General features: G+C 41.6%; 8 protein-coding genes across 19 annotated transcripts in view; 6 read left to right on the top strand and 2 right to left on the bottom strand.

The window, feature by feature from the left end:
- The first annotated feature begins 14332 nt into the window (after positions 1 to 14332).
- On the top strand, positions 14333 to 17672 carry penkb (proenkephalin b). Its single transcript, XM_021562809.2, has 3 exons — positions 14333 to 14575; positions 14891 to 15031; positions 16529 to 17672. Exons 2-3 carry the CDS (start codon positions 14894 to 14896, stop codon positions 17162 to 17164), a joined length of 774 nt encoding a protein of 257 aa, XP_021418484.2. The 5' UTR covers positions 14333 to 14575; positions 14891 to 14893; the 3' UTR covers positions 17165 to 17672.
- A 4301-nt stretch (positions 17673 to 21973) lies between these two features.
- sdr16c5b (short chain dehydrogenase/reductase family 16C, member 5b) lies at positions 21974 to 32651 on the top strand. 2 transcript variants are annotated; one of them, XM_021562808.2, is made up of 7 exons: positions 21974 to 22171; positions 22864 to 23204; positions 26393 to 26524; positions 27571 to 27670; positions 27801 to 27945; positions 29017 to 29142; positions 31688 to 32651. In XM_021562808.2, the coding sequence occupies exons 2-7, from the start codon at positions 22884 to 22886 to the stop codon at positions 31779 to 31781; spliced, it is 918 nt and encodes a 305-aa protein (XP_021418483.1). In that variant the 5' UTR covers positions 21974 to 22171; positions 22864 to 22883; the 3' UTR covers positions 31782 to 32651. The 2 variants fall into 2 exon arrangements, with proteins under 2 accessions (XP_021418483.1, XP_021418482.1); XM_021562807.2 differs by lacking the exon at positions 21974 to 22171 and adding an exon at positions 22336 to 22492.
- Positions 32652 to 34663: 2012 nt separating this feature from the next.
- On the bottom strand, positions 34664 to 37775 carry chchd7 (coiled-coil-helix-coiled-coil-helix domain containing 7). Of its 3 annotated transcripts, none has more exons than XM_021562206.2 (4): positions 37464 to 37775; positions 36624 to 36691; positions 36402 to 36500; positions 34664 to 35220 (listed from the first exon to the last, which is right to left on the bottom strand). In XM_021562206.2, the coding sequence occupies exons 2-4, from the start codon at positions 36675 to 36677 to the stop codon at positions 35116 to 35118; spliced, it is 258 nt and encodes an 85-aa protein (XP_021417881.1). In that variant the 5' UTR covers positions 36678 to 36691; positions 37464 to 37775; the 3' UTR covers positions 34664 to 35115.
- A 304-nt stretch (positions 37776 to 38079) lies between these two features.
- plag1 (pleiomorphic adenoma gene 1) lies at positions 38080 to 45638 on the top strand. Its single transcript, XM_021562806.2, has 3 exons — positions 38080 to 38228; positions 42631 to 42993; positions 43219 to 45638. The coding sequence occupies exons 2-3, from the start codon at positions 42743 to 42745 to the stop codon at positions 44435 to 44437; spliced, it is 1470 nt and encodes a 489-aa protein (XP_021418481.2). The 5' UTR covers positions 38080 to 38228; positions 42631 to 42742; the 3' UTR covers positions 44438 to 45638.
- A 5864-nt stretch (positions 45639 to 51502) lies between these two features.
- On the top strand, positions 51503 to 53011 carry mos (v-mos Moloney murine sarcoma viral oncogene homolog). Its single transcript, NM_001124684.1, is given in 1 exon segment — positions 51503 to 53011. A coding segment is annotated over 1 exon segment (1008 nt). The 5' UTR covers positions 51503 to 51534; the 3' UTR covers positions 52543 to 53011.
- Positions 53012 to 53834: 823 nt separating this feature from the next.
- On the top strand, positions 53835 to 55728 carry rps20 (ribosomal protein S20). The gene is made up of 4 exons (NM_001124364.1): positions 53835 to 53900; positions 54781 to 54880; positions 55078 to 55151; positions 55507 to 55728. Exons 1-4 carry the CDS (start codon positions 53898 to 53900, stop codon positions 55687 to 55689), a joined length of 360 nt encoding a protein of 119 aa, NP_001117836.1. The 5' UTR covers positions 53835 to 53897; the 3' UTR covers positions 55690 to 55728.
- A 1175-nt stretch (positions 55729 to 56903) lies between these two features.
- zgc:56231 (KISc_KIF23_like and GBP_C domain-containing protein) lies at positions 56904 to 64452 on the top strand. Of its 4 annotated transcripts, none has more exons than XM_036944126.1 (19): positions 56904 to 57091; positions 57168 to 57301; positions 57709 to 57819; positions 58042 to 58161; positions 58302 to 58440; positions 59171 to 59355; positions 59475 to 59562; positions 59672 to 59848; positions 60007 to 60118; positions 60207 to 60269; positions 61034 to 61180; positions 61385 to 61550; positions 61884 to 62060; positions 62201 to 62340; positions 62615 to 62780; positions 63007 to 63208; positions 63326 to 63429; positions 63553 to 63672; positions 63753 to 64258. In XM_036944126.1, exons 1-19 carry the CDS (start codon positions 57076 to 57078, stop codon positions 63792 to 63794), a joined length of 2409 nt encoding a protein of 802 aa, XP_036800021.1. In that variant the 5' UTR covers positions 56904 to 57075; the 3' UTR covers positions 63795 to 64258. The 4 variants fall into 4 exon arrangements, with proteins under 4 accessions (XP_036800021.1, XP_036800020.1, XP_036800019.1 ...); XM_036944125.1 differs by having other exon boundaries at positions 56908 to 57091; positions 63329 to 63429; positions 63773 to 64452; XM_036944124.1 differs by having other exon boundaries at positions 56909 to 57091; positions 63773 to 64452.
- Positions 64453 to 66133: 1681 nt separating this feature from the next.
- LOC110489855 (rho GTPase-activating protein 21) overlaps positions 66134 to 69764 on the bottom strand; it is a 106025-nt gene continuing 102394 nt past the window's right edge. For all 6 annotated transcript variants that reach the window (XM_036944123.1, XM_036944122.1, XM_036944120.1 and 3 more), the window contains 2 exons: positions 69639 to 69670; positions 66134 to 68970 (listed from right to left, as the gene is read on the bottom strand). In XM_036944123.1, the coding sequence (XP_036800018.1) occupies positions 67291 to 68970; positions 69639 to 69670 (1712 nt within the window). In that variant the 3' untranslated portion in view covers positions 66134 to 67290. The remainder of the gene's footprint in view (positions 68971 to 69638; positions 69671 to 69764) is intronic.

Genomic DNA, 69764 nt, shown 5'->3' with positions numbered 1-69764 from the left:
AAAATCTATCATGGTCCAAACACACCAGGACAGTCATGAAGAGGGCACAACAAAACATTTTCCCCCTCAGGAGACTGAAAAGATTTGGCATGGGTCCCCAGATCCTCAAAAAGCTCTACAGGTGCACCATTGAGAGCATCCTGACCGGTTGCATCACCTCCTGGTATGGTAACTGCTCGGCATCTGACCGTAAGGCGCTAAAGAGGGTAGTGCGTACGGCCCAGTACATCACTGGGGCCAAGCTTCCTGACATCCAGGACCTACTGTATATAATAGGTGGTGTCAGAGGTAAGCCCATAAAATTGTCAGAGACTCCAGTCACCCAAGTCGTAGACTGTTTTCTCTGCTACCGCACGGTAAGCGGTACCGGAGCGCCAAGTCTAGGACCAGAAGGTTCCTTAACAGCTTCTACCCCCAAACCATAAGACTGCTGAACAATTACTCCTCAAATTAATTATCTAGAATTATCTATCCATAGTCACTTCACCCCTATCTACATGTACAATTATCTCTAACCTGTACAACTCGCACACTGTCTCGGTACCGGTACGTATATAGTCTCGTTGTTGTTATGTTATTGTGTTACTTTTTATTATTATTTTACTTTCGTTTATTTGGCAAATATTTTCTTCACTCTTTTTGAACTGGACTCTTGGTTAAGGGCTTTTCACGGTAAGGTCTACACTTGTTGTATTCGGCGAATGTGACAAATAAAGTTTGATTTGATTCGATGTTGTGTTTATGTTTTTATTCAGTATAATTACTCGGCCACCTCAATATGACACGGATTCAGATAACTAACTCATGGGTGTGGAGATGTCCTCTAATTTCCCATAGGGGATAAAATGTCTCTTGGAGCAGCTTTTCTTGCCAAGGTGTCCATGAACCTGCAGCCCGAGGGTAGTTCTGTAACTCAGAAGATTTGTGGGGTGGGCGGGACTGGTCCTCCAAAACTTGTCTGAGGTCCTGCTGACTGCTGTGAGTCTGTTGTGGTCCTGAGTTGGTTCTGTCTTGTCCTGTTATTTCATTAGGTTGGTTAACAGTCCTTCACAACCTCATCATGTTTTTAATGAGGTTGTTCAACCAGGAAACCATGTTATTAAAGTTGATGCTCTCAGTTGCTGTAATGATCTAGAATAGTGTGCAAATCTATGTTCTCAAGAGGCTTTGTTGAGCCTTTTAAAAATTAAAAAGTATTGTTTCATCCTCTGCCCCATGATCGTCTGATAGTGGGTGTGATGTGCTGTCTGTCTCCTCCCAGGCACATCTCTATGATCTTGGTGAAGTTCAGCTTAAAAGAAAACTGGTGTCCACAGTCAACAAATCTGTTTAAAGGAAATCTGTCAGAGGCATCCCACTAAAAGTCACATCATCTGCATATTTTATCAGAGCTAAAGCATCTCCATTTCACATTATTCCATTTGTTTATATGGAAAATACTTACAAGACGAGCCTATTGAAATCGCTACCAATCCTGCTGTGTGGCTGAAATGGTGACTTTGTCATCACATAAGTGCGATTTCCTACATTATGAACTCAGTGGGGGCATGCCCTGTATTGTCATCCTGAACTATGCAGCTCAGTTGTATTATTAAGTAGATCTATGAATTAGGATTTTTATTATCAGTCTTTATTCCCAGTTGTTCAATATTTTACAATAAGTTGGTGGGCTATAAAGTAGTTAATATCATGGTGTTGGTGTATCATATAAACATCCATTAATTTAATGTCTAAGTCAGAGATATTCTTAACATGTGCATAACTTCAGTATTCCAATTCTATCCTACACCGTTTTTTTCCCCCAGTCGGATGTGGATAAATCCTTCTACCAAGTGCAATGGCTCTAACCAAGTGGGTGCTTGAAACCCTCTCAAAGTAATGTTGACGTTATTACAGGATCAGGTTAGAGATGATCAAGTCGTTAAGAGTGGCTTGTGTATGGATACTACACTACTACTGATGTGACTGCTGCATTGTGAAAGGAACCAATAAAAACTTGAAAAAAAAAAAAAAAAAAAGTAATTTAGAAAAAGGTCCTGAAACCTGGAAATAAAAGTATACATTTATAACACACTTAAAGGGAATCTTCATATTCATCATCTCCAGCGCCACCCCAACATCAACATATGTGAAAATGGCTATGTTTCTATGTTTGTAGTGAAAAGATAGAGGAAGATAAATGTTTCCAGTGGCATCATCTGTGTACACTGTGATTTTGACCAATTATGCGTAATACTATTTTTTACTACAAAACATAGAAACGTGTTATTTTATCATATGTTGATTTTGGGGTGGTGCTGGAGATGATGAATATGAAGTATAATTTTTTCCTGCCCTTTCATTTGAGTTAGGCAACCTCATGTATGTAAGCAAACAAACAAACAGACAAACAAACAAACGTAATGTTTTGACTATAAATACTGTTCCCTGAAGGAGGGAAACGAGGTACAAGCGAACTATAGGGGGAGTCGTACTCTTGCGACTTCGATTGAAGAACCAAAATCACGCCTAACAAGGCCAATGGAATACGCACCTCGCTGGAAGCCCCGCCTTCCAAAGCTGATAACCCTGAGGCTCAGATTCATATATTGTCACGCCCTGGCCATAGAGAGGCTTTTATTCTCTATTTTGGTTAGGCCAGGGTGTGACTAGGGTGGGCATTCCATGTTCTTTTTTCTATGTTTTTGTATTTCTTTGTTTTTGGCCGGGTATGGTTCTCATATTTAGGTAGCTCTTGCCCACATGGGTTTTGTGGGTAGTTGTTTTCTGTATAGTTAGTTTCCTTACAGAACTGTTTGTTTTCCTATTTGTTATTTTTTGTTCTAGTGTTCTGGTTTTAATAAAATATCATGAACACATCTCACGCTGCGCTTTGGTCCAGTCATTCACAGGAAGAGGATCGTTACATTTATTCAATTCAGTACCGCTCTTCAACGAGCCCAGAACCAGTTGGCGCGGAGCCAAACAGATGATGTAGCTCGATTCCCTCCTTCAGGGAACAGTAGTTATAGTCATAACGTTCCCTCTCAGTTGGTACTCTCGGTACAATACAACTGTGGAATTCTGCCCCAAGTCGACCCCAATGGATACCAAATGAAATGACTCATTGCAGACCACCCAGATCTCCACCCGGCAAGATGTGGTAGTCTGGGTAATGTGCACATAGAGCGCTGCCTAATGACCCTCTCCTGTCCCAGCTGTAAGCTCAATGTGGGCTACACTGGGAACAGTGACATCTAAGTGATAAAACTTCACAAAAGGTGTGTGGTGACGCCATTCTCGCTGCAGAACCAAAATCCCCTAAAGTCAACCCTTTAAATAACGCCAAAGACGCTGCCAGACCCCTGGGTGAGTGGGCGAGTACACCGCTAGGTAACCCTTGCTGCTATATGTCAGGGAGTGGGAGAGACGATGCTTAGAGAAGTCCCTGCCGTCAGATGGATTAGTAAAACAGACAAAAAACTGGTCACATAACCGGATATCCCGGGTCCACTCAATGTACGTGCTTAAAGCTCGAACTGGACACAGGGCATGTAACCGCTGATGCTTCTCAGAAGGAAATGGAGTAGGCGGAAAGGGAAATAGCTCAAAGCTCGAGACCTGTAGGATGCAACATCACCTTAGAGTTGCAAGGGGCGAACTGAGTTTTAACCGAAGGGTGTACGGGGTGTACGGAAGGGTGTACGGATAACGCACAGAGATCCCCAACACGTTAAGCCAAGGCCAAAGCCATGAGCAAGGAGGTTTTGTAGGAGAGGATCTTCAGAGCCACAGACACCAGTGGTTGAAAAGGGGGCCTCACACAGAGCATCCAAAACCAAAGCTAAATTCCAAGTTGGCACAATAGGTTTAGAAACCAGTTTTAGGTGTGCACACCCTTTAGGAACCGCACCGCAAGGGCACAACCCAATAGGCATACAATCTCCAATGTGGAGCCACAAAAATCAACGACAAGCCCTCCAGGTGCACCCTCCCCAACGTGGGCTGAATCAGCTCTACAGGAGGAAATGGGGGGGGTGCATAAAGGAGGGTCTGGGGCCACAGGTTCACCAGTGTGTCCGTTGCCAACGGAGCACTCGGGTCCCTCAGATAAAAACAGACGGCAAACCCCCCCCCCCCCCCCCCCCCCCCCCCCCAAACAAAATCATCCTACCACTGATTTCAATGACTGGCACTTTTATAATAGGGCGAAATCGTGCCCGATTGCAGTTCCTAGTGCTTCCACTAGATGTAAACAGTCTTTAGAAATAGTTTCAGGCTTGTTTTTGGAAAAATTAGCCAGAAATTGTTGTTTTTCTTGGTGGCTCCCATTTTGGCTGTAGTGTTTCTAAGCGCGTGAATGAGAACGCGTTCTTTGGTATTTTTGTCCGGTAAAGACAATAACAATTCTCTGTCTTAAATTGTATCATTTATTTGCGCATTAGGGTACCTAAGGTTTTATTATAAATGTTGATTGACTTGTTTAGATAAGTTTATTGGTAACGTTTGGGATTCATTTTGTATGCATTTTGAAGGAGGGAAACGAGTGGATTATTGACTGAAGTTTTTATGGACATAAAAAAGGAGTTTATCGAACAAAAGGACCATTTGTAATGTAACTGGGACCTTTTGAAGTGCCAATAGAAGAAGATCTTCAAAGGTAAGGCATATATTATATCGCTATTTCTGACTTGAAAATGATTTGTTATGCATTTGGGTGCTGGGCGCTGTCCTCAGATAATTGCATGGTTTGCTTTTGCTGTAAAGCCTTTTTGAAATCTGACACGGCGGCTGGATTAACAACAAGTTAAGCTTTATTTTGATATATTGCACTTGTGATTTCATAAAAGTGTAATATTTATAGTAATTTAATTTTAATTTGGCGCTCTGCAATTTCACCGGATGTTGGCCAGGTGGGACGGTAGGGTCCCACTGATCCGCAAGGCTGTGAGATGTGTCCAGATGAGTGGTGAGCCCTCAGTGCTGGAAAGGCTTCATCAACAATATCCGCAGGGGAACAACTTCTATCACAGAAGCCATCATCCCCAGTAGGCGTAGGCATGGAGAAAATGCACTGTGTGACCCAGCCAAAGTTGGACACCCTCTGTGGCGATAGAAACGTGTGACACGCGATTGAGTCTAACTCGAGACCCAGAAGTGGAATGGCCTAAGATGGAGTCAGGCACTACATCACAGTGATTGAGGCCTTTCTACAGACCCGGGTTCGATCCCAGGCTGTGCCACAACCGGCCATGACAGGGAGTCCCATGGGACGGCACACAATTGGCCCACAATTGGCCCACCGTTGTCTGGGTTAGGGTAGGGCCAGGGAGGCTTGACTTGGCTCATCGTGCTCTAGTGACTCCTTGTGGTGGGCTGGGCACCTGCCGGCTGACTTTGGTCCTCAGTTGAATGGTGTTTCTTCCGACACATTGGTGCAGCTGGCTTCCGGGTTAATTGGGCGGGTGTAAAGGAGCGCGGTTTGGCGGGTCATGTTTCGGAGGACGCATGACTCGACCTTTGCCGAGCCCGAGCCCGCTTGGGAGTTGCAGCGATGAGACAATATTGCAATTGAAAAATGGGGTACATTTTTTTTAAAATGTATAACCCATGGAGGTTACCCCCCCAAGTGCATTGTAACCTAGCGGGAATGGGACATACAGCTCTGAACAACGGACCTCTTTGGTGGTAACAGACAGCTCATTATGGGGTTCATATAAACTCCAGACTGTGTGTGGGATAATAGCATGGTTGAGTCCAACTCTGCTCATTCCCTAATCTTCGACTACCAACAACCAATCGCATATAGAGCCCATAACCTGTATCACTAGACTCTTTATAGGGACTGGTGAACTACAGGCCGGAATCAGCAATGTATAGCCTGGCCCCCTTACAGGAACAAGGGGCTCTGGCAATGGCTGACGTAGTACCCTGTTTGGCCATAACCAAATGTGGGGACACTGTTGTCACAGTAATGTTTTTGCACATTACTTTGGCCACTTAGACCCGTGCTAAGGCCCCTCACTCCAGGGGTTACCTGAGCCAAGTGCTCGCTTCCTCAACTCCCTCCAACTGGAATTGGAAATAGGAATGGGGTTGCATTAACGCTGTGGGAAAGCTAGTCAGCTTAAGTTGCTGGAAGTTATGTAGGGGGGTGTCCCCAACGAACCTGGGTGAACCTGGTTGCACTCTCTCTTTGAGTAGGCTCCCGTAACCGGCGGTGGAGTACACAGGAGCCAGGTTGAGCACAGGCAGCTACTGCTTAAACCAAGCCCAGGCAGACAAGACATTTGCTCCGAACAAAGAACCAATCCTTTTCTGCATCCCGTAACTCAGACGAGGGACCGGCACTCGGGAGAGGAAGTCACTATCAGAAACACCAAGCCCCCTCAAGAATTATACACGATTGTTAAGAAAACCTGCGCCATGGAATTGGGGAACAGCGCCAGCCACGGGCAAGGCACTGTAACTGCCACCGTCCCCTAATCCCAAGCACAAACTGATTCAAGCGAGGGCAGCCAGAGCACTGAGCAGAGACATACTTAGGCTTGTTGTGTTGTATCTTTTCATTCATTTGGGCATGGTCGTAAACCCAAACCCAGCTTGTTAGCCTTCGTTGTTTTGGTCGCGTTAGCCATCTTGCTCATTGCTACAACCAGGACAAGCAATCCAAAGAATAACTAAGTGGTTTGTGGTTAGGCAACAAAGAGAACAATTAAGAAACTCCAGCACACAATGTCAAGGGGTGAGCACACTTTACCACAAATTTACAGTTTAGTCAGTGCAACGTCAGATGTTTGTTTTTGGCGTGAATCATTCCTGCTCACATTGAGGTGAAGAGCGGAAGAATTGAAGGAATGGATCCAAAGCTCACGGTTCCATTGTGGCGTGGATTTCATTGGCCTTGTCAGGCGTGATTTTAATTTTTCAAATAAGTTGCGAGAGTGCGACTCCCCTTTAGCTGTGTTTTACAGAGAGTATGGACTTAAAAGGAACCACAACCTCTCCAGGAATATCAAACTGATCTACAATTATGGTCATACAATTGGATTCGCTGTTGCTTTCAACTCTGGTGGTCACTGACTCGTGAATAGAGTAAGCAGAGCTCTACTTTAATATTTTTGTGATTTCTGAGGTTGTTTTATGCAGAAAATGAAAACACTGGCAATTGTATGACATGAGAGAGTTCGAGACACTGCGATTATTCAAAGATAAATACTTAGTTGTGGCATTTGATGTACAATGAGCTTGTTCTTTGCTCCTGTACTGAAATACATATTTATGTCTTACAGCCCTATTGTCCTTGCCTAGAAGGAATTGAAGCATGTAGATTAATCTATCTACTCTCTCATACCATAATTCAAAGTGTTAACATTAAGGTTATAGTTTGAGTCACTGGAGCCCACATACAATGGAGTTTACATCAATTGCAGTGCATTGTATTGCACACCTTTTAAAACGGCATCTTAAATCAATATGGCATCTGAGTGGTCTATTATTTTCTCAGTGGTTGCTCTGACTGCAGGCTTTACTTCAGATGAGATTGATTTGGCGACATAAATGACTGCTCTATTACTAGAGGCTGGGCCATGTGGCGATGGCACTATCCACTCCGCTTACCACTATCTACCGTCATTGGTCGTTTCAACTCCATCTACCCAAGCACCAAGAAATCAACAAACTTTTAGGGGACCTCTGTGGGCTGTGACGAGACCTCGAGGCTCAAGATGTGCAGCTCAGATTATCCACAGGGATGATTCTATCTATCTATCCTCAGTCTACGTCCTCGTCTCAGTATTCATAGTAAAAAAGTACAGTTTTCAGCATTAATCTACTGAATATACTTTCTTTATTGAGATAAATTGAAGACATGTTTAATTAAAAGGGGCCTGTGTTAGAATTGGAGATTGTGATTGGATGCTGAGATAATAGCTTTTCCCTACAGGTGTACAGTCACTGACATCTACTTCCTGTCTGAGAGGACAGGTCAATATCCCTTATAGCGAAATGGCATGGATTTACTAATATTCATGCTATTACCCATTTTAAATTAGTCTGTGCATCAGTGCTGTTTTGTCATATGTGTCACATTGGGAGATGCTATCTGGGCTGGGATAAAAAAAAATATTCTGATATGGTCAGGCAGTAATGTGAACATTTACAAATCAAATCAAATGTATTTATATAGTCCTTCGTACATCATCTGATATCTCAAAGTGCTTTACAGAAACCCATTCTAAAACCTCAAACAGCAAGCAATGCAGGTGTAGAAGCACGGTGGCTAGGAAAAACACCCTAGAAAAGCCAAAACCTAGGAAGAAACCTAGAGAAGAACCAGGCTATGAGGGGTGACCAGTCCTCTTCTGGCTGTGCCTGGTGGAGATTATAACAGAACATGGCCAAAATTTTCATAAATGACCAGCATGATCAAATGCTGAAGTAAAAATTGGTTGTATTTCAACAAATTGAAGGACAATGACGGGATTACAAATTAACCAATGATCAATAAACTGCATACAGACTGTTCACCAATTCATTTTAATAGAACATCAACTCTTAATAAATGCGAGTACATGAACGTGATGCACCTTCTTATGGAGTTTGACATTTTACACATACAGCGAAATGCTGCTCCCTCTTTGGATCGTCAAGTATTTCTGTCCCAAAGGGGCTCTTGTACTGCCTGTTGTGTCTCCTCAACAAACGCAATAGCAATCTCCTGCTGAGCCAAACAAACTCTGCATTGCGTGAGCAGAATGAATTTGGAAATAGTTATTTCAATCCACCCTACAGGAGTGTCTAGGTGGGATGTTGGAAATGTAGGCTGGACCAGGAGCACCTTACTTAGTTTGAAAGTGTGTGTGTGTGTGTGTGTGTGTGTGTGTGTGTGTGTGTGTGTGTGTGTGTGTGTGTGTGTGTGTGTGTGTGTGTGAAGCCTTACAAAGTATTTTTTTATGACTTTGTAAGGCATAACCTATAGAAGGTGTATAGAAAGTATTTGCAAACGCAGTGTAGTACATTTCCAACTTTGTTAGTCCTGCCATTTTTTTTAACGTGCTGCGCGATGCTCCTCGGTGCGGGAACAAAAAGTATAACCACGGTCCCAATGGGCACACACTAGTTGAATCAACGTAGTTTCCATGTAATTTCAATTAAGTTGAACCAACGCCACTGGCACTGTTTCCCCCTAATGCCGTTTTTTCCTATTTTGTTGCATTACAACTTGTAATTTCAATGCATTTTTATTTGGATTTCATGTAATAGACATACACAAAATAGTCCAAATTGGTTAAGTGAAAAAAAATAATAATAATTGTTTCAAAACATTTGTTAACTAAAAAACGGAAAAGTGCTGCGTGCATATGTACTCACCCCCTTTGCTATGAAGCCCCTAAATAAGATCTGGTGCAACCAAGTATCTTCAGAAGTCACATAATTAGTGAAATAAAGTCCACCTGTGTGCAATCTAAGTGTCACTTTATCTGTCACATGATCTCAGTATTTATACACCTGTTCTGAAAGGCCCCAGAGTCTGCAACACCACTAAGCAAGGGGCACCACCAAGCAAGCGGCACCATGAAGACAAAGGAGCTCTCCAAACAGGTCAGGGACAAAGTTGTGGAGAAGTACAGATCAGTGTTGGTTTATAAAAAAATATCAGAAACTTTGAACATCCCACGGAGCACCATGAAACCCATTATTAAAAAATGGAAAGAATATGGCACCACAACAAACCTGCCAAGAGATGGCCGCCCACCAAAACTCATAGACCAGGCAAAGAGGGCATTGTGTAGAGTGCCTTCAGAAAGTATTTACAGCCCTTGACCTTTTCCACATTTTGTTGTTAGCCTAAATGTAAAATGAATACAACAAAATTGGTCACTGGCCTACACTCAATACCCCATAATGTCAAAGTAGAATTATGTTTATTGACATTTTAAAACATTTAAAAAAGTATCAGGAGTAAAAACTTGCTTAATAAGTTGCATGGACTCACTCTGTGTGCAATAACAGTGTTTAACATTGTTTTTAAATGACTACCTCATCTATGTACCCCACACATACAATTATCTGTAAGGTCTCTCAGTTGAGCGGTGAAGTTCAAATAACAGATTCAACCACAAAGACCAGGAAGGTTTTTCAATGCCTCACAAAATAGGGCACCTGTTGGTAGATGGCAAATAAAAAATTAAAAAATCAGACACTGAATATCCCTTTGAGCATGGTGAAGTTATTAAATTATTACACAGCACCCTCTAGATTGGGTGTAATAAGCACTGAGACAATCAACCTGTGAGACAACCAACCCCGGTCTCCCTTTACTGTACATGTACAAATACTGTAGCCATAATACCTTGCTTTACAAGTCCTTGTAACATTTCTAAGCAAAATGCCAGGTCGACATGGTGATATCTGAACAATTTTTTACTTGGAAGGCAAAAGGACTGCATGGGCCCTTTTCATAACCATACAAACCAAGTACTGGTTTAAAATTGACTAAAGTGGGGGTGAGTGCAACTCGACATTTAAAAGCATCCCCCCTCTTCATGTGGTGCTTGTTCCATGGCTGTGATTTCTATAAATTCGAAACAGCAATATTGATTTCTTTGCTCCCCTACAGTACATGCCCTAAAGCATTTAGTAGATTTCATAAATAGCTTTTATATTATATCAGCAGGGAATTCAGCAAGGAAAGGAACCCCCCCCCCACCCCCACCCCAACGACTTACAATTATTATTTTTTTAAATCTAAAGCCTACTTTGGTAATGTATCAGTTTGAGCCTTGAGTTCTGTTTGTTCAGAGCATAATGGTGATAAGAATTACAATCTACAGTACAGTACATTTGTTTAGTAAGCAGACCGTTGGTGATGCTTTGCATAGAGTGGTTTTGGAAACACTACAGCAATCATGATCTTATGCTTCTAAAGCTGTTTTTAAATTGCTTACAGTAGCTTAACGTTTTATCTTTTTGGCATGGTTCAGCACTAACATGCTGAGGTTGCTATTTCGACATCTAATATTGAGTGACAATGCAGAATAGGGAGTTAATGATAATAATAATCATCATAATTATCATCCACATTGGTATACAGTCCCTTTAGAAACGATTCATACCCATTGACTAATTCCCACATTTTGTTGTGTTACAGCCTGAATTCAAAATGGATTACCCATCTACACACAATAACCCATAATGACAGTGTAAATATGTTTTTAGACATTTTTGTAAATTCATTGAAAATTAAATTAAAATGTTTACACATCCCTGAGACAATTCATGTTAGAATCACCATTGTCAGCGATTACACCTGTGAGTCTTTCTGGGTTAGTGTCTAAGAGCTTTGCATACCTGGATTGTACAATATTTTCACATTATTTTTTACAATTATTCTGTTAAGTTGGTTGTTGATCATACAAGTTGGTTGCTAGACAGCCATTTTCAAGTATTGTCATAGATTTTGAAGCCGATTTAAGTCAAACTGTGAATTGACCACTCAGGAGCATTCAATTGCCATCTTGGTAAGCAAATCCCGTGTATATTTAGCCTTGTGTTTAAGGTTATTGTCCTGCTGAAAAGTGAATTTGCAGACAGGACCATGTTTTCCTCCAGGATTTTGTCTGTGCTTAGCTCTATTAAAAAATAATTTTCCCAAAAAACTCCCTAGTCCTTGCTGATGACAAGCATACCCATAACAGGATGCAGCCACCACCATGCTTGAAAATATGAAGAGTGGTACTCAGTGATGTGTTGTGTTTGATATGGCCCAAACATTACGCTTTGTATTCAGGACATAAAAAACATTTCTTTGCCAGATTTTTTTCAGTTTTACTTTAGTGCCTTATTGCAAACAGGATGCATGTTTTGGAACGTTTTTATTCTGTACAGGCTTCCTTCTTTTCACTCTGTCATTTAGGTTAGTTTTGTAGAATAACTACAATGTTGTTGATCCATCCTAAGATTTTTTTCCTATCACAGACATTAAATTCTAACTGTTTTAAATGTACCATTGGCCTCATGGTGAATTTCCTGAGCGGTTTCCTTCCTCTCCAGCAACTGAGTTAGGAAGGATGCCTGTATCTTTGTAGTGACTGGGTGTATTGATGATACACCATCCAAAGGGTAATTAATAACTTCACCATGCTCAAAGGGATATTCAATGTCTGTTTTTTTAATATATATTTTTTAACCCATCTATACTCTTTAAAGAAAGGTGCTAAGTAGAACCATACAGGGTTCTTTGGTTTGTCCCCATAGGAGAACCCTTTTTGGTGCTGGGTAGAACCCTTTGCAGAGAACTCTTTTACTTAGGAGGGTTCTTCCTTGAACCCTTTATGACCAGTTCTACCAGCCTTTTTAGCCTTTAAAATCTAATTACTTATGCCAATAAATTAAATATATCATAAGGTCTTTATTTGAGGGCCTAATTATACCTTAAACAGTGGTGTTAGGAATCTCTTGGTTTACTGGCCACATCAGGCATGTAAGTATGCTGCCTTGCAAAGTGATGTGTAATTCCTATTGGAATCCAGACAGAATTAGGCTGTCCAACAAGTGGAATTGTTTATCACTTGCAACCTGTATTCAGAATGACTGACAGGGTAGGGTGGATTGAACACTGAGACTACCTCAATCAAATACACTGGAACAACCATCTCAGTAACAGGTGCAATAAATCCAATTACTAACAGATTGAATTAGAAAACTGTATGCTATTTATCTTGTGTAGCATAACAATCAACCAATCAATGTACATGCAAAAACACAGTCATTACAGTAAAACAAACAATTCTGAAAAGCTCCCTGTAATAGAGCATGCTGGGAAATATTATATATGGTTCTATGTAGAACCCTTATTGCCTTCCAAAGAATCCTTCTTCCCTTTCAAAGAATCATCAAAGAATCCTTTCTTCCAAAATGGTTCTTAGGTTGTTAAAGGTTCTAGGTAAAACCCTTTGCGTTACAAAGAACCCTAGGGGTTCTTCTGATCAAAACAGTTATTGGTAGAACCCTATCCCTCCCCAAAGAGCCCTTTTGGAACCCTTTTTTCTAAGAGTCTACCAATAGATGCCTTTTTTTTGCAAGGCTTTGGAAAACCTCCCTGGTCTTTGTGGTTGAATCTGTGTTTGAAATTCACTACTCGACTGAGGGACCTTGAAGATAATTGTGTGTGTGGGGTACAGAGATGAGGTAATCATTCAAAAAATCATGTTAAACACTATTGCACACAGAGTGAGTCCATGCAACACATTTTCACTCCTGAACTTATTTAGGCTTGCCATAACAAAGGGGTTGAATACTTACTGACTCAAGCCATTTCAGCTTTTCATTATTTATTAATCTGTAGAAATTTGAAAAAGCATAATTCCACTTTGATATTATGTGATATTGTGTGTATGCCAGTGACACAAAATCAAAATGTATTCCATTGTACTTGTTGGCTGTAACACAGCAAAATGTGGAAAAAGTCAAGGGGTGTGAATACTTTCTGAAGGCACTGTAAGTAGTATAGTTATGTGGAATTTGCATCGTTCCCTGCTGCTGATAGCTAATCCAGGTAACTCATAGGCCCTGACATTTCAGAAAGAGTTGCTTCTGCTGCTCTGTATTGTAAATCAAATCACTAGGCTATGGTGTGGAGAGGTGATTCAGTGAACTTCGTGTCGTGACTTAGTCACTGGTGGCCGATGGCGCAAAAGTAGGCCTAAACAAAGAAAGCTGAGATTCAGCACCACTGATGCAGACAGCGACTGAATCGGGATTCCAAAGTTCAGCACCACATGACAGTGAACACAGCGACCGTCTCAGGTCACTCCAGTGACTCCACACTGTGAGAATCGCTGGAAATAAATGATCCCGGGGATTAAGGCCTAAACCTACTCTATGGATATGATGGATGGTTTACATTGGCTGAGGCTTAGATCAGTTAGTGGTTAAATACAAGAACAAGTAACTGGCACTTTTGGAAACTAAACTCATGGACTGTGTTTATAAACACAATTATCCATTGATATGGCAATTAAAAAATATCGCCTACTAAGCCTGTAGGCCTACAGTATTGTGTAATCTGGCACAACTACATCACATCTATAAACATACAATGCAATATAAATGGGAGATCCCACTCCACCTTGAAAAATATTAGTTCCAGTACTTATCTCCATAAATGTTACTTACCATTATGCTGAGCACCTCACTTGATGTTGTGTGCGTCATTAATTATACGTCAGGAGGAGCTTTCCCTTGACGATGAGGGATCACTTCACTGTTGTTGGCCGGTCTCCTATAGTACGGCATTTAAGGGGTGTCTGATCGCTCAAGCACGACAGAGAAGTCCGCGCATTTATAACAAGCCCACATTGAAACGTTTCGATGCTCCTATAGTGACTGAAGTGGCAGGGTGCTTTCCCTGCGTTCTCTTCCAAGATTCGAACTCAGAAATTAAAGTGATAAAGTTTGTTTTAGGGCTAAACTAGCCACGCAGTGACTGACTACATCCAACAGTTTTTTTCCTCGATACAACTGCAACAGAAGAACTTGGAACATCAGTATAATTTTTTGAATTAGTAGGAGGCTACACGACAAAACGAGAAAGGTGAGTTAATAATTATATTTATTTTATTTTGTCTCTGAGCCAGAACAGTCTAATGTTGGACTTGTAAGATACTTCCATTAATGTGTCTAATATGTCCATTCATTTGTCTAATATGTTCATATACCTAATTTGTTTAGGCTAGTTCATGTCTAATGTCTAACACAACTAGAAGAAGAAGAACAAAACTAATTTGTGTATCAGGCTAATATATTCTGCATTTAGTTTAAATTCATATAAGCCAACATAGTTTAGACGCGCAAACTTCATGATTTGGAAAGCATCGATCATTTAATTGCTCACTCTCTTGTTTCGCAGCCCATGGCGGTATCAATGCGTTCCTTCTGGACGCTGGCTTTAAGCGCGTGCCTTGTGTTGACGGTGAGTGCGGACTGCGGAGCAGACTGCGCATATTGTATTCACCACCTACAACTTCAACAGACAGACATCAACTCTCTCGTAAGTAGGCCTACAACTAAAACGCAATATTTTTTTTTCATTTTCATAACATAACGTTTGTATTAATAAGGAATTACTGAATGTCCTCTCTTTTGCACGCGGGTTTCTCAGAACCTTTTTCGTAGAGCTGCTTAAATGTCCAAGAATTGGCTACCTACCACACAATACATTTTCAAACCATAGATGAATGAATGTACATCACAATCATTCGCTGGTTTTGTGATTAGGCTATTTCCACTGTATTGATCACTTGGAAATTGAATAAGTAGACGTATGAGTTAATTATGACACCTACAATCTATAAGTTAATTGATTAAATGACATTAATTATGGGAATCAGCTGTAAAATAGATTTTGGGTGCAATACACTAACTAGAGCGAGTCAAAAGCAATGGGCAAGGACTTGTTAGGAATTAACGACTTGAACCACAAACCACCATTGACTCTAAACATTTGACAAATTGTGTTTCAGCTGATTGCATTGATGGCTATTATTTTGTAGCATACAAAGAAATACATTGTTTTGTAAATGCATATTTATTTGCCAAGGGAGTCTTGGCATGCCTATAATTATTTTGGAAACAATGCAAGTCTGTTAAGTTATCATTTAGGAAAATGTTGATTTAAAAACCGTATGGCTACTGTAAGTGTGCAGAGCAACCTAAATCATATGCTTAATTTTTGTTCAATTATTTGGATCTAAATTGTGGCAAGTATGACATGCAAACCTGCATGATTTCTCAAGACTAACCCTACCCCATTTGAATAGGAGAGTATGGGCAGCCTAGTTTGAAATAGTGTACTTTCTATTTTCCACCACTAGATTGCAGTTAAGTATCATACTTCACATGAATATGGCTCACTATGACCGACTCTGTAGAAACTAGCATCTGCATTATGTCATAATGTTGCTTTCAATTCACCAAAGTAGAATTATAGGAGATGGGGAATGCCCTCCCCAATCGCCTCCTAAAGCTTTGCCTGAGGCAAAGGAGGAGGTTGATGGTGGAGAGAAGCAATGTCACAGACCATTAGAGATTGAGCTTAATAGATGCTCAGGATTGATTTGCTTCTGCTAAATGTACTACGTGGAATGGTGGAACACTCAAGGCACTGTGGTGTTTGTGTGGAGCCCCCAGCCCCCCAACTCCCATGACCAATGACACTGTGCTGGGGGATTTAGAGTGACATTTATCACCCAACAGAGAGCACTTAACGTCTGATTGGCTGTGATCATTGGGTATCTCTCCACCAACCGTACTGTAGTTCTACCGCAAACCTGAGCACAGTGCTTTTCAAGTGGATAACGAGATTTATGGGTTATTGGAAAGGAGAACCACAAAGAGACAAAGATTTCAAGGGTGGACAGTTGAAATATTGGATAGAGAAATAACCTGGTTTATCATCCTATGTGATCAAGTTAAATGTAAAGAAAAGAGTTTCAAAACACTGATCATTTTATTGCCTTATGACTTCTGATCTCGATCTCTCCCCCAGACATGTACGTTAGAGTGTGAAGGAGCTCTCAGCCCCAAGAAGTCCTGGGAACTGTGTGAGGATGTCCTGCAGGCTAGAAATGCTGACAATCCAACAGAGGGAGACAAGGCTACCACAGAGACCTCCAAGCTGGACAACAACGACCCACATCAACTAGTAAAGAAGTATGGCGGCTTCATGAAACGCTACGGGGGATTCATGAAGAAAACAGCAGAACTGTACGGTCCTGAACCCGACGATGTCGACCACGGCAGGGAGATCCTGTTCAAACGCTACGGTGGGTTCATGAAGAAGAGTGGCGAGCCAGAAGACACACTGAGTCTGCTCCGGGAACTGGTGAGGAACGTGGATGGCGGCGATGGCGGAGTGGAGAAACGCTACGGAGGCTTTCTGAGGAGCGCCAGACAAAGCTCTGACTTGGAGAACGGTATCCGAGAGCTGCAGAAGCGCTACGGCGGCTTCATGAGGAGGGTGGGCAGGCCCGAGTGGAGGGAGGAGCAGAAACGCTATGGAGGCTTCCTCAACAAGCGAGCCTGGGGGGAGGAAGAGGAGGACGAGATGGAAAAGGAACGCGTCGAGTTGGAAGATGTTCCTGATGTGGTAGAGAAGAGATATGGAGGATTCCTGGGATACTGACCTTCCTAAATACCTGCCACTGCTCAGTCATGTTCTGTTTTCTTGTCTTGCCTGCATTTTTACAGGTTTCTGTATATGATTGGCTGTAGTAAACATACTGAAGCCTACATGGTTATTTTAGTGGTGTGACATACTGTAGCATTCACTCTCCATCTCTAAGAGACTTCCCTAAGCACTTCTCTGACCTCTGACCTCTGTGTGCAGTAGGCTTTGTGAGACTCACTATTTTGTCATTGTAGTGACTGATGTGCCCAAAATAAAAGCTTCTCAGACTTATCAAACCGAATAAATAGCCTACAGTCAGAATAAGATATTTGCTAGACTGGAATACTTTTTCACACATCTTGCTTTACTGTGGTTAACGGCTGTCGATTTTCTAGATGTATCTATTTATTTCATTTTATTGAAATCCTTGTAACCGCCTGCTTATCTGTATGTAGAATAAATAAATTGCTCTAACTGCAGAATAATGTGTTTGTCATGAATAAATATGTCTTATTACTCTGAATCGATGTCAATTTTTTTTACTTAACAGTAAAGATTTAAGGCCAATTGATGTGGCTGTTCCAAAATTCATTACAAGTAAACATGTCAAATCAATTTGGTTAAAATTCAAAACAAACAATTCAAACAATAAGTAATCAATCCAACGTATGCTAATCAAATAAAAGGAAAAACTAAAAACTAAAAATCAAATGCATTAAATCACAAAACCGGTAGCAATAATCAGTCCATCAATTAGTTAGTCAGGGGCAGCAGGTAGCCTAATGGTTAGAGCGTTGGACTAGTAACCAAAAGGTTGCAAGATTGAAACCCCGAGCTGACAAGGTAAAAATCTGTCGTTCTGCCCCTGAACAAGGCAGTTAACCCACCCTGTCATAGAAAATAGGAATTTGTTCTTAACTTTCTTGCCTAATTAAATAAAGGTAAAATAAAAAAAACCAAAAAGTCAGTTGTGGTTGACAATGGCTTTGTGGTGGGGGCTGGCAGTTGCTGGATGGAGGTTGTGGTTGGTTGGTGCTGGTGTTGGGACTGGGAAAACCTGTGTTGGTGTTGGGGCTGTGTTGGAAACCAGGGGTTGATGCTGGGACTGGGGACCTGGGAAAAAACAGTGAACTGAGGCTGCTGCAGTTGCTGGGTTGGGGTCTGTAGAAGGGAGGGAAGACAACCTGAGGAGCAGGCAGACACACAAGTGAGCCCTAAACCCAGAGGTCAATGGTGGTACTTTCCTGTGGCTTGCTAGATCTTTGGTCCTCCCTTTGCGCCTCTTCTGGTGTGGTGATGAAAAGTTCCTGGTTCTGGTCTGGTTCTGTTAGAGGGATAAGTGCAGGAGGGTGGAGGGTATGTCCATCAGCCTGGGTGGGTGTTGGAGGAGGAGCAATGCAGCAGCAGGGCTGCATGCTGGAGGACAGAGGAAACTAACAGGGCCCAGAACCACTTGGCCATGGCACACTCACAAACAGATGGTAGGTGTGTTCAGTGACAGTGCCTCCTTATGGACAGCTCTCTGTATGTACCTTGTGCCATCCATAGCTGGATTCCCTAGTGGGGAGGCAACCATGAAGAGCCGTCTGAGGAAAGTCCTTCTGTTCGGAGTCTGTTGTCAGGGTCATGACGATGGGTTATTGGTGGGGTCCAGGTCTGATCATTTCATTGCAGGGATGGGGGATATTTCTGGGACGTCTTGATGGTGGCTGCTGATGGTGGCTGCATCATGTTATGGGTATTCTTGTCATCAGCAAGGACTAGGGTGTTTTTTAATGAAAATAAATGGAATAGAGCTAAGCACAGGCAAAATATTAGAAGAAAACCTGGTTCAGTCTGTTTTACAACAGACACTGGGAGACAAATTCATCTTTCAGCAGGACAATAACCTAAAACACAAGGCGTAATATACACTGGAGTTCCTTACCAAGATGACATTGAATGATCCTGAGTGGCCTAGTTACAGTTTGGCTTTAAACGGCTTGAAAATCTATGGCAAGACTTGAAAATGGCTGTCTAGCCATGATCAACAACCAATTTGACAGAGCTAGAAGAATTTGAAAAATAATCCTGTGCAAATATTGTACAATCCAGGTGTGCAAAGCTTTTAGAGATTTACAGAGAAAGACTCACAGCTGCAATTGCTTCCAAAGGGGATTCTAATGCATTAAATGTGAATACATACGTGTGTACATTTCAGTATTTCATTCTTCAATACATTTGCAAAAATGTCAAAAAACCTGTTTTCACTTTGTCATTACAGGAGATTGTGTGTAGTTGGGAGTCTTTACGAATATTTAATACATTTTGAATTCAGGCTGTAACACAACAAAAATGTGAAATAAATCAAGAGGTAGGAATACTATCTGAAGGCACTGTATCTTTGTATCAGAAAATGTATTCTAATTAAACTGTCATAAAATAGTTGTAGAATTGTATATAGTTCAGGCCAGTGAAATACAAATGACAAAATAGGTATTGAAGTATTGAAATACATATATAAAATACGTGTAACAGAAATACTGCCCATCGTTGGCACCAGCTACCTGCACTGTAAACCTGCAACAGTTTGCTAACCACTCTACTTCCAGTAATGCACTGTAAATTCTAGAAATACAGTATGTTGCTGTAGTTAGGTGTTCCAGTAATATGCTCTAAAAGAACGAGTGACATCACCGATTGAAACGCTACTAGCATGCATCACTAACTAGCTTGCTATTTCACACTGGTTACACACAAACACACAGACACACACACGCATACACAAAGGGTTAGTCATAGCAAGATTAAAAGACAAAGCCCTAATGGGGATGAATACATTGTGTCAACATTTGATGGCAGAACAGATGGCTTCTTCCTCAAATTAGCTGTTTGAGGGATTTGACATGTTCGACTCATATTGTCAAAATTGTAACAATGGAAGTTGAAAGGCAAATGTTTCTTTATTGTTGAGAACTAAAGAAGCCTATTGTTGAGAACTAAAGAAGCCTATTGTTGAGAACTAAAGAAGACAAAGGAGATGATTGTGGACTACAGGAAAAAGAGGACCGAGCACGCCCCCATTCTCATCAACAGGGTTGCAGTGGAGCAGGTTGAGAGCTTCAAGTTCCTTGGTGTCCACATCACCAACAAACTAACATTTTCCGAGCACACCAAGACAGCCTTGAAGAGGCCACAACAAAACCAATTCCCCCTCAGGATACTGAAATTATTTGGCATGGGTCCTCAGATCCTCAAAAGGTTCTACAGCTGCACCATCGAGAGCACTGGTTGCATCACTGCCTGGCAGTGCATGGCAACTGCTTGGCTTCCGACCGCAAGGCATTACAGAGGGTAATGCGAACGGCCCAGTACATCACTGGGGCCAAGCTTCCTGCCATCCAGGACCTCTATACCAGGCGGTGTTTCTCCCTTCTTTTACACCGCTGCTACTCTCTGTTGTTATCATCTATGCATAGTCACTTTAATAACTCTACCCACATGTACATATTACCTCAACTAACCGGTGCCCCCGCACATTGACTCTGTACCGGTACCCCCCTGTATAAAGTCTCGCTATTGTTATTTTACTGCTGCTCTTTAATTACTTGTTACTTTTATTTCTTATTCTTATCCATATTTTTTAAAACTGCATTGTTGTTTAGGGGCTCGTAAGTAAGCACTTCACTGTAAGGTCTACTACACCTGTTGTATTCGGCGCATGTGACTAATAAAATTTGATTTGATTTAACATGATTTTTCATCCATCCAACTTCCATTGACCTCCAAGAGTTGTGCAGTAGTGGGAATAAATAGTCACGCAACAATCATCAACAATTATTTCATATTTTAAAAACTTAACTATGCAGTATTAGTTAATGTAAAGTGTTACCGCGGTCCCCCACAACTCCCAACACCCACTGACCTTGCATATTCCCAGCACAGTTGAGTAACCTAAATATCTAGGGCTTGGGAATACAATAGGAAGGTACGGGGAGGCCAGTCCAGCTCAACATGCAATCAATAAATCAATAGATGTTCTCACAAAGAAACCTCAAACTACACACTAGTAAATATTATTGAATAGATGGAAAATAATAAAAAAAACAAACCAGTCAATCTTTATTGTCCCCAAACATGGTCTAGGCTCCTGCTTTATACTTAAAAGGACACACATTTTTCACGCCACTTCGATACAAAGTGATTTTTGTAGCAGGTTAGGAGAATATTTGTATGAACTCTTTTCCTAACCTTAACATCAGTCTCCTAACCTGCTATGTTCATCTCCTAACCTGCTGCGTAAATTCTCCTAACCTACTACTTGAAGTGGCGTGAAAATAGTGTTTCCCTTATACCGCAGTCATAAATGAGATCATCAGCACAAACATCACATTGCTTCCTGTGTCATGATCATTGTCTTGGTTTTAGGATACAAATAGATCTTAATTGTCTGGGCAGTGAATATAAAAATACTTGAATTATTCATGTTAATTGATGTAATTAATAATTCAGTTATATTATTAGCTTTAGATGAAGAAAAAACAACTGAAGCTAAGATAGCATATGAAGTCTATATACATAATACTATTCATGAGATTTGATTGATTTAGGATTATTGTCAAAGTAATTTGAATGGTAAAGTGTGTGTGTGTGTGTGTGTGTGAGAGAGAGAGAGAGAGAGGTGGACTGGCGATACAATTTTGCAACATGGACTAACATTGGCTACAAGATTGAGTGGACCACGAATTTGATGTGGACGGTGGACAGCGGTTCCCTTTGACCGTAGCTATACACTGATTTTCTAATGCATGAATTATTGTTTGTCGTCAGCACAGGGCATCATCATGGGTTATTTTTTTTTTTACCAATGAGTCGCACCAATGAGTCGCTTGTAGTAAAATCGTCGTCTCCCCACAATGCCTCTTACTAGGTCAAAGTTAATAGGTAGCCGCGACTGGCTGTGCCGATTTGGATACGTTTAGCGCGCAGAACACAGACAAAGTGTTTGAAGAAAGGGAACCAATATTTAGCCTATAGATTAAGGTAAGCGTATCTTTATATTAAACTGAATGACAACTGATTAAACGGGCCGTTTCTAATATAGGCTACTTCCATCAACTCATCACATAGAGAATGCTGAGCAAATGGTTCATAGGAGACGCGCCCTGCCTGTGTGCGGTTAAAGCCATAGCCTGCCCTACGATATAGAATTGAACTTTGTCTCGAGGTTAACACGGTGTCGGTCCCTACTACCTCATTGTGCAAAGGTCGGAAAAGTAATCCTATAATAGGATAAGCGCTATTATTTGTGTTTACTTTGATGCTCGATATAGGTTTCTAAGACTTGTTCTCGTAAGGAAAGGGGTAAGTTAAACGCTGTGTAGCCATATTTGAAGATATCAACTGAATTAGAAAACGTAGTATTTTGTCGACATGCTATCATCCTTATTAGTGTTCTTATTCTAAGCCGATTCTGACATTGAAGATCGAGGAAAAGAAAACAATCAACATAGAGGGGAAATAAAGCAATCAATTGTAATGGTTTTTACCTTTATTAATTCAGAATAAGGCCTATGGAAACCCATAGGCTAACAACAGACCTGACAATGCTATATCGTTTTGGGAAAAGATAGACAGTTGTTTTTCCATTAACCATACCACCATAATAGATTATAGCCTATGTATAACGCATAATTTTAATTTTTAACTCAACTTTAATTCATGCGGTTTGATAGGTACTCTACTAATCTTTAAGATGAACTTCGCTCTGGAGACGCTACAGGTGCTGGCCTTGTCCATATATTATAACTTGGAGGCACTTGTAAAACTCTTCATCCCTTCGCGGAAGAAGAGCGTTGCGGGAGAAACTATCCTCATCACAGGGGCGGGTAGCGGCATCGGCAGGCTGATGGCGCTTGAGTTCGCCTCCATGGGCGTAACGCTGGTGCTGTGGGACATTAGCCAGGATGGCAACAAGGAAACGGTTCGACTGGTGAAGCAAAAGGGCGCGGCCAGAGTCCACTCATACATCTGTGACTGCAGCAACAAGGCAGAGGTGTACTCAGTGGCTGACCAGGTGGGTTTTATGCCACCTGGTCAGGTATATGGTCTATATACCTGGCCAGGTATGGATGTTATCACCCATGTTCTACCACTTTCCTACAGCAGGTAATAGTTTGAAGGTCTGTAGTATTTTTGACAGGCTACAGTACCGTATTTTTCAAAACATACTGTACACTGATCTTCGAAGTTGTAATTTGAGCTGTTGCAAATACACCGCACTGCAAAGCTCCTTCCCGGAAAGCATGCAAATGTATTTGAGAGGGAAGATATTTACATAAATAATTGATCAACCCAATGTCTATTATAAGGTACAACAACTCAAAGGGCCTTCATGCTTTGGGAACAAATGTTGAAAGACTCCCACACATTCCATGTCTGCTCTGTTCAGGTCCACCTCATGATTACAGCTCAGATCCCACAATATTCACATTGGTTAGATACTGGAGATCACAGTCATACTCTGCTACACTCTCAGAAAAAAGGGTTCCAAAGGAGTTTTTTTGTGGAGGGATAGGGTTATACCTAGAACCTTTAACATTCTAAGAACCGTTTTTGGAAGAAAGGGTTGATGACTCTTTGACAGGCAAGAAAGGTTATACAGTTGTTGGAAGTTTACATACACTTCAGCCAAATACATTTAAACTCAGTTTTTCACAATTCCTGAAATGTCATCCAAGTAAATATTCCCTGTCTTTGGTCAGTTAGGATCACCACTTTATTTTAACAATGTGACATGTCAGAATAATAGTAGAGAGAATGATCTATTTCAGGTTTTATTTCTTTCATCACATTTCCAGTGGATCAGAAGTTTACATACACTCAATTAGTATTTGGTAGCATTGCCTTTAAATTGTTTAACTTGAATCAAATTTCGGGGAGCCTTCCTCAAGCTTCCCACAATAAGTTGGGTGAATTTTGGCCCATTCCTCCTGACAGGTTTGTAGGCCTTCTTGCTCGCACGCAATTTTTCAGTTCTGCCCAGAAATGTTCTATGGGATTGAGGTCAGGGCTTTGTGATGGCCACTCCAAGACCTTGACTTTGTTGTCCTTAAGCCATTTTGCCACAACTTTGGAAGTATGCTTGGGGTTATTGTCCATTTGGAAGACCCATTTGTGACCAAGCTTTAACTTCCTGACTGGTGTCTTGAGATGTTGCTTCAATATATCCACATCATTTTCCTTGTTAATGATGCCATCTATTTTGTGAAGTGCACCAGTCCCTCCTGCAGCAAAGCACCCCCACAACATGATGCTGCCACCCCTGTGCTTCACAGTTGGGATGGTGTTCTTCGGCTTGCAAGCCGTTATGGCTATGTGTGGCTTTTTTATGGCGGTTTTGGAGCAGTGGCTTCTTCCTTACTGAGCAGCATTTCAGCTTATGTTGATATAGGACTCGTTTTACTGTGGATATAGATACATTTTGTACCAGCATCTTCACAAGGTACTTTGCTGTTGTTCTGGGATTGATTTGCACTTTTCGTCACCAAAGTACGTTCATCTCTAGGAGACAGGACGCGTCTCCTTCCTGAGCGGTATGAAGGCTGTGTGGTCCCATGGTGTTTATACTTGCGTACTATTGTTTGTACAGATGAACGTGGTACCTTCAGGCGTTTGGAAATTGCTCCCAAGGATGAACCAGACTTGTGGAGGTTTACAATTTTCTTTCTGAGGTCTTGGCTGATTTCTTTTGATTTTCCCATGATGTCAAGCAAAGAGGCACTGAGTTTGAAGGTAGGCCTTGAAATACATCCACAAGTACACCTACAATTGACTCAAATGATGTCAATTAGCCTATCAGAAGCTTATAAAGCCAATACATAATTTTCTGGAATTTTCCAAGCTGTTTAAAGACACAGTCAACTTACTGTATGTAAACTTCTGACCCACTGGAATTGTGATACTGTGAAATATAAGTGAAATAATCTGTCTGTTAACAATTGTTGTAAAAATGACTTGTGTCATGCACAAAGTAGATGTCCTAACCGACTTGCCAAAACTATAGTTTGTTAACAAGAAATTTGTGGAGTGGTTGAAAAACGAGTTTTAATGACTCCAGCCTAAGTGTATGTAAACTTCCGACTTCAACTATACATACAACCATATATCATTTTTCCCAGCATGCTCTATTGCAGGGATATTTTCAGAATTGTTTGTTTTACTGTCATATCTGTCTTTTTGCATGTACATTACTTGGTTGATAAATGGTATGCTACACAAAGATAAATAACATACAGTTTTCTATAATCCAATCTGTTAGTAATTGGATGTATTTCGTTACTGAGATGGTTGTTCCAGTTTGGATAATTGAGGTAGTCTCAATATTCAATCTTCCCTACCTTGGTAGTCATTATGAATGCAGGTTGCAGGTGATTAACAATTCCACAATTGGTTATCCTAACTCTGGCTGGATTGCAATAGGAATTACAGATCATTTTGCAAACCAGCATAATGTGATTTGCGGGCTGATGTTTCTAGTAAACCAGGAGATTCCTAACACCACTATATTAGGGTATAATTAGTCCCTCAAATAAAGGCCTTATGATATATGTAATGTATTGTCATAAATAATTACATTTTAAAGTATAATAAGGCTGGTGGAACCATTCATAGATAATTCTAGGAAGAACCCTCCAAAGATAAAATGTTTCTCGGCAGAACCCTTCACAGACGGTTCTAGGAAGAACCTTTAGATTATAAAATGGCTCTAGGTAGAACCATATACAGGGGGTTCTTTGAAGTACCCTACATAGATAGGGCTCCTGAGTGGCACGGTGCTAGAGGCATCACCACAGACCCTGGTTCGATCATGGGCTGTATCACAACCGGCTGTGATTGGGAGTCCCATAGGGTGGTGCACAATTGGCCCAGCGTTGTCTGGGTTAGGGGAAGATTTGGCCGGAGTAGGCTGTCATTGTAAAATAAGAATTTGTTCTTAACGCACTTGCCTAGTTAAATAAAGCTTACATTAAAAAATATATATTAAAAAAAGAACCCTCTGCAAAGGGTTCTACCCAGCACCAAAAAGGGTTCCCCTATGGGGACAAACCAAAGAACACTGTGTGGTTCTACTTAGCACCTTTTATTTCTCAGAGATTAGTGGTAATCTGTGTGATATCTGTGTGGTAGATTTAGGCCCAGTTCCATTTATGTTCTTATCCTGTTACGTCTATACAGCATGCTATATTATGTGTTTATTGCCAGGTGAAAAGGGAAGTGGGAGACGTGACAATCTTGATAAACAATGCAGGCATTGTCACAGGGACGAAGTTCATGAATGCTCCCGACAGCCTGATTGAGAAGTCTATGGAGGTCAACTCCAATGCTCACTTCTGGGTGAGTTGGAATTTTATCATGAACATTTTGTATTTTTCTGCGACAAGTCAAATCAAAATCAAATCAAATCTAATTTTATTTGTCAAATGCCTCGTATACAACAGGTGTAGACTAACAGTGAGATGTTTAAGGGTCCTTTTCCAACCATGCAGAGTTAAAGATAAGATATAAGAAATAGAAAATAGAAATAGTGACACGAGGAATAGATACACAGTGAATAATGAAAAACAATAACATGGATATATACAGCGAGTACCAGTACCGAGTCGATATGCAGGGATACGAGGCTATTGAGGTAGCTATGTACATATTGGTAGGGGTAAAGTGACATAGATAATAGACTGAGCTGTAGCAACAGCGTATGTGGAGCAGTAGCAGCGTATGTGGTGTATGTGGTGTGTGTGTGTGTGTGTGTGTGTGTGTGTGTGTGTGTGTGTGTGTGTGTGTGTGTGTGTGTGTGTGTGTGTGTGTGTGTGTGTGTGTGTGTGTGTGTGTGGCGTCAGTATGAGTGTGTGCGCATTTTATGTGTGTGTTGGGGTGTCAGTGTAAGTGTGTGTGAGTGTGTGTGTGGTTATAGACCAGTGTGTGTGCATAGAGTCAGTGCAAGAGAGTTAGTTAAAAAAGGGCCAATGCAGGTAGTCCAGCGATGTACTGTGCCGTACTCACCACCCTCTGTAGCACCTTGCGGAATGGGTGCCTTGCAGTTGCCGTACCAAGCGGTGATGCAGCCAGTCAGATGCTCTTGAACGTTTTGCGGATCTGCAGTGCCATCTTTTCAAGTCTAAGAGTAAAACAGTAGCATAGGGAATGATAGATGGCCTAAGCCCGCAGGATGTGCCAGACCAGCCTATGGAAATAACGCTAAACGTAACACAACATGCTCATATCAATATAGGTGTAAGATAAACATCAAATAAAAAAACACTTAAGACAAGGAGAGACAAGGAACATGTCCTAATATCAGTGCGCATGGGGTATTTTTTATTATATGCGTAGTATGTCGCCAGCAAAGTAATTCTCAACCATGATCATCTGTTTTCCCCCAGACTTACAAGGCGTTTCTCCCTGCAATGATAGCCAGTAACCATGGTCACCTGGTGAGCATCGCAAGCTCTGCTGGACTGATTGGAGTCAATGGCCTGGCAGGTTAGATATACTCATCTCACTCACTACCCCTCTAAAGTGGGATATAAATATTTTACCCAACATCACTTAGTGTGAGTGTGAACACTCAGAGTAATGCATTCCCATTCCTCTAATCTCTGTCTGTGCTCAGATTACTGTGCCAGTAAGTTTGCGGCTGTGGGCTTTGCTGAGTCTGTGGCACTGGAGCTGCTAGCGACAAAGAAAAACGGAGTGAAGACCACTATCGTGTGTCCCTTCTTCATTAACACGGGGATGTTTGACGGCGCTGTCACCAAGTGGGTCCACCGTTCTGACACACACACACATACCCAGAACACATTTTGCTACCATAAGCTCTGTTAGAGGAAGTGCTGCGACTGTAGACATAATATGGAAATATGTACAATGTTGCACTGCGCTATGTGTAGTAGCAGTGTGTAGCTAAGCAATAAAATGCTTGCTCAGCTTCACTTTGCTAGGAGGTGAAATTCTACTTTGTAACTGTCTTGAGCAGTAAATGTATATGATTTAGACCAGGGAGTGGAAATACAATTAATGGCAGTATACCATGGTGTGTAGATGACCTTCAATTATTGTCTAGGCCGGGGCAACCTCGCCCTACTAGTTATGTGACACCACCATAGATGCCATGGAGCCAGCTCTACCTGGACTGCCTAGGGCCATGTCCTTAGATGTCGCTAGTGATCAAGGTCGTTTGAGTGGCGCGCGCGCATGTATGCGTGTGTTCGTGTGTGTGTGTGTGTGTGTGTGTGTGTGTGTGTGTGTGTGTGTGTGTGTGTGTGTGTGTGATGTCAGAATGAGTTACAAAAATGCCAGCGTCCCTCAGTCTTGCTCTTTGGGCCCTTCCATTTTCTCACTTTATTATTCATGCTGTTTGGTTCAGCTTTTTACTGGCCACAGAGCAGAGCAATGCCTACCACATCCTGTTACTCAGACACACACACACACACACACACACACACTGTCAAATTTCTGAACATAAATCAGGAACCAATCACGATGAGATTTGAATGAGATTGTGATGTTGAAAGTCCCCACACAAAAGTCCTGTTTTTATCAAGATGCTACAATGGTTTTTATTTGTTCTCCAAAGTTGATGGGTTTTATGTCTTTTAAGGAACAGACTGAAGGCAGAAACTGATTACAAAGTACAACGTTCATCGTGGCATAACATTTTGAAGGATTTGAAGTGAAATGTAAAAGGGGCTTAGACAATCAGTTTTGAAGGCGTCAGTGCATGCAGTGTGTTTTTAGATGTAGATTCACACTAGAGAGTGCCAGCCCATTACTTTGAACTGCTGATCAGTGAGAGAAATGATTTGTTTGGTTTTGGGTGCTTCCTACAGATGGCCCGTTCTCATGCCCATCCTGGAACCTGACTATGTGGCCAAAATGATCGTCCGTGCTATCCAAACTGACCAAGTGTACCTGTATATGCCTCGGATCCTCTACCTCATCCTCGCCCTCAAGAAGTAAGAACTGTACCAAACACTATGCAGGATTTACTAAATGGACCCCCGGGCCCTAGCCGCTACCTCCCCAGTCCCAGTTGTCTCTTAGGTTTAGATGTAATCAAACAGGTTTTCTATATCGTTGTTTACACAACCACAGCAGTCACGTGTCAAAAAATTCAGCATCTACCTGTGGAGGGGGTCTACCTGCTACTAGTACCCAAAAGCATTCTGCATTTTTGTTCGACTACTGGGGTAAAACAAATACATTCCATTCTACTTGAAATATACTAATTGAGGACTCATAAAGAAAAGGGAAGGGAAAGGGGGATGTACAACTGAATGCATTCAACGGAAATGTGTCTTAAAAGTGTATTTATTTGTATTTATTAAGGCATTATTATGATCCACCCAACACTGACTTTCAAACCTTTGTACTCAGCAATGACCTAGATTGTTGACACAACAAAAATGTATGGAGAGGACGCAACAGATAAAACTGTTGACACTGTGGACTGAGAACAGTGGTGTAGTGAAGGGTAAACTCACGTTAACGCAGTTCACGCACCTTTTTTATTTTGGCAAGCGGATACCCAACTTTTGCGGCAAAAAATGCATTGAAAGTGTAGAGGTTACTTTACTCACCGGGCTCAATTCAACCAAATCCACATTGCAGTATTTTTACATCAAAATAGAAACATGGTGGTTAAATAAAACAGCAGAATGGTTTAGGGACCTATGTGTGCGCAGAAGCAGGAGTTGGGTCAATAAAGCCATTGCGTGCATAAACATTGTTGTTTGTCCCTCAACTGGACAGACACCAAGCAGATTGATCCGATACGAATGCAGATGAGCAAGCCTTCATTGTGTCAAATGGTGTGGGGGCTATAAGCAAAAGTGCAAATACTTCTATCACAGGGACTGAGATTGAGAGTGGAGTGAGAGAGATTGAGAGTGGAGTGAGTGAGATTGAGAGCTGGAACACGTTGTTTGTGGTGGTGCTTGTCTAAACACTAGAGATTGCTCTAGAGATCTGAGTGATTAATGCAGGCCTGCCACAGAGGATACTTGACCTGACAGCTGCCTAGGTGGAAAGGTGCGTGTGTAAACAAAGAGTGGAGAGAGGAGGTTGCGTGAGAGACTGAGTCGAAGGCGGGTAGCGGGCACAAAACGCACACGCAAACACACAAATAAGTGCACACACGCTTACAGTACACTCGACCGCACGCACATACAACTTTCCGACATGTACACGGACTCGCATACACCCACCCATGTGTACTTATTTCACACAATCAACAGGAACACGCTCGCAGAAACAAGATGACACACCACACGATTCCATGTCAAAATAACTGTCTATGTAGCTCTAGCCATTATGTCATGTTTATTCAGTGTTTAAGGATGTGCTACGAATGCTTTGGATAGTAGTTCATGCTAATCATTCATATCAAACGCTATAAACATAGTCATTGGTTTCAGAGGCGGTAGGGAAAGGTCATAACACGTGAGTGATTACAACACAGCCTAGAACAGGAACTGAGAATGTAGACAGACATTTTCTCTACCGCAGACTGCTTCTCTGCTGTTAGATTGGGACAGAATTGAACTTTTTAGAGTTGAACTTTTTAGTGGGACTATGACCCCATTGCAAGAGGGGAATAATATTTCAACACACACCCCCACACACACTTGCTAATCTGAGCACACTGTTTTATCTAAGGATTCACTGACATTAATTCTAAACTGCATCTGGGCCCTTCAGTACCTTCACACAGGCGTAAAACTCCCACTCTTAATGGTGCATTTTTAAAGAAATCCTATTGCTAATTACCTACTGCAACTAATTTAATGAAAATGTATTCCTTGAATTTGATTGAAGTGCCAAAAATGCATAAATTGGAAAGATGATTAACTCACAAAAGAACCTGGATTCTAAGGTGGACATTTAGTCAGTTGGGCTTTAGCTGGGAAGCCCTCCATGAATGAGAGCACCTCAGAGAGAGAGAGAGGGAGAGAGAGGGAGATAGGAGAGAAAGAGAGAGATAGGAGAGAAAGAGAGAGCAAGAATGGAAAGAGAAGGAGAGAGATATAGGAGAGAGAGAGAGAGAGAGAGAGAGAGAGAGAGAGAGAGAGAGATGACTCACCTCCTATTCCTCCTGTATCAATTGTAATCAAGCTCTACTTCCGTATGGAAATCTGTATGGAAATCTGCACACTACCACAAAGCCTTTGATGGTTCCTATTGTAATTTTTTTACGAAAAATGATTGTAAAAGTTAATGTGGTGCATGATCATATGGAGTCACTAGCATTTATGTCAGTCATAAAGACATTTTACGTTTGATTATTGATGTTTGAAGTGCAGCCGTTCTTCACAGAATGGCTTTACTGCACATATACATGACGTACAGTATATGTACATGACTATTCAATTATTTTGTTCAGTATTTATTGGGTTTTGTGCGTTTGGAGAAGAAGAAAAAATAGGTCAATAATTTACAGCTGCTGTTAAGTAGAATAAATAACCCCCGTCTCTTTTTATCACGTGTGTTCTCTTCTCACAGCATTTTGCCCACTAAGATGGGGCTCCTCTTGGGAGACTACATGGGGGCATTCAATTTCATGGATGCATTCAAAGGCCATGGGAAAAAGGACTGAAGCATTCAATAAGTGCTCAGGAGGGGAGGATCTCAATCCATTTCCCGCATGAAGTGCTGCAGTTTACAACCCTTTGTGAATCTAGACTACATTTTAATAAGCTTTTCTGACTTTTATAATGGAAGTAATATGCATGTCCTACATACCAGTGCCTAACTGCCTATACATGTACATATATGAAATTCACTGTAGAATTGAATTGTTAGTGCACAAATAATTATCGCCTATGAAGGATGTTTTAAAGAGCCATTGACAGTATGCAGAGATGATGCACTCATATGAAACTATGGTTACTAATTCTACCATAAATGTTGTTACCTCTTGTTTTACTACTGTGTGGGAATACAGTATGAGGTAAATGTCTGTTATTTTAGGTCCAATGAGATTTCTCTCCTGAGAGTCACTTGAAATGTATTCATTTACAAAAGCTACTGCTTTAAAGTGGTTGTTGAATGATATCTTGCTTTTATGTATTTTAATTGAAGTATATGCATTGTTAGCCTTCATTATATTATAGTCTTCTTATGTAGCTTGTTCAAAAGTATCTGCATCAAAAATGTAGTTGGGCTATATATTGCCATGGTTATAAAGCTGCTAAGAAACTTTAATAATTGAATAATATGCCAAAGTATACTTTAAAGGTTGCTGATGTTTCAACTCGTTATGTGATAGTATGAAATTATGGACATATCATCATTATTCATTTACAGGTGCAGCCATGGTTATCTTTTCAGATAATCCCAATCGTATATCATGTCTTAATGATTGACCATGTATGCCTCATATTAATCTTTGCTTGCTGGAAAGTTAAATGTTTGGAAAGCTTTACAACTGTCTGATCGCATAATAAAATACATGATCTCAAATTAACATACATGGTTTATCTTCTTTATGCCATTGACTAAAAGTAGGACATCTGTTCAAAGTAATAGATTGGCACAGAGTAAGAGACATTCTTTGCTTGATTGCTTGTTTGATAATGAGTGCAACTCTTAATCGGTATTCTGAGAGCCACAATGTTGTAGTGCACATCTGCTGTGTGCAGGGGATTGTTGATTATAGGCATCATCTCAACATTTGCATGGAAAAACACACTCTAGGAATCTGCAGATCTGGTGGATCCTCACAGTCTGACAGTGGTCAGTCACCATTAAAACATTTAACAACCCTACTTATCATTCGCCGATTCGAGGGGAAAACAACATTGCTGTAGACCTCTATAGCCAGATTTGAGAAAGCAGGGTAATGTGTGGGTGGCTCCGTCAGTAAAGCAACAGCACCACCTCGTGTAAATGGCTCTGAAACACTAATGCGAAACAATAGCACTGGCATACAACCGACACTACATGACATGATACAAATTTGTCGGAATACAATACAACTGAAGCTTTTCAAATGTGTTTTATTGTATCAAGTCATAGGCTATTACCTTACATAATGCATGCACTTGAAACAATCAGTACAAAGTTAAGTATTTTCACCAATTAACCTGGTCCCAGATCTGCATGTGCCCTCACGAGTATGTGATTCAAAATACTAGCCAACTGAGATTCCAAGGGGTTTGGCTAACTGCATGTACTGTATGTGATGTTGTAAACACTGCGGCAGCATGGGTTATTGAATCAGAAATGACCCACTTTACTCCTGGTACTCATTTATTTAAACCTGCCCAACAGAGTCGACCTTTACATTGCAAGACTGTTTAGCATAACAGCGAATCAGATGTTGGCCAAAGCACATTTGGGACTCCCGAGTGGCGTAGCGGTCTAAGGCACTGCATCTCGGTGCTAGAGGCATCACTACAGACCCTGTTTTTAATTCCAGGCTGTATCATAGCCGGCTATGATTGGGAGTCCCATAGGGCAGCGCACAATTGGCCCAGCATCGTACGTGTTAGGGTTTAGCTGGGTAGGCCGTTATTGTAAATAAGAATTTGTTCTTAACTGACTTGCCTAGTTCAACAAATAAAAAACAATACAGATCTGCGATCAGGCTTGGTGCCAATGTTATGTTTTTTCTCAATCGTGTACAAGCAATTTTTGGATCCGTGTTGAAACGTATCATTAGCAGGTCAGCAGCGATCAAATGCATGTACTAACGTTATGATAATTTTATTGTCTTTGTACCTGACTTGCATATCATCGACCACCTTTTGCAAAACTTTAAATACAAATGTCATCAGCGAATACAAAATGAATTGTAGTCTCTATTTCAGAATATTAACAAAAAAAAAAAATTCACCCGAAGAGAAATGTGTACAATTACGTTAACTGTTTCCGGCAATGAGTAAATACTACTGCACGGAATTCTAATTAAATCCCATCAATGTCATACCATGTACAATATCGGGAAATTTCTAAGTAATGGGGACTCACTTGTATGATTTTGTACAATATTGCTGACATGCAGAGTGAAGTTGGGTTACTTCTAAGTAAATCATCTCCAACATTGTCACCTTCCATTATAGAGCTTTGGTGTGGATTGAGGCTATACGTTCATATCAGTGGTGTTCCTCCATTGTATTCACCTTATGTATAGCAATGGAGTCTACAAAACTATGAGCAACCCAGCCTATGCATTGAATACAAGGACATAGATTGTGATACCGATGAATGAATCCTGCACACAATGCTTATTTTAAAAACATGTTATGTGTATGAAATATGCATAAAAGGAGACTAATCAATGGTTGTAGGCTAGTATCAATTTTGATCATGACTTAGTGACTGCAAATAAAGACTTTGTTTTGTCTGCTTGTACTCCAGAGATGAATATGGTTGCTTTAATGTCTTTGCAGACACTTGTCTTGTGGACTGTTGTAAAAATCGACAACATTGTTCCAAAAAATGCTTTTACAGATTGTGAAAAAAGTACACTAAATAAATAATTTTACAAACACAGATTCAGTTTATTTTCAGAGATGCTGGCAAGGCTTGCAAATAAAGGTGAGTAAGTCCATAGTCTTTCCAGTTCTTTCTTTAAAGATTATTAAAACACTTGATTCATCAAGGCAACTTGAAGTGCTTTTCCATATAGCTCCACTCATACTAACCAGCTATGCACATTCATTGCCAGATTTCAGCATTAGGCATACTGTAGTGATTTGATCATTGATATCGGTATTTGACAGGTTTCAACGCCACCATCAACCTTTAGTGGCAAGCAGCACACAGTGCGGCAGAGGCACCTCTTGGGGCACGGTCAGCATCATAATGGCGAGGTGTGTGGAGGAGCTCTCAGACCTTCATAAAGAAGGTGTCTGTCCCAGAGCTTTACTGGAAAGTATGGTCTACACCCCACTCCAGTGTTTCCTTCTACTGGTCTTGCCACTGCCTCAATAGGGCTTGCCTCCAATGGCAGCTAGTATCTCCTGGCGCTCCTCAGCAGTGGGCATGTCAGGCTTCACGCCGTCTCGTCTCCTATTCACCATGAGGTTGTGCTGAAAAAAGGAACAGAAAACATTGGAATCACATCGATTTAAGTCCATAGGCCCTGTGATACGCACTGATTTGGGACTGTTAGGGGCGGCACAAATCCCAACTGATGAAAAAAATAAATAAAATGGGTGCCTGATGTTTTGCCCTTGAACGAGTCACCTAACCCCTTACAATTGCTTCAAGGGCGCTGCACCCTCAGGGTGGTTGTGTGTCTCCTGGGGGGGTGTGAACATAAGAGTATTTCCAATCTCTGAAAGTTAATAGACAATGAAGTACATATTATAATGCAGATGGATAGATGAACAAAACCAGAACATTGTAGGGCAGCTCTGTGCAAATGGCTACATTCCCAAGACTGCAATGTGGGTGTCCTGGAACACAGCCACTGCAAATCCCCATCTCAACCCAGTTGAAGTAGACAGAGGCTCGTTAAGGGGTGGGCTCTTGCCTTAGACCGCTGCGCCACTCGGGAGGCATTGCATCACAGTGCTAGAGGAGTCACCACAGATCAGGGTTTGATCCCGGGCTGTATCACAACCGACTGATCAGGAGTCCCATAGTGTAGTGCACAATTGGCCCAGCGTCTTCCGGGTTAGGTGACGGTTTGGCCGGAGGGTCTTTACTTGGCTCATTACGCTCTAGCGACTCCTTGTGGCGGGCCAGGCGCCTGCAGGCTGACCTCTAGTCAGCTGAACAGTGTTTCCTTCGACACATTAGTGCGGCTGGCTTCCGGGTTAAGCGGGCGGGTGTTAAGAACTGCGGTTTGGCAGGTCACGTCTCGGAGGACGCATGACTCAACCGTTGCCTCCCGAGGCCTTTGGGGAGTTGCAACGATGAGACAAGATCAAAATTGGGGGTAAAATTTAAGAAAAAAATGAAGTGGCCTCTTCAGCAGGTGCTAATCAATTAAGCTGATTCCATAGTTTAAAGACTGACACAGAAAAACTCAACAGGGAGCGAGCTTTGAATGCAGTGAGTCATTCTGCTGGTCCTTCCAATTTTAGTTTGAGGTGATTTGAGTATGTTTTAATATTAAACATTCCCTTCGGACAACCTGTAAATTTGAATTCTTCATCTTTGCCTCATGTTGACCTACATGCAACACTTAATATCTATTTGAGATCTCTCACTGCATTAGGCTACATTAGATTGGCACTCATGGATTGCGCCAATGCATACTCACCCAGTATTTTCTGCAGTTTTTGTATCTCAGAAAATATGCAGAACACATGCTCTTATCATAGTTATTGGCATCCAAACATTTCTGAGAGCCATCACTTTCCTGGAAAAGAGTAAAGTCATGTGGTTCAATGACAGAAATTACATTAACATTCAAACCAGTATAGATGTCAAATGTAGTAGGCATAATCTCATTCAAACATGTAGCCTGCATACTAATACATACTTCAATGCATGGGTTTATATCTTTACTTCGAAGCTTGCGCACGTTTTTGTCCATTTCTTGCTGCGTCGCTGAAAAAAAACAAATGTGCAATACATTGAAGTCGATACATTGTCTCGTGCAATTAAACAATTTATATGATCACGGTTGGCTACAATAAAACATACAAGGTCAGGGATGGACCCATTGACCTATGTATTCTCGTGTGCGGCAACAATGACTAGATACATATCAGGTACAAAAAAAGTTACCATAATTGCAGGAACAGCAAGCTCATAGCTGCACCTTATAACGTTATTGCTACAGCTCATGGATGAAAGTCAGAGAAGGCGAAGCGAGAGCGTTTACGGCGCTCAAAATCTGTCCACGAAATAAGATCACGAAGTATTTTTTTTTGTTGTATGGGAGTCGGTGACGAATTTGTTTAACAAAAAAAATGAATCGCTAATTTCCTACTTGAGGCTTATTTGATGTGATATAAGTTATGTAATGGTTGTTGTTACGAATGCACTGACAGTGGACGCACGTGGCATTTTGGCAAAAAAAAATACTTTAAATTGGAGTTGTGCCTGTTCACAAGCATATCTGCCCTCTAATTGGCTGGAATGGTCCCACCTGATCTCGCCTACCTTCCATCTTCGTGGACATATTTCCATTGTTAGTGCCGTCACTCGACTATCTTGTCAATATAATAGATCATCTTTGTCATTGACCTTCGAATGAGTGAGCTAGCTACTGCAACTATAGCAGCTAACTAATAAAAAAATTAAGCACGCAAGAGGGCTAACGACGCTTTCTGCTAACCGATGTCACAAAAGCGATACTGCAAAGGCAAAAGGTTACCTCAAACGTTGTGCATGACTCTCCCCAAAGATGTATGATAGTGCCGCAGCTAGCATAGCTAGCTAGCCAGCCAGGAAGTCGAATTGTTTGATAATTATATTTTCACGCGTCAGCGAACCTTTCGCAAATCACTGCGCTTCGACTTTGGTCAAATCTACATGACTGCCCACCGCGTTCCGCACTTACTTTTCTTGATGTTATGTGGAAATATTGGTTGAATACTTGTGCATCTATTCCCTCATGTCAGTTCGAACGTCATTTAATAACATCGCACTACGATGTTCATGACGTCTGCAGCAAACTGACAGCAAAACTGACCAACAGGACAAAATACAGAAACGACGACAGGGTACTTTTCAGTAAACTGACAGGTCGATACGCCAATAGGACGGTTCTAATGACATTCTTAGTCCGCCTATTGTTATAAATATAACCAAAATGAAGTCAATGCGATTGACAGTATCACTAGCGAGTCCGAAAATTGAACTTTATTAAAAGGGACAAACAATGACACTGAAATATAAAAGTGACAAGACGTTACACAAATCAAAAATAAGAGGTGGGAGGGATATTGAGTAGGCGTGGCCAAAATGTATGTTTGGTTGCATCGCAGCGCATACACAATGGCTGCTGGAAAGAGGGGAAAGCAAACAATTTTCAGGCCCGCCGCGTCTAGCAAAAAATATGAGAAAAAAATTATAAAAAATTCGGAAAATAGTTGAAAGTCAAGAAAAACTCCGTAGAAAGGATGTTAAGGCTCCTGGGGTGAGTTTGGCGTAATTTAAGTAAATTGTTACGGAGTTCTTGAATTAGAATATCGGGGTTATTCAAATTATGAGAGAGGGGTGAGCTAGGGAAAAAAGTTTGTGTTAATCAGCACCCAGTTTGGGACCTCAGAGGAAACCAAAGGAAGACAGAAATATTAAGAAAATTTAAATAAATTGTGTCATTAGCGCTAGGCATGTCACGTTGCGTAATAGTGAATGTCAACAACCATGGAAAACAGTTGAGTTGAGAAAAGTTATGAAAAGTTTAGCAATTTTGTTTCGTTTACGTTTTTCCTGAATATAATAACAACAGTGCTGCGAGGACAGCCGACGGGAACACACGCGCACTTAAATATATCAAAATTATTTAGAAATGCATGCTGTGCGCATAATGTTTTTATTTTTACTCACATGAAGGCTACACCAGAAAACACTGTAAACATGCCCTTATCGATAGAAGCATTTTGCCGAAACTTGAAAATACGCAATTTAAATGTGAATTGTGATTTTATTATCTCTGTATTATGTCATTTTTTCATCAAGAATGTAGGCCCTATAGACAGAACACGTATTTGACTAAAATCAGAGATGACAGTGCAACTTTGGGTTAGTTTAAATAGACAAGTATCGAAGAGAAGAAGTTGCTTGTCAATACCATAAACAACCAAAATGGAGGGAGAACTGCGGGCAAACTAATTAGGCGATGCTAAACATTTGCTTATGCATGTGTTCATGTCCGTCTATTTTGTACAGAGAGTTATACTAAGTTTAACAACATGCATTGGATGATGTTACAAGCTGCTGCTATGTTACATCAAAATCACGTCCCATTGACTTTGATGCGATTAATTAAAATGTTTATATTTGCAGGTTGGTTATATTATCAAATTCAGATTGGACATGATGATCAGTAGCATTGCATGTATGATGCACTCATATAGTAGGCTATCTGTTTTTTTGTGTCGTGTATAAAGCTATTCCCAGGTTATTGTTAGCCATAGCATTGAGCCCCTGCTATCTGACTGGTGCTGCTCGTGGCTATAGGACGCACGAGGAGCCTATAGCAACATGGCAGAACCTCTACAAGTGAACTCGAGATGGGTTCACACTGCTGTTTGGCTTAGGTTTTACAGTCATGTAGGCTATTGGCCGTTTTGGGGAGGTTTCTCTTGAATATCACAATTGCGCTATGGATTTCCTATTGTGCATGTTCAGCCAATATGTTGATGTCGTCTCCTATGTCATAACTATTTGGCTTATATGGTGAATAGCAAGATGCAAAAAAAAATTAAGTGTGTGCTTTGCCCTCCTAAATTGGTTTTCACATGGTGACAAGTTTTGCATCTTAAAGAGAAAGTCTTTCCCCTGCCTTCTCCTCGTTTTATAATTTTATGACCGGGTTCGATTGGCATTTACATGACTGTAAACATGTCAGATGCAGCCGTAAATTAAAAAAAAAAACTTTAAATGAAATGCTAAATATATATTGTTACGTAATGTCACTGAAGTGTGTGCAAATCACTGCATTCTTATAATCTGAGTTAGGCTAACTGTGGTCCACACATTTGGCTATTCATAATGTAATAACTTGACTATATGCATTCATTTTGGGGTGCATTATATTGTATTACAGATACAACTTTTGTTTGTTTTATATATCTTAATCAAGTTTTTATTCTATAAGCATTTGCATAACATAACAAATATAACATTTTTAATGTGAAATGTATCTAATAAATAAGATGAATCTGTTGCATTAAAACACTTGTTTGTTGCATTGAAACACTTGCAACTTTTTTATGTCTTAGATTTGGGGATAATACTAGTTTTTGATTAGATCTTATAAAACTGTACAGTTACATTAAACAAATTAGGTTACATTTTATTATTGGTATAAGGTCGAATGGAATCAACAATTGAAGGGTTTCATTCTAAAATGCTACATAGCAATTTTCAGAAATGTTGGTTAAAGTGGCTTTTATTGTTTAACTAACTCGAAGAGATTGGTGTGTTTTTTCATTATCTAATCATGGCATAGGGTTGTTCAATGACAGACATGTTTTTTTTTCCTTCTCAAATCTATCACTTGATGGTTTCATTTCAGAGAGACAAATATCCGCCTCACTCTCAGAGAAATAGGTAGTAGCCTACTGCGAGGTTTTTCACAGTCAAATGTAACAAATAACTATTTTTTTAGTAACGAACTGAACAAATTATACTTTTGTGATATCAATATAAAAAAAAAATAGGATAATTCATTACAGTAATATGATGTCTCTATGTAAAACATTTACATTTTATATTTTAGTCATTTAGCAGATGCTTTTATGCAGAGCGACTTACAGTAAGTGCATTCATCTTAAGATAGCTAGGTGAGACAACCACACATCACAGTTGAATATACAGGATATGAACATCCCATTCCAGCTCAACAATGGATATATAGCATTTTGCCCAAAACATAAAACATCTTCATAAACATCTCAAATCTATTATACAAAATCTGAGATCAGTAATATTTTACACACACATGGAGGTACCCATAAGCAATCATTTCTGATGAAAAAACAAAAATATGACAAATTGGTGGATTTTGGAAATAAATGATTAAATTGGCTTTAAAGTTGTAATATTCATAGAGCATTTGATATACTTTATATCTTTACATTATTGATGTAGTGTCTTTTTCATCTGTTCACATCAGAAGACAACAAAAAAAATGCACATTTTAATTGACCTATTCTAGTAATCCAGGCTCTTTTGGAATGAGTGTCTTTTTCAAGGCAGATGGCCTCTGGTATTGTCTAGGTTTTATGTAAAATGTCATATTTCACAGTTTAATCATTGGTTCATGTTTGAATTTGGAGTACTCCAATGGGGCTATAGCTGAAATGCTCACCAATGTAAGGTGTATCAAATACAATTGGATGATGTATTTTCAGATGTTTTTTCTGTGTATGAATATCCAGAGAATAGTGTCAGAGATACAGTCATTCTGTTACCAAATGTTGCATCTGCACTGTTCCTCAAGTAAATGCGGAAATTGTTCAAATAAGTGCTTGTGCATAGAGATGTATGGTTCATTTAACGTTGCAATCAATGGTTTTTGTTTGATATACATTTTAAAGTGTATCTCTGCTACAGTGGAATTGCCCGTATCTAACATAAATTATCGAATATATGTCTATAAAGTAATGTTGTTAGACAGTTAGTGAGACGGTTGAGAAAGAGACAAAACGTTTGTTTTAATGTTGCATTAAGAACGATGTTTTGTCTTAATGAGAAGCACGGTCATGTTGAGATGATGTGCAGTTCTAGATCAATCCAGACATCAATGTGTAAACCCTGTTGAAATTCTAAATACCTGATTTGTAACTGCTTTAATTTGTCAGTTTATAGAATTGTGCAATGTGAATACAGATCACCAGAAATGGTTTCGATAATCATTAGATCAGAAAGTGTTTTTGAATTTTTTATTTCGTAACATTTGAAAGATTAAGGTTAACGGCCAGAAAACCTCCATTTTTTAAAATACCATTATGATACATGTTTTTGTGACTAAGTGTATCGCAACCATATCACTTTTCAGTATGATTTGCTCACCTTATCATTCATTGTGTAAGGCTGCTCAGACTGTTGTCCAAACGAAGATGGTTTAATGTGCCGCCTCAAGAGTTTTTAAGCAAGGCTCCACAGCGGTGACCTTACAAGGCCTTTACCATACATATAGCTTCAGAAAAATCCCCTTCACACAACACGACCTATGTATTGTAATAGCGTAGAGCAAGAAAAAAAGGAACAAAGCATCAGCTCTATCTAAAGACATAACTATCGAGCTATGGATGCCTGCCTTAACACGCCTGAGCTTGGCATTAATAACCCCCTCCAATAATTGTGTACATTACAAAACATGTAGGCTCTCCCCATATTCTTTACTGGGAGCTCCTGTGCACTTCCTTTACACCCTGTTTCCTGTACACTTCCCTTCCCGGCTTGCATCGAGAGTCGAGACTAGCTGCTCCGGGATGATCCAGCGTGAGAGGACATGGGTAATTAGCCATGCGGGTTTGGCAGAAGCTGCGCTCCTGTTGTTGCGGGAATGTTACCCTGGAAGTCTTTTGAATCAGGTCCCGATAGTGGAGAAATATAGGATCAAGAAAGATCGAATGCCATATGTAAACACAATGGCCTTATTACTTTTTGACTGGATTTTATCTGGATTTTCAATCTCATAAATGTAACTTATGAAGGGTTTCTCATCAATACTGATCTGTAATACAACTTATAAATGTATTCCCCTACTTGTAGAATGATATTGAATTGCAGTAGAACTCTTCTTACGCTTTTGAATGAGAACATGAACCTTTTTCCCTCCCCCTCTCTCTCGCACACATCTTCAGGTGCCTGAGTCCTGGCGGTGTTGAGCACATAAAACTGGAGAGAGAACAAGCGTCGTTGACAGTAGGTGGGCACCGCGTCCTTGTCCAACCAGCCGCGCTGCCCTAGGGTGCCATGGCCACGGGAACCCAGGGGCACTTAGACCACGTTCCGGATAAAGCCAGGCTCGCGGCGGCCACAGGGAGGCGCAAGAGAGCGGAGGGGGGCAAGCCCAGGAAGAACTTCCCCTGTCAGCTGTGCGAGAAGGCTTTCAACAGCGTGGAGAAGCTAAAGGTGCACTCCTACTCACACACAGGAGAGAGACCGTACCGGTGCTCCCATCAGGACTGCACCAAGGCCTTTGTCTCCAAATACAAGCTGCAACGGTAACAGAACAAGCTCCTGTTATCTTCTAGTAGGCCATACTGTATTCATATGTACAACACTTACTGTAATACAGAGTTGTTATCTTTAGGAGTCTGTCATTGTATACATTCATGTATTATTTAAGTTTTAAAATCACACGTATGTGTCCTGACTAGCATGCCTACATAAGTACTAAGTTATTGCTGTAATATAAAGTGTTGCTGGATTGTCATCTGTGTTCAAAGGCATATGGCGACACACTCGTCAGAGAAAACCCACAAGTGTACGTACTGTGAGAAAATGTTCCACCGCAAGGATCACTTGAAGAACCACCTGCACACTCACGACCCCAACAAGGAGGCCTTCGCCTGCCAGGAGTGCGGCAAGAGCTACAACACCAAGCTGGGCTTCAAGCGTCACCTGGCCCTTCATGCGGCCAACAGTGGAGACCTCACCTGCCAGGTGTGCCTTCAGCCGTTCGCCAGCACCGGCCTTCTCCTGGAGCACCTTAAGACCCACGCCGGCAAGTCCTCGGGCGGCACCAAAGAGAAGAAGCATCGGTGCGAGCACTGCGAGCGCCGCTTCTACACACGCAAGGACGTGCGCCGCCACATGGTGGTGCACACAGGCCGCAAGGACTTCCTGTGCCAGTACTGCGCCCAGCGCTTTGGCAGGAAGGACCACCTGACGCGCCACATGAAGAAGAGCCACGCCCGTGAGCTGCTGAGGGTCAAGACGGAGCCGGCCGATTCGCTGGACTCACCCTTTTCCTGCGGGCTAGCCGGAGGCGTCAAGGGCGAGCTGGCCACCATGTCGACGCCGCACAGGCAGCTCCAGCTCAACCTGTACGGTGGCCCTCTGCTGCCACAGCACCACTGCCCCACCATGCCCCCCCTGGACACAGAGCCCAACCCCCCACACCCCTTCCCCCTAAAGTACCAGCTGGGCTCTAATCTTACCTCATACTCCGTCTCCACTCTGGAGAGGGAGCAACATCTAAAGGGAGAACTGGAGACATATCTGATGGAACTGCAGAGCGGCATGCCGTCCTCCTCGGCCGAGGGGGCTCAGCTATCCTCCGCCTCCAAACTGGAGTTAGACTCCCAGGTGGGCTCGTTGGATGAGACCTCGTCTGACGAGGCATCTCTGTCCAAAATCTCGGCGGCAGCCGGCGAGTCGCTGGCATCCTCCTCATTGCTCGATTTCTCACAGCTCTTCAACTTCCTGCCCTTGAACAGCCCTCCTTATGGGCACCAGGTGACAGCCGGTGGGGGTCTAGGCGGGGTCTCCTTCCCGCCAGAGGAGGCACTGTCTCTCGTCCAGCTTCCGCCCCAGCCCCTGGATTCTCATGAGGTGACAGGGAGCGGGGAGGATGTAAGCCCCCTCCACAGCCTCTCCTCCTCCTACCATTCTAACCTGAGCACAACCACCACACTGCCCCGCTTTCACCAGGCCTTCCAGTGACACAACACAACACACACGCATGCACACACACTTACACACGTACAGTAAACACACACAGGCTGATAAAAAATTATATTCTGCAAATTATTATTTTCATGCCAGTAACACATTTTTGAATATGTCTGCACAAAACTACGACGTAATAGCACTTCTGTTCAACAGTTATGGGATTCTACACATACACAGATACAGTATATTAGATGTATGGGTGTGTATCAGCACTGACATATACCACATACACAAGTCGTTTGGCTCAACCACATAGCTCAAGCCATGGAATAATGGTTGACATTTCATGTGGTTCGTGTCAACAATACTATATCTTCACCGCCCTTGCAAATTCACCACTATAATGTTCATGACCAACACAGTCCATTTTAGTTCAAACAACAATTAAACATAACTAGGGTTTTGGAGTTTTACATAGAGGAATTTATTTAGGAATGTGATTGCAGTGTTGTATTTCTACCAATCTATATTCTTAACCCCCTTTGCCTTGGAGTAGATTGAACCTAGTATGTCGATTTAACCATATTTTCATATAGAACTTTGTACTTTTGTGTGATGTTGAATGTCCTCACCCGCTAACCATTTTTTACAAATGTCTTTATCTCTTTGTTTTGTTTTAAGATTTATAGCAATGCAATCATATGTTTTTAGACATAAGGTACTGAAAAGCCCCTTGTGGAATGTAGTGTGAGAATCATCCCTGTTCCCCATCAAAACCAAAGTCCACCAAATATCGACTGAGTTGCCAGGCAGAATAGTGTCATGGTATCGCTGATGGTTGTAAATGTTGCTGCTGCCTAGTAGTTCCCCTATAGGCCGATGGGATAACTCAGCTACAGATAGACTAAGTTGTTCGTCCTCATTTCATTTGATTTGATTTCATATAAAAGGGACAAGATAATATACAATTTTTATGGCAAGAATGTAATCGTAGGCCTGATTCCATTTCGGCCCCTAGCCCTTCGCTGCTTCATACCCCTTGGTCAAAATTGCTAAAGGACCGAAATGGAACCAGACAGTAGAAACAACATTAAAGCACTGCCACATAACTAGGGTCAATTTGTCTTTCCTCATTCTACCGGTTTTAGTACCGGATATGAGGTTAGAAATAGTTTGGGGAGCTTTAACTCAATCATTGCCTGGCTACCCAAACACCTAGCTCCAGCCAAACGCTATTGGCCTGAGCACCTCCCCGACGGTTTCTAAAAGGCAAACTTATTCGAACTGTTCTGATTGTCCCAGAAACGGATGGGTTGGGCCAGAGCCAGAACACACGTGAGTAAAGCGGCGTTTAGAAAATTGGTCATGGGCTTTGATACTCTGATTGGTTAAAGATGATCCAATTGCTGATGATTTTGTTTCGTACAACAGCCCTCATTTTGTCACCACAAACAACTTCAACGATGGCAGTCTCAGACTGAAGTATGGAGCGAAACATAGAGCAGCGGAAGAATTCAGTTTGAGTCGTCAGGCAAACCATGCATCAAATCAAGGATAATATTAGCAATATTCAATCCGCAGGAAACAGTGTAGGAAGAACCACCAGTTGCAAAGAGAAACATGTCCATTGTGCAGTTTGAAGAGCTAGATGGGTATCTTTAAACAGGTATCTGGACACTTTGTATGAGTATGCTAAGGTTTGTGTGAGCCTACATCACGTGTTTGTGTTTCCAGTCAAGGGCTAGTATGTGATTGCAGAGGAGAGGACCCTCACGCAGAAAATCTGGGAGGCTGTGTAGAGCGGTCAGAACCGAACTGCCTGTTACAACTCATCTAGGTGGTGCGATGGATTAGTCATGTCTGAATGTGTGAATGGGAGATTTGTGCCTCACACATGCAGACATTCATAGTGAATGCAAAAGCACTTTTAATGTAATATGTGACACATTGTTCCTTCACTCAGAGCAAGGGGATGTCCCTAACTTTACATTTCAAGTCAGTATCCAGTAATCCAAGATTATCTTCAAGGCCCATAATACAATTACAATATTTTGGTTTTTATTTTATTTTGTGTTTTTTTAGTAACAGGTAAATACAATATTACAGCCAGCCAGATTCCTCTTGTTATACTATTCACAAAGAAGGAACCCTCTCAAATATAAGTATACCGACCAATGGCAACCAGCATATCAGCTCAGTACAGAAAATGCTTCTCTACAAATGCTGAGACAGAAACACAGCTACTTTAGCTTACCAGTACCTGAAGGAGCCCCTTAGCGCCAATTTAAACAGTTGTTTTGACATTGTATGTAAGGTTTAGATAAAGTACTGTATTCTACACCTCTGCGTGATATGAACTTGGCTGGAGTTCATACTTGGCCGCCACGGTTGAAGAGTGTTCATGAAGGATTTGGTTTTTAGTGTCTCTAAATGATCTTGTCAATTTTGTACGATGTGTTGTATAGTGCTGTATGATATAGAAACTAGAGGAAAATCCCAGCAATGATGAAATATGGATGACTGGTCTGGTCTGGTCAAGAAGTGACATTCCCAGAATTGTCTCTGAGCGAGATGCTGTAACACTGTGCTGAGAGACACTGACCCTGCTGCTGTCAAACAGTTCCTGAACAACTACAGTACAAGTCAAAAGTTTGGGCACACCTACTCATTCAAGGGTTTTTCTTTATTTTCACAATGTTCTACATTGTAGAATAATAGTGAAGACATCAAAACTATGAAATAATTCATAGAGAATCATGTAGTAAGCAAAAAAGTGTTAAACATATCAAAATATATTTTATATTTGAGTTTCTTCAAAGTAGCCACCCTTTGCCTTGATGACAGCTTTGCACACTCTTGGCATTCTCTCAACCAGCTCCATGAGGTAGTCACCTGGAATGCTTTTCCAACAGTCTTGAAGGACTTCCCCATATGCTGATCACTTGTTGTCTGTGTTCCAACTCATCCCAAACCATCTCAATTGGGTTGAGGTTGGGTGATTGTGGAGGCCAGGTCATCTGATGCAGCACTCCATCGCTCTCCTTCTTGGTCAAATAGCCATTACACAGCCTGGATATGTGTTTGGTCATTGTCCTGTTGAAAAACAAATGATTGTCCCACTAAGTGCAAACCAGATGGGATGGCGTATCGCTGCAGAATACTGTGGTAGTCGGGCTCGTTAAGTGTGCCTTGAATTCTAAACAAATATCCGACAGTGTCACCAGCAAAGCACCATCACACCTCTTCCATGCTTCACGGTGGGAACTACACATGTGGAGATCATCCGTTCACCTACTCTGCGTCTCACAAAGACACGGGGGTAACTCAAATGAACTTATCCTCTGCATTAGCGGTAACTCTGGGTCTTTCTTTCCTGTGGCCGTCCTCATGAGAGCCAGTTTCATCATAGCTTATTCGTTAGTCGTTTCTCTTTGCTTATTTGAACTTTTCTTGCAATAATATGGACTTGGTCTTTTACCAAATAGGGCTATCTTCTGTACACCACCCCTACCTTGTCACAACACAACTAATTGGCTCAAATGCATTAAAAAGGAAGGAAATTCCACAAATTAACAAGGCCCACCTGTTAATGGAAATGCATTCCAGGTGACTACCTCATGGAGCTGGTTGAGAGAATGCCAAGAGTGTGCAAAGCTGTCATCAAGGCAAAGGGTGGCTACTGAAGAATCTCAAAAATAAAAATATATGTTGATTTGTTTAACACTTTTTTGGTTATTACATTTTTCCATATGTGTTATTTCATAGTTTTGATGTCTTCACTACTTGTATTCTACAATGTAGAAAATAGTAGAAATTAAGAAAAACCCTTGAATGAGTAGGTGTGTCAACCTTTGACTTGTACTGTATGTAAGATGAAACAGCTTAGGTCACTGCCAGAATAATGTCAGTCTTTAGGAACTTGTGTACTTGGCACTGTGTGCTTGTGGATGTATGTGTGCATGTGCATCTGTAAATCTAAACGCCTATGTTTCTGCTTTGTTCAGTGATAGTGTATGGAAGATGTTTTCAGTTACAACTTAGATCTTAGTAGCCAGATCAATTCAATCCCATCATCGAAGGAATGACATTGATACCCCTGGGATGTAACGCTATGATGATAGAGGTTTGGCTTCAGGTAAAAGTCAACCTTTGGCCTTAATGGATATCTAATACAGTATTTTTTTTTTACCCTCGTTCGAGACGTGCCATTTATAGGTGTCTTTGCCTCACTCAAAGGGAGATGAGGACCTCACAGACACCTTTCAACCACGTTCATTTCAGTACAGCAGGGCCGGTTACATGCAAGTGTGCAAATGTGCCTATAGCGTTCTGACCAATAGCAGCAATGTACTGCATATCCATTTGAATTAATCAAGTTTTTACTATTTAATTCTCTAATGTAAACCATAATCAGTTTTATAAATAGATCCCATTGAAATAATTATATATTATATTAAAAACATTAGTGGGGGAACTGTTTTGATATATTTCTACTAAATCTTTAATGCTCACGTAGACCAACTCTGTAAGTTTATGTAACCTATGGGAGTGGATATTAATTTGCTTGATTATAATGACTGAAAAAGTAGGGTAGCTGGGCTGTTCATTTACAGTAAGGTCCACTTTAGGTTGCCACTTCAGCTTTATCTCCAACTTGTATGTTTCAAAAAAGACTATGCTCAGTTTGGACTGTATATCACAACCTTTCAAATTGTGTGAATATACAATTGGTATACAGTGTTTACTTAGCTCATGCATTTAGACTGTCCAGCAGTGTTTTCCCTTGGCGCAAAAAATGTGCAACCTCACATTGTTTTACTCTGTTAAAAATATCCAATAAGGCAAAAAACGTATTTGAATCCTCCATGTTCCTTAAACATTTCTTGAATGAAAACAATATCACTTTAGTTAGGGCCACGGGATGTCATTGAAAGGGGAAGCTGAATGCCTGTGTAATGTTTTCAAGTGTTATGGGGTTGAGTGCTATCAATGTATCTTGAAGGTTTGTGGTTTTACATAAAATGTTTGGTAAGCCTCTATATAGGGCAGATTCTTCTATAATCGTAGCACTTTTGGAAAATGTTATGCCTTTGTTTCCTCCAGTACTTTTTTTTCTTGTTTAAAATACCTTTATTACAAAGTATAGATGTCATATTTAGCTCTTTAGAAAAAGTTAACGTGTAAATACAATATTAAATGTTTTATTTTTTACAGGTACCATTTTTACAGTGTTTTACTATCATTAAGTGTCATTTGCTTTACTTGCACAAATGTTCTGTGTGTCTCATTGAGGGATCTATCTGTCGGATAGTAAAGACTCTATTTTCAAATCATTGCTGCCATTTCAAATATGCCACATTTCTTACCATCTATATCTATGCTGGCAATTTGTTTGACTTTTAACCCTTGATAAAGTATTCAGAGAGCTAGTGTATGTAGCTATCCCAGTATTTACACTTCATAAACACACTTGGTTGCCTTAAACATTATTTTTTAATTGACAGGTTGGTCTAAATGTATTGGAGTAACTTAGAAGGCTCAAGTGCTTGGGGACACGGATATTTTCATATACTTTTTTATCCCCAATATTTGACACTTTTATTGTTCCCTGATGGATGACTCCATATCTGGTTGGAGGGGTTTCTTCAGTGAGAGACACAGACCTTTAGCAATTCATGTCAACCTTCATTATAAGCTTCAGTGGTGCCAGTGAACCATGTTGAATGTGTATGTAAGAAACACTGCAATATTGCAATATTTTGGTATTGGATCAAGCTGCTAATGGATACTTCTAAAGCTCCTTAAGGTGCTACAGACCTCTTTTCTAGTTCTTTGTTTTGTTTTTACAAAAATATAAAATTGAGTTGTATGGTCGGCATGTGTGTGCCTGGTTGTTTTCATATACATATATTTTTTTGTACTGTGACTATTTGTGGCCTTGTATGGACTTGCCTGTAATGTCACATGCTTCTCTCCTTCACTTTGTATGGCGGTGTGATGGGGGAACCTTTGTCATCCTGGTGATTGACATGAAAGGGCTTGGGAGAGTGTTCACCTGTTGCCTCAGTATAAAATCAGGCTGAGATTACCTTGGTGAAGATGATGATGATGAAGAAGATAATGACTCCACGATAGGGGACACATTTTTTAAAAGGACTAGTAGTACTTATAGCGAGGGATTTGTTCAGAGGCAAACTGCATTCCAGCCATGTTGGTTTTGTTGTTCATTGCAATGCCATCCTGTGAGAATGGACTCATGTTGCTAATCATGTATATTTTACTTAAAATCTATTTTACAAACTACTGTTGTACTTGTATAAATATAGGCAAAATAATTCATATATTTGTGTATAAGTTGTGTAAAATAGAAATTAACGCTGCAGCTTTTTATAAATTTTCTAACATTGACATCATCCAAAGAGACAGATTATTTATTATCTGGCTGAGTAACCTGATTTTTTTTTCATACTACCTTGCTGCTATGAGAGAGAAGAGCTGCAGTCTTCAACTCCACTGTTATTACACGGTGTAATGAAAGCTCAATAAACATAAAAGAAGGAGTCATGCAAAAGTCCACAATTGTTGGTGCATTTTTTAAGTGTGTGTCAGTATGTGTGTAAAATGAGTGCTGAAATGATGTTTTATATAGTGAAACAAGTGCATGAGAATTGTCCTGGAGTTTTAATTATTTCTTCTTATTTTATCATATTTTAATTGACTTTCTTGGTCATATTCAAGGTCTTCAAGACAAAAATCATATATAATTAATACATTTTACTGGAAGATAAGCCGATGCATATTGAACCAATTTGTGCTTTTAGCCACTGGTTCTGTTAGATGTGCAGCTCAACAAAGAAGGTTACTGACAAAAAAAAGTATTCATCCAATGACATTTTTACGTGCAGCACTTGATTTCTATCATATACAGTGCTCAATGAATGACATTTAATGAGAGCAAGATTTACCTTTTCAAACATGATTGAAGTCTCTCCCACAAAAAAACGTGACTGTGACTTTAAATCAGAGGCAAATCCTCATTAGGGCTACCTCTTGGTCCAGCAATCAACTGATATAATGACAGCTGTGTGAATAGACAGGCAACACGCGCAATCTCTCGTTTTACAGCAAGTGCACTAGGTGGTTCGAACATGCCATCCCCAATTCCCCTGACACGCTTGTTGCCTAAAGACCTCTATCCATCTCTAGATTTTGGAGCTTGCAGCAGTCCACTGGCAAAGTATTCCAACGATTCCACCCTACGAATTCCAACTCAACGGTTCCATGGGAAGGTCGCAACCAGGCTATGGTCATCCACCATTGATTGGAAGGAACTGCAATCCATGCAGCCCATCGGATCTGGGGGGTTTGGGTCCGTTTACAGAAGTGTGTACTTTGGGGAGACTGTCGCTGTCAAAAAAGTGAAGAAATGCGTCAAGAATAAACTCGCCTCCAGGCAAAGTTTTTGGGCTGAGCTAAATGCAGCTCACTTACGCCATAAGAACATTGTGCGAATTATAGCAGCTACCACGTGTATACCGGAGAATTTAGAAAACGGGGACAACATTGGCACAATAGTGATGGAATACGCAGGTGAACGAACTCTCCACCAGGTCATCTACGGTTGCGCAGAGACGCTCGAAGTGGACAGGTGGATTACGTTTTCCAAAAACATTGCGCATGGTCTTCAGTTCTTGCATTCTCATGGTATTGTTCATTTGGATATCAAACCTGCCAATGTATTGGTTTCGAGGGAGGATGTGTGTAAGATTGTTGACTTCGGCTGTTCACTGAAATTGGAGCTCGGGGGGGATCGGTCCAGCCCCCAAATGAGTCTTGGCGGGGGCACTTACACCCACCGAGCGCCTGAGCTGTTGAAGGGGGGAGACGTGTCTCCAAAATCCGACATCTACTCCCTTGGCATCACTATTTGGCAAATGATCACCAGAGAGCAGCCCTATACAGGCGACAGGCAATATGTTTTATACGCAGTAGTTGCATACGATTTACGCCCCTCGGTCACTGATGAGTCCTTCAAGTCACACCATGGGGACCTTTGCCGATCCATTGTGTCCAAGTGCTGGAGCGGTGAGCCAAGCTGGAGACCAAGCGCTCAAGATGTCATCACAGATCTGGACAAGATTCGGTCCGAACATTAACCTTTTTTATTTGTAATTTTCAAGCCAGCCTATTCATGGTATGATCCGTCAGTTGTGTCCATACATTTTTTAATTTACGCACAGCTTTTACGCACAGCCAGTTATAGACTCCCATGTTGTCTTACTGAATTTAAGTGAATTGTGAAAGGCAAGCCCCAACGGGACACCACAGATTAGTTTGATGCTGCCATTCTTCTGCCAATTCTGCTTAAGTGTATTTATAACACATGCTACCTAATCTACTCATTTTTTAAACGCAGAACCTCTTGAACGATTTACATTTCTGATACTGAAGTTGGTTTTGCTCTGTGGACTAGATTGTTTTACTTGTTTACTTGATTTATAAGGATTTAATAATGTTTCAATGTCAAATAAATGTTAATGTCAGCAGCAGTCTGTGCATGTAACACACTTGAAATGTATGTAAAGTTTAGATATTTGAGATTTCATTAAACGTCCTTGATTCGTACTGGAATGGTGTTTCTAGTATTGTAATAGCATTAGAATGGGATGACTTCTACAGCATCAACAGAAACCGCTTAATTAACCTGTTTTGCTCATGTTGAAATCATTTGTTTGGTAATTGTGTGTTTAGGCTTACACTTAGAAACTAACTTAAGCTGACTGATCTATGGCCTAACCTTCAACAAAATGTATACAATGGGTGTGTCATGTCTCAGAAGAAAATGAAACCATTTGTATTTTCATAAGGGAAAAAAATATCAACATTGCTGCACATTTACCTAATTTTAGGCTATGAAATTGCTAGTTGAAGGTGGTTAACATCAGCACATAAAAAGCAACAACAGCCCTACATAGCAGACAGCAACACAGGCAATAATCACATATCAGACAAGGCAGAGTTTACCCATGTTGGCCACAGCACCATACTCTACACAACAGAGAAACTATAGGCTTCTTCAGGTGGAAGGTAGAAAGCTAAGTCCCTTGGAAACACGGATTGATTTTATTTGAAACAAACAAAAATGCACAGTACACAATTTTACAGGGATAACACAAAGTCAATTATTTCATTACATAGAAACAGACATGACATTACTTCGTAGAAAACTCGGATAATAAAGTATCTGGTATATTCAAGTCTTCAAGGGAGTAGAGGAGGACGGGTGCCCTTTCGAAATATTCGAACGGGTCCTTTAGGGGTGATTTGGTTCAGATACGCCTCCTTGGTGTTCAGGCTATTCTATTGGCATAAAGGTCACGTGGTGCCCGGACGTAGTGTGTATATATGCGGAAGGAGGCCTCTCTCAATCCCTTTCGCGAAGAACTGACGTTCCTGACTCACCGCTGTTCGCTTGGAACTTACGAATAAGTCGGTCAGGAATATAAAGAACATGGTAACATTTTATATCTTCAACTATACACAAACATCTTCATATAGCTAGTTCGCAATGCGGAGACTGTAAATAGATGATCAGTATGTTAACGTTGGTCGCTCTGAATCCGGGCAGTTGCACGTGTAGTTGCTAGCTAGCTAACTAGCCAGTGACGATGGCTGGGTAGGTAGCGATTCCTTTTGGATGGCTTTCTGCCAATTTAATGGGTCGAATCAGATAACGTTGAACTAGTTCTGAGTTGTCTTAATGTGACGAGGTATAGTTGTGTCGTTTCTAAATTAGTCGAGTAACTGAAGTCTGACCCAATTCCTGATTTTTGGCTTTACCTTGTTGGCTAACTAACGAACTGACGTTAGCGTATTAGCCAACAAGACATTTCCCTCCCTTTCATTATTGCTTCCCCATATGCCAAACATGACACGAATGCTTGGCTAACGTACTTTAAAGCCTTAAGTGTAGATGGTTACTACATCTTGACACCAAACCACGACAATGTAGCTGTAAGTTAATATTTCAATGAACGTTAGAATCAATAACTAATACTATGGTGTTCGTCTTAGCATTTTAAATTGGCCATTGAAACAGCAGGGTCTATCAAAGGATGCTGCAGTTGCTGAAATTCTTTCATCGCGCGCTTCATTTCTGGAGCTTGGATTGAGAACAGTCAGAATAGGCTACAATACATGCGTTCATTACTTCAACACCAATGGCTATGAGGATAAAAACTTGCTATGACATAGCTTAAGCTATGACAAATTCTGATTCATAATACGCTATTCTGAGCCATGACTACACATTTGAAGCACAACTTAGTTGCCCTCTTTTGTAAAAAATATATATATATTTTTTTACATGCGTGATTCTTTCCTTGCACCTGTAGGCGTTCAAGGACACCGGTAAAGCCCCTGTTGAGGCTGAGGTTGCCATCCATCGCATCCGTATCACCCTCACCAGCCGCAATGTCAAGTCTCTGGAAAAGGGTACCTTCACTTTAAATACCTTAACTTTGTCAACATCTTTGGCTATGAGGATAAATGCTCGATATGACATAGCTAATGCTATGATACATTCTGATTCATAATACGCTATTCTGAGCTATGTGCACCCATTGATGGCATGTTGAAGTGCATGATGTCACCTTTATTTGACATGCAGCCCTTTTACTTAATGTTCTTAGTGTGTGCGGACCTTATCCGTGGAGCTAAGGAGAAGAACCTCAAGGTGAAGGGTCCAGTCCGTATGCCCACCAAGGTATGTACACCAGATATATACAACGGTCCTTCCCGCATCCTTGACAGCCTGGGACTCCCATCTGTGGTCTACCCTGGGTCTCTATTGAGGTGATGCCAAATCAACGACCCTTCGCTTTCTGCCCACTCCCCAGTGGTGGCTCTGATTGAATAGGGGACGACATTACAATTTTTTAAATAAAACGATCACTAAGGCTAAGCTGAGGGGAAATGGTAGTTTGTTTTCCACCAGGTGGCATAAGGCTCCAGGGAATGGTGTTGAAGTTATGCTGTTGTGTTAACTTGGTCAAAATACTGACGTTTCACCTCACCATTTGATGGGTGGTATCCTGTTTTGTTTTCTCATCTCCTGTCAGACTCTGCGCATCACCACCAGAAAGACACCCTGTGGAGAAGGCTCCAAGACCTGGGATCGCTTCCAGATGCGGATCCACAAGCGTTTGATCGACCTGCACAGTCCCTCTGAGATTGTCAAGCAGATCACCTCAATCAGCATTGAGCCTGGTGTAGAGGTTGAGGTCACCATCGCTGATGCATAAGCTGTTTTGTACCCCATGCAATAAAAGCTTTAAACATTATTGCGTGGATATTGTGGCTCATTAAATGTTGAGGGATATTAAATGTTGTAGGGGTTACAGGTACTACCTATGAGTGATGCTTTTATTGGTAAGTTTATTCTATGAGATTGGCTCAGTCAATATAGGACTATTTTAACAACACTACTATCGCTTTTCCTAACTTGGCTGAGCCTGGTGTGGGCTTGCAGTAGAGGATATTTGTCAATGGTGAAGACTTTAAAAAAACTCGATGGTTATGGTGTTTACTCATTGTTTGTGGAAACAAGTAAACCTTCAAATGCTACCACGGAAGACGGAATCCTTATTGGGTTGGTTATTTGGTGGTTCCTTTCCCAAAAATATTTTGCAATACAAGGTCTGTTCAACTGAACATTCTGTGGAATTTATTTTAGGTGAGGGTGGGAGAGGAATCAAGAATACAAGCACATCTCAATAGCTAAGTGTCATGTCATGAAAATAGGCGAGTACGTCAGCTGGGAAATTGCTTTCAACTGTCCACTTGTTCTTGTCAAACCAGAAAAAAATTAATTTAACTAGCTTAACCTGGGTTCCACATAGTGACTGACTTGAGTCTCGCATGTTGTAGACAAGGCATGCCTTGCATATTCAATATAGTGTGAATGAAATTATGGATTTGAAATCCCCACCCTTGACACATGAAGATGACTGAAAGACATGGATGGGTGTATACAGTGTGGCTGACATTCTACATAGCCTATCAGAGGGCAAGGTGGATCTATTACCATGCCAACTCCATAATGGATTTTGACAAATTACATTTTCAGGGATACAGCTAACCATCTTGCTTCCCTTTCTGCTGATAACTGGGTGGGAACTCTGCTCAGGCATTTTATTATATGCCAGCTACATTAGGTTAGCTTAAACCAAGCTAATCCTTTAAAGCTCCAGTGCAGACAAAATCCTGTTTTTTCATGTGTCACATTGTGCAACATCTGAATGAAAACAAAGTGGGAAAAAAATACAAGCGCTGGTTGAAAAAATCTAGACAGAACCTTCTCAGCAGGTTTGAATGGGTGGACATTTCAGCTTGCCTAATGACATCACCAATTGGGGAATGGACCCATATCTAGTAGGTAGGGGCCAATTTGAGATTGTGCAAACCTGAAAAGTGATTGGTTAACCCAGGATTCCACCTGTTCTTAATTAAGTACTGATTTTAACCTGAAGTTGTTTGGTCTTATGTGGAGTTTGCTTACTGATATTGGAAATTCTGACTGCATGTTGTCTTGTGTTTAGGTTCATATACAATACTTTTATTTTTTATCAACATTTGTTGGAGAGCATTTTTCCATAATCGTTGACAAGCAATCTATTTCATTCAACACTATGGCTTCCTCCGGTCGTAAGTAAACGTGAAATACAGCGAAATGATTGGTTCTCACATACATTTGAATCCTTAACATCTGTTTCTTGCTTAGACATGACAACAATCATTGATTTGACCCATGATGGCACAGTACTTGATGCAATGGAATCTACATGCAATGATCTCCATGCATGTAATCCCCATCGAGATGTGCTCTCAGAACTCTCCTCTATTGCTTCTACGCAGGTACTCCCAAGGTTTTTAAAATCTTTTTTTTTACATGTCACTTTTTAATTAGGCAAGTCAGTTAAGAACAAATTCTTATTAACAATGACGGCCTACCCCAGCCAAACCTGGATGACGCTGGTGTGCCACCTTATGGGACTCCCAATCACGGCCTGGATTGGAACCAGGGACTGTAGTGCTGCCTCTTGCACTGAGATGCAGTGTCAAAGATTGCTGCGCCACTTGGGAGCCTGCAATGTTGAAGTTCTGATAATGTTACAATGGCCTATTGACTGACAGTTTGAGCAATTTGTAGTATGGCTCCCTAAATAGGGCACTACTTTTGACCACTTCGTAGAGCATAGGGTTCCATTTAAGGATGCAACACATGATTGTATTGACTTAACGGATGTTTTTCCCCTGGCCAGAGTGAGGTGTTGGACACTGCAGAACAGCAGCAGCAGAAACACCAGCATTTGAGGGTCTACTTAAGGGTGAGGCCCTTTTCCAAGGATGAGATCTCCAGCAATGAGGACCAGGTATGTGGCAATGGGGCCGTTGGGGAAAAATAAATGCTATCCTAATCTAAACAGTAATATTTTAGAGTATATGGTCAGGTTTTAAATGTACCATATGTCATTGTCTTGACTCCGGGTTTTTATTAAAAGTTTAGAAACTATTTGAAGGTCCCGTTTCCTAATGTCCTGTAAACAATCTTCCCTGATCCACACCTCTCCCACGATCTTCTTGTCTCTCTGCAGGGTTGTGTGGTTCTTGAGAATGCCAGGACCGTAATGCTGCATGCGCCCAAAGGCTCTGCTACCATGAAGAGCAGTGAGAAGGGCGTTGGCCAGGCGATACACACATTCTCATTCTCTCAGGTTTGGCTAACATATGTGATTAATGCCTTGTTGAGGAACAATTAGGTGGTTCCTGATCCTGACTGTAAGTTGCTCTGGATATGAGTGACTCCTAAATGACTAAAATGTAATGTTCTTTGTCATGTTTTAATTTCACTCAGATCTTTGGGCCCGAGACGAAGCAGGCAGATCTCTTCGAAGGCACCATCAAAAGCCAAGTTCACGATTATCTGGAGGGGAAGAATGCTCTAGTCTTCAGCTATGGTGTGACCAATGCAGGCAAGACCCACACAATTCAAGGTAAGTCCGCTAGTAAGTAACCTCCTTGCTCATAGTAATCTTCCTGCTAATTATGCCGCCCAACTTCTGTTTGGATAGGATCTGCTTTTTTTGGGGGGGGGTTCTTGCATTTGTTATGTTGGAGGACAAGGGAGAGAGACTCACACTTAACACAGAATTTTTGCCCCATATCCCATTTGACAGACTACGTCTTTATCCTTGAGTTTACCTGATGAAACCAATGATGTTTATTCTATTTGTTGGCCAATTGGAGGCTTTGAAGCCACCCAATGCAATACTGGTGGTACTCAGAAGCAGTCCTCCAAAGGAATTAATGCGATTCTACAGCATTTCAATGAAATGTTTCAAGCACAAAATTGTCTATCTTAGTATTTTTTTGTAGTGGGGACCATAGCATTAGTACTCCCCAAAAAGATAAGGAATGTTTATTTTTTTATGAATGTGTTTTTTATGAATGTGATTTAAAAATATGCATTAAGGTGTCTGTAATAGAAAATACTTGTCAAATGACTGTAGACATTAATAAATGCATTTCTATAGCTTACAAAAGTCTTTACAATGGAGTACCACAATGGCTGTGCAGTGGCTTCAATACATCGCCCCCTCTTGGTCATCCAGGGTTTCTACACTTTGGTTGAAACCTATGCAGCTGGCTGTGACTGATACTAGTCAATGAAGGACTGGCTGCAAGGGACAGACTTTCTGTATTTTTTTTGTTGCTATGTTGCAGGATCCCAGAAAGACCCTGGTATTCTCCCCCAGGCGTTGGATGTCATCTTCAGACACATCAAAGGGAGACAGTATGAGAACATGGATCTGAAGCCGTACCTCGGTAGTGACGCTCAGTACCTAGGGCCTGACCAGGTCCAACAGGAACGAAACACCAAAGCAGCTATATTTGCTCTACTCAAAGAGGTGAACACGGACACATAATGTGGAGTAGCCTAATTAGTTGATGGGTCATGTGAAGTTGTCTTACGGTTTTATTTGTTACCCTGATCTCTTAACCCCTTTCATTCTTCACCCCCACATAGGAAAATGAACCGCCACGCGTCAGTGGAGTTTCATCCCACTCGTCCTCTACTGGAAGCCTCTCTTTCTCAGTCTCTTACGATAACACAGGTACATCACATCTGTAAGCCCATCTCTGTTCAAGTCAAACACCTGTATTCTGGAATGGCTATTGATAGAAATGCCATAACGGGATCATTTGTGGTTCTCTGCATCCTAGTTGAGTTTGTGGCTGTGTCGTCTGGGGACCGCAGCCAGTTCGCCCTGTGGGTGTCCTTCTACGAGATCTACAACGAGAGCGTGTATGACCTGCTGCAGGCGTCGCCCGCCTCCAAGACACAGAGACGCACAGCCCTCCGTGTGTGTGAGGACAGTGCGGGAAACTCGTATGTCAGAGGTGTGTGTGTGTGTGTGTGTGTAGGCAGGCAGTGGGATGATGTGCCTATTGAAACAAAGTGCCCACAAGTTCCCTTCCGTTTTATTCAATGGTTGCTTTGATGCAGACCATAGCTCATATAGTACTGAAATGAACTTAATCCTATTTTCCCTTTTCAGATCTAAAGTGGATCAATGTTCACAACTCCGAGGAGGCATGCAAAATTCTCAGAGTTGGAAATAAAAACCGAAGTGCTGCTTCCACTAAGATGAACCATTCATCAAGCAGAAGGCATGTTCAGTCACATTTGATTTATACTCTGTGGATTGCTGAGATGCATAAAATAATCGTAATCTTTACGTTTTTCCCCTTGTCACAGCCACAGCATTTTTACCATCAAATTACTGAGAATTGATGGAACTGAGGTTCAGACGATGTCAGAGTGAGTATTAACTTTCATCCATATTGTACCTGGTGTTAGGTTCTAAACGGAGTAAAAACTCATACCAAGTTTATTCACCCACTGGGTCAAACGGCTGCAAAGAAATGTTTCCACAAGCACATATATTTATAACTTCCTACTAGGAGTCGCCTCTGTGCACAGCTAGCTAGCCAACAGATCTGTTGCTACTCAGAAACTTCATTGGTTACTCTCACAAGTGTAGAAACTAGAAACTTTGTGGGCATGTGTGTATCGGCTATGTTCCTCCTCACGTCATCTGACCTGACCTTGAGCTGAATTCCTCACTCCTCCCCAATCCACGGCTCTCTGACCGTATCAGTGACTAAAAGCAGACTGTTGCCCTTTGCCTTCCTCCATAGGCTCAACTGATTTAACTTCGCATACACATTTTTAAAGTAATCAATGTTTTAATATGGTAACATGAATACGTGTGTTTCAAGCTAGAATCCAACACTGGCAAACAATGCTCGTTTCTCTACGTGCTTAAACACAATCCAACCAATGGTTTGTTCACCTAACTGCAGTTACGACTCCTCCGTTAAATCCTTCATTTGTCAGCTTCATTATTTGAGTAAATTCATAACAGTTTTTAGGATGAATTACAATGCTGTGCTGCAACTTGCTCAAGAGTCCACGCTTTGTCCCAAGTCTGAATAAGCTGCATGACCATAGAGCCATGTGACACCACCCCCTCCTTGCAACATCTCCTACTCGATGTGATTTATTTTCTTTTTCCACCCCAGACTCTCTCTGTGTGACCTGGCTGGCTCGGAAAGATGCGGAAAAACAAAGACGTTTGGGGAGAGGCTGAAGGAAGCGGGTAACATCAACAACTCTCTGCTCATCCTGGGGAAATGCATCGCTGCCCTGCGCAGCAATCAGAGTGACAGGTACAGAACAAGTAGTACTGCCATTGATTACCAGAATGACTTATTAAAAACCACTGCTACAAAACCACCTCGACAAATTTGACCAAATGCTGCACACAAACCATGATTTAGACTGCATGTTTTCAAACCCTGAATGAAACTGATTGGAAAGCTGATATTTGATAAACTAGAGTTGTCATCCTTTCCTCCTCCCCCCTCTATCAGGATGAAGAACGGCTATATTCCCTTCAGGGAGAGCAAACTGACCCGTCTCTTCCAGTCCATCTTCTGTGGGAAGGGCCGAGCCTCCATGATTGTGAACATCAATCAGTGTGCTTCCACATATGACGAAACGCTCCATGTCATGAAGTTTTCTGCCATCGCTAAGCAGGTTGGTCTCTCGCCCACCCTGTCGACATTCTACTCCATCTCGGTTTAGAGTTGACTCTGAATTTCTCACGGGTTGAAAAAATGTAGTGTTCAGTTGCAATGCCCTTAATCACCTTATAGGTGTCATGGTCAAATTCCATTTGTTGAAATGTCTAGCCACAAAGTGTACTTGTTCACCCTCCCGCATTGATAAGGATTAGTGTGAGAATTATGGTAGGGGGAGTAAACGAGTACGACACCCTAAACTGAAGTACTGGAAGTGTGTTCTAAATGGCACCCTATTTCCTATGTTTGGCCAGAGCCCTATGGGTACTAATCACCTTTGTTGTCCTAGGTGGTCCAGCTGATCCCAACAAAGTGTCTAGAGTCTCTGACCCCGCGGCTGGTGGGGCGCGATGGGAAGCCTCTACTGAAGAACGGGGTCATCGATGACCAGGCTCTAGAGAACTACCTGTCTGAAGAAGAGCTGCTGGATGAGGATGACGCAGACATGTCCATTTTACCCCAGGAGGTATTTTCCATCCAAACGGTCTAAAAGATTTTGCCAGTGTTCTGCGATTTCTGATTTGTATTTCATAGGGATGGATGCAATATGTTAATTTACAGAATCAATGGTGTCTGATTACTTTATGAACTGCTGCTCGCTTCTAGGATCTTGTGAATGTGATCGAGAATCTCCGGGCCAAGCTCCTGGCTGAGCGACGGAAGAACTTGGTCCAGGAGATTGACATCCGCAAGGAGATGGGAGACGCCATGCTGCAGCAACTCATGGAGAGCGAAGAACTCAGGAAGTGAGTGTTCCCTGAGCGTTACATGGGGCACAATCACGCCTTCCCCCTTTCCGCTATATTAGTGTTCTCATGCAATACCCATGGCAGTGCTACACATTGGTGGCGGATGGGGTGCATTGCTGCACCATATAGTATGCAATTAATTTAAGATCTAATGACTAGCATTTGTGTAGTTTTCACTCACTTTTACAATTCCGCTGTTTGTGCATTTGTCCACACCCATAAACTGTCTTCCAAATGATCTTCTAAAAGGACGGTGTAAATGTTTCTCTAGTCGTCAGGTGGCTGAGCTGAAGGAGAGCTACCAGGAGAAGCTGGAGAACACATTTGAGATGTATAAGGATGCCCTAAAGGACCATGCCTACCAGAGGGCCCTGGAGCGCGTAGAGGATGATTACGTACCCCTTGAGGAGTTCATCGCTGAGCAGGAGAAAGTAGAGGTACTAGACACTCACTTTAGGTGATTGACAACGTCCTGCCACAACCACCTGATCAAATTGTCAGATATGACTTCTGTCAATTCAGGGTCAGATCTGCCGAGTGTTTGCGCCCATTTAATTTTCCCCCTGAGTGGAAATATGTTTTCTATGGTTTATTTCCTCTGGGAAGTGAAAAACCAGTAGTTGTTGGAAAGGTTTGGTAAATATGGACTCATAACCCCTATAGGCACTAGAACAGAAGCTGTCTGAGATGGAACGGAAGCTGTCTAAGATGGAGCACAAGCTGTCAGGTTCATCTATGGTTCCAACCAGAGAGAACTCGAGCCAGACACAGAGCATCTCACAACCACCACCTGTAGCTATGCAGGAAGGGTTAACGGGCCAGTACACCATCTCCCTCGGTGTTGATTCTATTTCATTAACAAACGGTAAATCTGATTGTACAGTAAGCCTATTCTATACCTTAAACTACAAAACTGTGCACAATAAGCCTATATTAATAATTAGCCTTTCCTTTTAAATTGAGATCTACCTATTGATTTCAGAAGTCTCAGCAGGGGATGTCCTCACAGCTGTTTCCAAAGACGCAGAGCAACGCAAACTCCTTTTGAAAGAGAGTGCGATGGAGAAACTCGGTGAGCAGAAGGAGGTAAGGAAACCTAGCCCGAAGGCGCAACTTTTAGTCGGTGTTTCTATAAGGGAAAGGGGTGTAATGCATTTTGAAATGCAAGTGTTGGAACTCAAACCTGGCATGTCTCTTGCTTATTTCCAGCTGATTGTGTCTTTGCAAAAAAGGATTGCAGTTCTGAATGATGCACTACATGAGGCCGGAGAGCGCTTCTTTGACAAAACGGTAGAAATAGAAACTTTACATAAGAAGCTAGCTGACCAGGTAAAGACTACATTAACCTGTGTGTATGTACAAATTAAGCCTAGTTTGTCAGTGTTCACTTAGGAAAACCTGATGTGCAGTGTCATCTCTCTGTTTTCAGGCACAGGAGCTGGAGAGTATAGGTAAGGGCAATCTGGAGAAGGACAAAGAACTGGCATTGTTAAAAGAAGAGCTGGCCAAGCTATCCCAGAAGTCCCCTGTCCAGTCCAAGCCCAAGCGGGGTTTCATGGCCAACATTAGGGAATCTGTGACGTCGCCACGAACAAGCACCATTGCCAGGACACTGAGGAAATCTGTCCGGACCACACCCTTGCTGAAAAGGCCCTTCCACTAACTACCGTCCTCCCCCACGTTTTAAAAATGTTTAGGGCTCTATTCAAACTCTATTGCTGAAGTGTTACAGATTGCGTGAAATAAGTTAATTTCCAATTGCTTTGACATGCAGCGTTTATGGTGAGTGCGGTCTCTGCAATTTGGGAACATTTCAATCACAATTTAATGCTGAACTTCAGCGATGTGGATTGAATAGAGCCCTTAGTTCTGTTTTTTTTTTTTTTTTTAACTCTTAAATAAAATTCTACTGACTTTATGATCCATTTCATTGGGAGACCATATCTGAAAGAATATGACCATATAAAAATGGCTTTCAAGTGTAATTTTAACTTCTCACGGAATGTACATTTTTCAGCTCTTTTGCTATGTTGGAAGTTGTTTCGTCAGTGGTGAAAACTGGACATCACGTTGACATTCAGGTGCCATACAAATGGTCTTTAGTCACAAGTTCTCTTCATCCAGTACCTTTGGTCCAGGGCCTTGCACAGACCTTTGTGCTTAAACTTAACGGATACCCCAATTTTCAATTTTTTTTTTTTTTTTTACTCGTTGAGCAATTACAAGGGGGGGGGGGGGGGGGAGCAGCACAATCTAATGAGTGAAGTATTTTGCACAACTACTTTGAACTGAAATAAATGCTGCACTTTAATGACCAACACAATTCCAGTCAAAATAGAGCCCCACAGTTATATCCATACAGACTAGCTATCAAACTGGGGAATGGTTCCAGTTTTTTCCCACAAGATTTTAGAAACACCTAATGTTTTGTGTAGGCTGGCATGAAAACATGTAAATCTCTCAGACAAGGGGACTTCAATCAAAGAAATTCCACAAATTAACTTAATGTATTCCAGGTGACTACCTCAAATGCGAGCAAAGGGTGTCTACTGACTAACTTATTTTGGGGGGGTTACTACTTGATTCCACATTTTATTTCGTAGTTTGTCTTTGCTATTCTACAACGTAATAAAATAAACCCTGTAATGGGAGGTGTAAACTTTTCATAGCTCTGACTTCATTAGATATGTACCTCAATTTTGTTGGAGTGAAAGATTTATTTAGTTGAGCAAGAGAAGTGGCATCCAGGGAAAGTGTTAAAAAAAACACGTGACAGTTTGAGAATTACAGGAGGGGGCATTTACCCCGAAGTTAAACTATAGTGCCTTAAGTATTTACATTCCGAATTGACAATGTATTAAATGTTTTTTTTTCTCACCCATCTATAACCAATACCCCATAATGACAGTGAAAACGTTTACAACTGTTGTGGTTTCCATATCTGGCAACTGAGTTAGGAAGGACACACCATTCAAAGTGTAATTAATAACCACCATACTCAATGTCTGCTTTTTATTTTATTGCCCTTCTTTGCGAGGCATTGGCATACCTCCCTGGTCTGTGTTTGAAATTCACTGCCCAACTGAGGGACTGTACAGATGTCTCTGTACTCAACATGATTTTTTAATGACTATTGTTGCACACAGTGATTCCATGTGACTTGAGTAAAAATTTGCTCACTTAGGCTTGACATGACAAAGGGATAGAATACTTATTGACTCAAGACACTTCAGGAATGGCAAATTATCTGGTAGAGCCCCATCTGTGCACGTGCCTGCTTTGGTCAGCTGCTTTCTGGTGGTTGAGGTTGGACTGCAATACTGATGACACACAGCAGCTGCTAATGCCATACAAATTACCACTTATGCTCCTTAGTTTACTCCTTGAGTAGCAAGCTCAAGGCTCATACTACTTTTCATCACTTGCAATATTAGAATTATCAGCGAAGCTCCCTCAAACAAATCATATTAGCCAGCACTTCACTTTTCACCATCTATATCAGTGGACCATTTAATGGCTCGATTCAACCCATAGCGCTGTAGCGAGATTTAAACTCAAAGGTTATTTCTGATTGAGCCGACATACTGTGAATGCAGTTGCCACGAACACAGGAACATTTCCTTTAAATTTATATTGCGCTGTAGCACAGGTCTTCAGCGCCACAGATTAAATTAGCCCAAATCAACTGATCTAAACTAAACATTAAAGGTTGCACATGGATAGTGCTCCATTGGCTTTCCTTTGCAAATCAGGAAAACTAAGCCTCAAGAAAAACAACCTGGACAGGACAAACAGATTAAAATAAAGATGATTTATTTCCAGTGTTTCTTGAGGGTGTTGCACCCTTGTTTTGCTGCACACAGGCAAGATGTTCACTGTCCAGGAAGCATTGTTTCATGCAGTTCTCAGAGATGAACATTTCTCCATAAGTAACCATGCTTTTTTCAAATATATATACATGAAATATATACATTGAATTATGAACTTAATATTTAAAATTCACACGAAGCGAATAAAAAAAGCAAGACTGGAATGCCTTGGAAATGGAAGCTTGGATTTTTGCACAATGTTACTTTTTTAAAACAGTAAAATAGTGTATCTGTGATACAATTAAGTAATTAAACAAAATATTGTGTTTACAAGTGTGGAATAAAACATGGCACCCAATCTATTCACAGAAATCAATTCAAGAGGCACTTTTTCTTTAATGAAGAATCAAACATTACTAAAGATTTGAAAAAATGTGGACTTGAATTGTACAGAGGGTTCAGTTTAGCAACTGTACCAAGCATCTATCATACATTGCACTACATTAGACTTATTTGATAAAAACAACTATAATTCTGTCCCTCAAGCAAATATCTGTCTGCTATGATGCACTGTAAAAAATAACTTCCCACAGTACACAGCACAGAAAGCAGCCCTCGGAAATATGAGCATACAGATGAAAACACCATTTCTAACAAGCAACTGTGTTAGTCAACATAATTAAGAATATACATTGAAAATATCTACCTCTTGTAGAATTAGATATGTATTCCTTAGTAATACTCAAGTTAATGCACCACAGTCCAGGCTTTCACGTCCCATTGATTTGTGTGCTGTCGATCACACAAAACCACCTATGAATGTTCTTGTCACATTCTTCTATGACTGGGGTTTGAGCACAAGGATGGAAGTGAATTTTTTTCATGTCTGTCCCAGTATAAGACACCAAGTCAACTAAAGCGATTACACATGAAAAAACCTTATCTTCACTCCAGTTACATTTCTTATGAGCCTATACACATATGTACAGTAGATATATAAAATATATATTTTGTAAAAAAAAAAGGAAAAAAAAGAAAAGTGCAGTAACCCTTGCTAAGGTATCTAAATACATACGTAAACCCGTTCTCTCTTTCTCTCATGCACTCACTCTCGTACACTCAACACACCCTTGCTGTTTCATAGATACTGATAGAATCGTGAGCGGACAACTTGTGCTCCTGATAGTTTGTGTGGGTGCGCGTCGTCAGCCGCCAGGTTGAGGCTGGCTTTGTTTCTGCCTTGCGGCCCACCTCCGTTCACTTGCTCCCCCACCATGGACTGAAGGCATGGGGAGCCAGAGGGAGAGGGTCTCTCTGGGGTGGTACCCTGGGCTTGTGCCCTGTTCCCCTCGGGGACAACTTTGGGTGGGCTGTCCATGCTGAACTCTGACACTCCGGCCCGACAGCGCTCGCGGGCGATCCAGTCCCGAATAGAGAAGTCCTGAGAGGAGCACTTTGGCTTGAGGCGGTCCATGGCTGACAGCTCAGCCGCCTGGTCCACCCCGCCTTGCTCCCTCCAGTCGTTGATGACGGCCAGTTCTGCAAAGTCCCGCTGGCCCCCCATGGTGTGCCTACGACGGATGTTTTTCTTCTTGCTGCGCGTCTCCGGGGAAGACTGGCTCTTCTGGGCACCCACGCCAAACATGTCATCAGCAGATGTGCGCAGACGGAACTTGAGCCTTTCTGTGATATTGAGGCGCAAGGCAGGCTCGGGAGGGCGCTCCGATTCACTGCGGGAGGAAGAGTTGAGGCTGCTGGTAGACTGCCCCTTCTTCATCACCTCCAAGACACGAGACAGTCGTGTTGACTCCGACCTGCCCTCGGCACGTTCCCCGCTGCCAGTCCCACCCTCTACTGATGACTCGCTATCTGTCTTCTGTCGCAGGGACCGCCTCCTGGAGAGTGTGTCACATTCTATCAGCCTGTGGGAGGGAAAGAGGCGACGGGGTTCCAGTTTAGGAGTCGTCTTCCCGTCAGCTGCTGCAGGATCAGGCTTTTCTGGCCCATGCCCAGTCTGGTTCTGCACTAAGACAGGCATGATTTGGACATTGCCGCCCCCTGTAGCAAACACAGGGAAGTCGCTTTCGCTGTCAGTCTCCATGGGCCGGCCTTCACTGATAAGCTCGCTGCGCTCGTCATCTGCCTCGTCCCCACCCTGAACCTCTGGACTGAGTGCGCTAGAGTCTGCTGCAGTCAGGAAGGTGATGGACGAGGTGGTGGAATAGTCCGAGGTGATGGAGCTCACCTCTGCCCCAGCTGACGCCCCAGCCCCAGCCACCGATAGGTCAGGAGCAGCAGCTCCTGACACCCACTTCTTAGGTCGTGCCCTGGGCATGGAAGCCCCAGAGCTCATGGTGCCCAGATCAGAAGTGGGCTCATCCAGATGGGACGGGGTGTCCGAAAAAGAGGGCTTTCCAAGCTGGGCTGTGCGGTAACTGAGTCTGGGGGAGCCAGAGTTTTTGAGTGAGGGGGCAGGTGAGGACTGCCTTGACAAGGGCTTTTCCCTTAAAAAGAAAGAGTTCCTGTGCTCCTTTTTGCCTTTGGGCGTGAGCTCAATACCTCTTCCATTCTCCTCTCCTGTTTTTGCTTGCTCTTTTGCTTCAGGGCTGACACTGATCCCTTGCTCCACCTCCAGGCCTCTGAGATTCTGCTTCTGGCCAGGGAGCTCCTTCTTAGGGAACACTGAGTCTAGGTCATCATCAGAGCTGCTAAGCTGCGGCTTGTCCTTGGGCTTCTTTCTTTTGCGGTTGGCTGCAGCAAAGATCGAGGAGACCAGGTGCTCGCGGCTGCACTGGTCCTTCCCGGACCCCCAGGAACCCTATAGAGAGGGAGAGAAACAAGTCAGAACTTGTACCACAGAAACCCCCCTTGCGAGAACAACACACAGAAAAACCCTCTAACCCCTGCCTGAGTTCTTGGCCAACCAGTACTGCACCTGTTCCTCTGAAAATGCCACAAACCAAAAGGGTGGACAGAGAGTAGGAACATTAGTGACAGGAGGACAACTACAACTGAACCATGCAAGCCTTTCAGCAACAACAGAAGCAGTAACAGCAGTGCACTAAAGCAGCCCAGCAAGGGAAGCTTGATGTTCTGCATGAACTCATGTGTTCTGAGTCAAAGCTGAGAGAAGCAGCCAGATGACAGCAGTGCAGTAATGATAAGCACCAGTTCCTGCATTGTCTATGGTGTGAGTGATCCTTGTTGTTGAAGAGAAATGTCCAAGAAAGGATCAGACAGACTTGTGAAGTTAGGACCCAACATAGTTTGATATTTGACATGAAAGGCTGTGTTTATACTGTTGCTTGTTTGTTTTGTTAGTGTGCAGTATTCACAGACGAAACTCCACCTGGCCTACTGTCACACATGTGGGAATCAGTGCTTTGATCTAGCCTGGTGATCTGACCTTTGTTCTGCTCACCAACCAATTATTTCCTCCCTACACTACATTAAGCTGGAGAGAGCAGACACTGGGCACACACTCACCTTCGATTTAGCAGAGTCACTAGTGGGTGAATCTGTAAGAAACAGGGAGAGGAGAGAGGAACATGTTAGATTATCCATCAATTATTCAAAACAATATGTGGGACAACCAGACAAGACAACATCCAC

This window comes from Oncorhynchus mykiss, chromosome 15 (genome assembly GCF_013265735.2).
Source record: "Oncorhynchus mykiss isolate Arlee chromosome 15, USDA_OmykA_1.1, whole genome shotgun sequence".
Taxonomy (NCBI): Eukaryota; Metazoa; Chordata; class Actinopteri; order Salmoniformes; family Salmonidae; genus Oncorhynchus; species Oncorhynchus mykiss.
The sequence above is the reverse complement of the archived record's forward strand: the minus strand, read 5'-3'. Positions and strand labels throughout refer to the sequence as shown.

Excerpts from the sequence above, each read along its gene's own strand:
- sdr16c5b (XM_021562808.2), top strand. The coding sequence starts at position 22,884 with ATGAACTTCGCTCTGGAGACGCTACAGGTGCTGGCCTTGTCCATATAT. Across the intron at positions 23,205-26,392 it reads TGTACTCAGTGGCTGACCAG|GTGAAAAGGGAAGTGGGAGA; the intron begins GTGGGTTTTATG and ends GTTTATTGCCAG. Across the intron at positions 26,525-27,570 it reads ACTCCAATGCTCACTTCTGG|ACTTACAAGGCGTTTCTCCC; the intron begins GTGAGTTGGAAT and ends GTTTTCCCCCAG.
- penkb (XM_021562809.2), top strand. The coding sequence starts at position 14,894 with ATGGCGGTATCAATGCGTTCCTTCTGGACGCTGGCTTTAAGCGCGTGC. Across the intron at positions 15,032-16,528 it reads AGACAGACATCAACTCTCTC|ACATGTACGTTAGAGTGTGA; the intron begins GTAAGTAGGCCT and ends TCTCTCCCCCAG.
- rps20 (NM_001124364.1), top strand. Across the intron at positions 54,881-55,077 it reads TGTCAAGTCTCTGGAAAAGG|TGTGTGCGGACCTTATCCGT; the intron begins GTACCTTCACTT and ends TAATGTTCTTAG. Across the intron at positions 55,152-55,506 it reads CAGTCCGTATGCCCACCAAG|ACTCTGCGCATCACCACCAG; the intron begins GTATGTACACCA and ends ATCTCCTGTCAG.
- plag1 (XM_021562806.2), top strand. The coding sequence starts at position 42,743 with ATGGCCACGGGAACCCAGGGGCACTTAGACCACGTTCCGGATAAAGCC. Across the intron at positions 42,994-43,218 it reads TCCAAATACAAGCTGCAACG|GCATATGGCGACACACTCGT; the intron begins GTAACAGAACAA and ends CTGTGTTCAAAG.
- zgc:56231 (XM_036944124.1), top strand. Across the intron at positions 58,162-58,301 it reads ACACATTCTCATTCTCTCAG|ATCTTTGGGCCCGAGACGAA; the intron begins GTTTGGCTAACA and ends AATTTCACTCAG. Across the intron at positions 62,781-63,006 it reads CTGAGCAGGAGAAAGTAGAG|GCACTAGAACAGAAGCTGTC; the intron begins GTACTAGACACT and ends TAACCCCTATAG.
- chchd7 (XM_021562206.2), bottom strand. The coding sequence starts at position 36,677 with ATGGACAAAAACGTGCGCAAGCTTCGAAGTAAAGATATAAACCCATGC. Across the intron at positions 36,501-36,623 it reads ATATAAACCCATGCATTGAA|GAAAGTGATGGCTCTCAGAA; the intron begins GTATGTATTAGT and ends ACTCTTTTCCAG. Across the intron at positions 35,221-36,401 it reads AAAACTGCAGAAAATACTGG|CACAACCTCATGGTGAATAG; the intron begins GTGAGTATGCAT and ends TCCTTTTTTCAG.